Genomic DNA, 72,089 nt, shown 5'->3' with positions numbered 1-72,089 from the left:
TGGTGGTGGTGGTATTGGTGGTGGTGGCATTGGTGGTGGTGGTGGTATTGGTGGTGGTGGTATTGGTGGTGGTGGTGGTATTGGTGATGGTGGTGGCATTGGTGGTGGTGGTGGTATTGGTGATGGTGGTATTGGTGGTGGTGGTGGTATTGATGGTGGTATTGGTGGTGGTGGTATTGGTGGTGGTGGTGGTATTGGTGGTGGTGGTGGCATTGGTAATGGTGGTGGTGGTGGTATTGGTGGTGGTGGTATTGTTGGTAGTATTGGTGGTGGTGGTATTGGTGGTGGTATTGGTGGCATTGGTGGTGGTGGTGGTATTGGTAGTGGCATTGGTGGTGGTGGTATTGGTGGTGGTGGCATGGGTGGTGGTGGTATTGGTACTGGTGGTAGTAGTGGTGGTGGTATTGGATTGATAGTGGTGGTATTGGTGGTAGCGGTGGTATTGGTGGTGGCGGTGGTATTGGTGGTGGTGGTATTGGTGGTGGTGGTGGTATTGGTGATGGTGGTGGCATTGGTGGTGGTGGTGGTGGTATTGGTGGTTTTGGAGGTATTTGTGGTGGTGGTATTGATGGTGTTATTGATGACGTTGGTTTTGGTGGTGGTGGTATTGGTGGTGGTGGTATTAGTGGTGGTGTTATTGGTGGTGGTGGTATTGGTGGTGGTGGTGGTATTGGTAGTGGCATTGGTGGTGGTGGTGGTATTGGTGGTGGTGGCATTGGTGGTGGTGGTGGTATTGGTAGTGGCATTGGTGGTGGTGGTATTGGTGGTGGTGGCATGGGTGGTGGTGGTATTGGTACTGGTGGTAGTAGTGGTGGTGGTATTGGATTGATAGTGGTGGTATTGGTGGTAGCGGTGGTATTGGTGGTGGCGGTGGTATTGGTGGTGGTGGTATTGGTGGTGGTGGTGGTATTGGTGATGGTGGTAGCATTGGTGGTGGTGGTTGTATTGGTGGTGGTGGTGGTGATGGTGATGGTATTGGTGGTGGTGGCATTGGTGGTGGTATTGGTGGTGGTGGTATTGGTGGTGGTGGTGGTAGTATTGGTGGTGGTGGTGGTATTGGTGGTGGTGGTATTGGTGGTGGTGTTATTGGTAGTGGTGGTGGTATTGGTGGTGTTGGTGGTGGTGGTATTGGTGGTGGTGGTGGTGGTGGCATTGGTGGTGGTGGCATTGGTGGTTGTGGTGGTATTGGTGATGGTGGTGGCATTGGTGGTGGTGGTGGTGGTATTGGTGGTTTTGGAGGTATTGGTGGTGGTGGTATTGGTGGTGTTATTGATGACGTTGGTTTTGGTGGTGGTGGTATTGGTGGTGGTGGTATTGGTGATGGTGTTATTGGTGGTGGTGGTATTGGTGGTGGTGGTATTGGTGGTGGTGGTGGTATTGGTAGTGGCATTGGTGGTGGTGGTATTGGTGGTTGTGGTGGTATTGGTAGTGGCATTGGTGGTGGTGGTATTGGTGGTGGTGGCATTGGTGGTGGTGGTGGTATTGGTAGTGGCATTGGTGGTGGTAGTATTGATGGTGGTGATGGCATTGGTGGTGGTGATGGCATTGGTGGTGGTATTGGTGGTGGTGGTGGCATTAGTGGTGGTGGTGGTATTGGTGATGGTGGTGGTATTCTGGTGGTGGTGGTATTGCTGGTGGTATTGGTGATGGTGGTGGTATTGGTGGTGGTGGTGGTATTGGTGGTGGTGGTGGCATTGGTGGTGGAGGTGGTGGTGGTATTGGTGGTGGTGGTGGTATTGGTGGTGACATTGGTGGTGGTATTGGTGGTGGTGGCATTGGTGGTGCTAGTGGTATTGGTGGTGGTGGTAGTATTGGTGATGGTATTGGTGGTGGCGGCATTGGTAGTGGTATTGGTGGTGGTGGCATTTGTGGTGGTGGTGGTATTGGTGATGGTGGTATTGGTGGTGGTGGTGGTATTGATGGTGGTATTGGTGGTGGTGGTATTGGTGGTGGTGGTGGTATTGGTGGTGGTGGTGGTGGTGGCATTGGTAATGGTGGTGGTGGTGGTATTGGTGGTGGTGGTATTGGTGGTAGTATTGGTGGTGGTGGTATTGGTGGTGGGATTGGTAATGGTGGTTGTGGTGGTATTGGTGGTGGTGGTATTGGTGGTGGTATTGGTGGTGGTGGTGGTATTAGTGGTGGTATTGGTGGTGGTATTGGTGGTGGTATTGATGGCGGTGGTGGTGGTATTGGTGGTGGTGGTGGTATTCGCGGTGGCCCTATGTGAGTAATCTTCTTCCTTTTCACCCTAACACAGTGCACACCACATTATCTGACAGTCAATCCCCATGTATGATTAGCGACTGAATATCTACCTTTTTGATGCTTTTCTCTTATTTTTCCCCACCACCCCATTTCTGATAGTATGGTTATAATTTTTTTAGGTGTCCCTTCATTGCTAGGTCTTGATGAGACCCCACATTGTCTAGTGGATCGAAACGTTGTCGACTAAGTGAAGCAAACCATTTGTCAGCCACTATTACTGTATTAGTAGGCTGCGGGTGGCTTGTATACATTTTTGATGAAACCTTGTTTTTATGTCACAAAGAGTCATAACCTTGAAATATAGGGTTCACAATCACTTGGGACACCATGCACTGGATTTAAAATAATGTGACCACATTATATAAAAGAATGTATTTTCGTACAAAATTCGTGTTATATGCCTTTTCTCTTTCAGACATCTCTTTGCCTTCGATTATTGTGATTGAGCTATTATATATTAAGTATCATTTGTTGATTGTCCACAGGAACCGTCGTTGTCTGTTAAACTGCGGTGGAGGCAGCAGACTCTCTCGTCCAGCCCCTGTTGGTTCTGCTGTCTGACTGAGGCCTACTAGGGCTTCTGGGTATTGGTGGTGGTGGTATTGGTGGTGGTTTTATTGGTGGTGGTGGTATTGGTGGTGGTGGTATTGGTGGTGGTGGTGGTATTGGTAGTGGCATTGGTGGTGGTGGTATTGGTGGTGGTGGCATTGGTGGTGGTGGTGGTATTGGTAGTGGCATTGGTGGTGGTGGTATTGGTGGTGGTGGCATGGGTGGTGGTGGTATTGGTACTGGTGGTAGTAGTGGTGGTGGTATTGGATTGATAGTGGTGGTATTGGTGGTAGCGGTGGTATTGGTGGTGGCGGTGGTATTGGTGGTGGTGGTATTGGTGGTGGTGGTGGTATTGGTGATGGTGGTAGCATTGGTGGTGGTGGTTGTATTGGTGGTGGTGGTGGTGATGGTGATGGTATTGGTGGTGGTGGCATTGGTGGTGGTATTGGTGGTGGTGGTATTGGTGGTGGTGGTATTGGTGGTGGTGGTAGTATTGTTGGTGGTGGTGGTATTGGTGGTGGTGGTATTGGTGGTGGTGTTATTGGTAGTGGTGGTGGTATTGGTGGTGTTGGTGGTGGTGGTATTGGTGGTGGTGGTGGCATTGGTGGTTGTGGTGGTATTGGTGATGGTGGTGGCATTGGTGGTGGTGGTATTGGTGGTTTTGGAGGTATTGGTGGTGGTGGTATTGGTGGTGTTATTGATGACGTTGGTTTTGGTGGTGGTGGTATTGGTGGTGGTGGTATTGGTGGTGGTGTTATTGGTGGTGGTGGTATTGGTGGTGGTGGTATTGGTGGTGGTGGTGGTATTGGTAGTGGCATTGGTGGTGGTGGTATTGGTGGTGGTGGCATTGGTGGTGGTGGTGGTATTGGTAGTGGCATTGGTGGTGGTGGTATTGGTGGTGGTGGCATTGGTGGTGGTGGTGGTATTGGTAGTGGCATTGGTGGTGGTAGTATTGATGGTGGTGATGGCATTGGTGTCGGTGATGGCATTGGTGGTGGTATTGGTGGTGGTGGTGGCATTAGTGGTGGTGGTGGTATTGGTGATGGTGGTGGTATTCTGGTGGTGGTGGTATTGGTGGTGGTATTGGTGATGGTGGTGGTATTGGTGGTGGTGGTATTGGTGGTGGTGGTGGCATTGGTGGTGGAGGTGGTGGTGGTATTGGTGGTGGTGGTGGTATTGGTGGTGACATTGGTGGTGGTATTGGTGGTGGTGGCATTGGTGGTGGTAGTGGTATTGGTGGTGGTGGTAGTATTGGTGATGGTATTGGTGGTGGTGGCATTGGTAGTGGTATTGGTGGTGGTGGTGGCATTGGTGGTGGTGGTGGTATTGGTGATGGTGGTATTGGTGGTGGTGGTGGTATTGATGGTGGTATTGGTGGTGGTGGTATTGGTGGTGGTGGTGGTATTGGTGGTGGTGGTAGCATTGGTAATGGTGGTGGTGGTGGTATTGGTGGTGGTGGTATTGTTGGTAGTATTGGTGGTGGTGGTATTGGTGGTGGGATTGGTAATGGTGGTGGTGGTGGTATTGGTGGTGGTATTGGTGGTGGTGGTGGTGGTGGTATTAGTGGTGGTATTGGTGGTGGTATTGGTGGTGGTATTGATGGTGGTGGTGGTATTGGTGGTGGGGGTGGTATTCGCGGTGGCCCTATGTGAGTAATCTTCTTCCTTTTCACCCTAACACTGTGCACACCACATTATCTGACAGTCAATCCCCATGTATGATTAGCGACTGAATATCCACCTTTTTGATGCTTTTCTCTTATTTTTCCCCACCACCCCATTTCTGATAGTATGGTTATAATTTTTTTAGGTGTCCCTTCATTGCTAGGTCTTGATGAGACCCCACATTGTCTAGTGGATCGAAACGTTGTCGACTAAGTGAAGCAAACCATTTGTCAGCCACTATTACTGTATTAGTAGGCTGCGGGTGGCTTGTATACATTTTTGATGAAACCTTGTTTTTATGTCACAAAGAGTCATAACCTTGAAATATAGGGTTCACAATCACTTGGGACACCATGCACTGGATTTAAAATAATGTGACCACATTATATAAAAGAATGTATTTTCGTACAAAATTCGTGTTATATGCCTTTTCTCTTTCAGACATCTCTTTGCCTTCGATTATTGTGATTGAGCTATTATATATAAAGTATCATTTGTTGATTGTCCACAGGAACCGTTGTTGTCTGTTAAACTGCGGTGGAGGCAGCAGACTCTCTCGTCCAGCCCCTGTTGGTTCTGCTGTCTGACTGAGGCCTACTAGGGCTTCTGCGTAAAATTCTTCCCCTGCTGCCCTTTTTTATGCTAGACAGATAATGGTCCAGGGTCTAATTCTATCTCGTCTGGATTTTGGGAACGCCCTTTACTTAGGGCACCCCCGGCCACCCTGAACAAACTTCAGATCATTCAAAATTGTGCAGCTAGAACCCTCCTGCAGATTCCCCGCCGACGCCCAGTCAAACCTAGGCTGAAGGACCTCCATTGGCTCTAATGAGGGAAAGAGTCGAATTTAAGGCAATGTGCATCGCCCATCGAGCTTTTTGGGGAACAGGCGCTATCATCAACCAACCTCTGATAACCGCCTACCACCCAAACAGACAGCTCAGATCTGCTTCTTCTTTCCTCGCTGTGGTACCCAACAGGATCAAGAGAGCCAGATGTGGAGGTCGCTCGTGCTCCCACAACTCGGCTAGGCTCTGAAATTCCCTCCCCTCCAACTGAGATCAGAGCCCAAACTACTTTCCATCCGCAAACACATAAAAACCCTGCTTTTTAACAAACCAGAATTGTTTTCAACTGTAAACCCATAAGCGCTATGTCTGCAGCGCTAGGATGCCTGAGGGTAGCTACTGCGCTTTATAAATGGTCTTTTCATTTCATTCATTCATTTCAGGCTGGGGCAAAGCCGGTCTCTCCTGAGCAGGGGTGTGTGACAGATATTTAACACAATTTTCACCCTTGTTTTCATTTTTAGATATCTTTTTTGGGCCTCTTCTGTGGGTGCAGACTAGTCTGATGGACTCACACCCTGTGCTGTCTCAAGATGGCTCTGAGCTGTGACCTCCAGTGCCCACCGTTTACAATAAGGCCAGCTGCTGTGCAGTGGGGGTAACTGACCCCCTGTGAGTGTGCGTGTGAGCATGCGTGGAGGTTGACCGAGGACCATTGTCTGACTGAGTTATCTGGATCGGAATGCAGGAAACATAACATAACATGGAAGTAAAATTATGAGCAAAAGTATGAAGGGGTCAGCTGTCTAGACCAGCTGTTGCCTCATGTGCGCTCCTCCAATCAGTGAACAGTTTCAAGTATATGTGTCCCCTCGTCTCAGTGCCAGGCGTGGGAGAGGTCGCTGCTCCGGTGACTCTCAACAGAGCTCACACACACCATCCTTTATGCACCCAGAGGTGGCCAAACACCTGGATTCTGAGGAAAACAAGGATATACTCCTTACTATCTGCCAAAAGGATTCTACAACAGCGGCCAATTCCAACGGGGTAGAGGAAGATCCCTGCAGATTCCCTTAGAAAGCTGGCGGCGGACCCGCGCGCTTTCTCAACAACTGAAGACAAATGACTTCAGACCAGTGGGTTTAACAAACAATTCAGGGGTATCAGATAGAATGTTTTTCCACTCCAATCCAACTAGTTCCTCCTCGTCCAATGAAAATCAGCTCCCAGAAACCAATCTAATATCTCACAAGTTTCTAGATTTGTTATCCAAGAGAGCAATTCGAGAAGTCCCGCCCACTTCCAGAGGCTCCTCAGCAGTCTCTTCCTGAATGGTTGTGTTTTTTACAGGCATTTCAAAATGAAGGGGATCCATTACCTAAGAGACCCTCTTCAGCAGAACGGTTGGTTGATCCAAACAGATCTCAAGAATGCTGATCTATCCATTCACATCCATCCTTTACCTTCTCGTTACCTACAATTCATGTGGCAAGGCCGCAAGTTCCATTTCCCTTCTTTACCTTTCGGCCCGCCTTCAGCCCCTACCGTATCTCCAAACTCCTGAAGGCAGTGGTAGCTTTGTTTCGTCTTCATGGAGTAAGAGAATTTATATATCTGGATAATATATGAGGAATGGCCAAGTCCGGGAACTGACTACTTACATGGACTCTGAGGGCAGTACCTCTTCTCCAGAATCTTGGGTTTGTGATACATCAAAAGAAATCTGTTCTACTTTTGCCTCAGACAATTCAGTTCTTAGGTTTCTTAATAGATTCCAAGAACCCAGCCCTCTTTCTTCCTCTAAAGAAGATCAAAGTAGTCAAGAGAAAGATTTGTTCTGTTCTAAAAGTAAACCAGCTTTACTCCGCAGACTGGCGAGAATGGTGGGCCTTCTTTCGGCATCCATTCAAGCAGTGTTTCCTACTCCTCTTCATCATCGAGCGCTCGAATACCTGCTGGCTTTGGGGCATCATCAATACTCAGCATTAGCTTCCCTTTCCGCAGAGGCTCAGGGGGAGCGGGAGTGGCGGCTTGCCCAGAGGGAGGCCTGGAATGCAAGCTCCATTTTTGACCAGGCACCAGATATCAGGTTAGAATCTGACGCCAGCAGATCAGGCTGGAGACACGATGCGAAAATGTTGTAACAGGAGGAAATGCAATATCACATAAATTGCTTACAGCTGCTTTCGGGTTCCTTTGCTGTAAAAAGACTAGAAGGCATATTAACAAGGCGGCGCTATGAAATTATCGCCGCTTTTGCGGCCGTTTTTGGCCGAAAAGCGGCGATAATTTTATTGCCTTATCAGCAAAGACACGCTGTCGCTTGTTTTGCTGACTTAGGCCCCATTTCCAGCATGCCTAACTTTGCATCGCTAATGAGATGCAAAGTAGGCGTGGCTGCGAAACCAACCAGGGAAAATATCGCGAAAGGCAGCTTTGCGATATTAACAAGGAAGGGTAGCAATTATTTAAATCGTGTTAAGTATGCTTTAACGCAGGAAATTAATGTCTGTCAAATTCCTGACTAAGGCATACCTAACATGGGGGGTGGATTCTGTGGCTAAGACCACAGACCCTATCATCAAGGATATCGACGTTTTCCACCATGGTAAATGGCGATATCCACACTATCTCTGGCATTTTTATCGCCTCAGCGATGCACGTTGTTGATAGCGCGCTAACCAGGCAATAAATTCCAGAAATAGCCGGGGATAAATATGCAAGTGCTAAGCGCTAAGCACGCTTTGCGATATTTATCGCCGGTCCTTGTTAGTATGACCCCCAGGTCTGTCAACAGTAAATTGTTATATTTTTCTGCGGATGGATAATGACCCCACGGTACGTTATATAAACAAACTGGGCGGAGTAAAGTCCAAGGGCCTGGCAGATCTTGCCAAAGATTGTTGGCACTATTGCCTAGAAGAGGGAATTTCCCTCAAAGTAGGATACAGTCCAGGGCTTTCCAATTCAGTGGCAGATTGGGAATCCAGATCCCGAGCAGACAGCGATTGGCACCCGCATGCTCAGGTTTTCCACAAGATTCTCTATCTTTGGGACCCTCTACAAGTAGATCTGTTTGCATCCCGCCTCAACCACAATCTTCCTCGATTCTTCAGCTGGAGACCAGAGTCGGCGGCCGAAGCAGTGGGCGCTCTCTCCAAGCATACGCCTTTCTTTCTTTTTCGATGATTCTTTAAACTCTCCTTCATGTCGAAGGGACGGGGCCACAATAATAATAGTATCGCCCTTCTGGCCCTCACTAGCGCGGTTCTCAACTTCGAGAACTCTCAGTGGACTTTGCAAGAATAATTCCCACGTTTCCCAAGTTACTCTTGAATCCTCAGGGTCATCGTCACGATTTGATCATCAAAGGACAATTGCATCTGGTGACCTGGAAGATTTCAGGTCAGCCGGGGATGTCTCAGGACTTATGGTCAGACGCATTGTCAGTTATCAACGATTCCTGGCTCCTTCCACTCAATCCACTTATAGATACGCCTGAGTTTCCTGGGTTAGCTGGTGTGTGGAGAGAGAGATGAATCCCATATCTGCATCTCCTCTGGACCTTGTCAATTTCCTTGTCACCCTTTTCAATCTTACCGCTCAGATATCTCGGCGGAGCTCGTCCTTGTGAAATGAGAACCGGTCAGTGAACCTTGTTTAGTTTGTAGAGCTTTAAATTCAATCAGACTCAAGATTACCCTAAATCCAAAATATTCCTCTTTGTGGGATGTAAAGGTGGTGTTGCATCTCTTTCTTTTGTGGCATCATAAGGAATTCCTTTCTTTGAAACAATTGCCTATGACATGAGCAATGCGCTTGTGTTTTTTTCTGATGTTAAAGCACTTGATGTTGATAATCAATCATTTTCTCCACGGGGGGCAGCATTTCATCTTCCCAGACGCACACACACACATTCATCCTCGATTGTTGACCCTGCTCTCCATGAATGTAAGAAGTTATTTCTGGTCTCTTGCCTCCATTGTTATGAATCCCAAACTGCTGCTTTTCACCCTCCATCAGTGTCCCAACGCTGATATCTTTCAAGAACCCTTGTGCCCCTGAGTCTCCTTCCACTGTGTCCAGGTGGGTTAGAGGGGTCATGGCAGAGGTGGGCACAGACATTACCTTGTTCGACTCCCATTCAGTCAGAGGAGCTGTGGCCTCTAAAGCCTTTATTTCAGCAGCCGCCTGGGAGAGACCGTGAAAGCAGCCGATTGGCCGAGAGAGTCCACTTTAAGAACATTCTGTTTTAGACCAGTTGATGGTGATTCTTCTAATGGTGTTGCATAACTTTAAAATTGTCATAATTGAGCCTCCCGTCTTGTAAATGAATGTAAAACTAACGTTACAGGAGGTTTGGATTCTATTAAAGACACAGAGGCGAAGATGATCCCACCCTAGCCTCGCGAATAGTTAAGGATACTTTTATCTTCCAGCTTGAATGCAGTCGTGGTCGTAGATGGTGCCTTTCAGATGGATACCTTCCTACTCTGGAATGTTTCAGGTTTATCGTTTCTGCCTCCAGTCGAGGCATGTCTGAGGTGGGCCGCGGGGATTGCTCTGCGATTATGACAAGGAAGAGGACGGTTCCCGCTCAGCAGGGATGATTATACCAGAGACTGTTCACTGATTGGTGGAACGCACATGAGGTCACAGCTGATCTAGACAGCTGACCTCCTTCATACTTTTGCCTATAGTTTGCTTCCATGTTATGTTCTCTTTCACTTTGCTGCTAGAGCTGCAAGTAAAGAAGTTAAGTCATGATCTTTGCCTCCGTGTCTTTAATAGAATCCACACCTCCGGTCACGTCAGTGGGGGAGATTTATAATAATATCATTTGATTTTAGACCAAATGGAGCTGCACTAAACCACTGAGTCATTTGTAAGCTTCGAACATCAAACTCTACAAGTATATTGATCTTTACTGCCATCTCCAGATCGGCTCCTGGTACAGAGGCCACAGGTGCTGTTTGTATACAAACTGCTGTGCCTAGAAACCAAGGGGCATATTTACAAGCCCCTATCGCCACCACACCTAACGTCACTTTTTAGGTCGAGCAGACCTTACTCTCAATGCGTGAGCATTGAGAGTGTCTGCTTCAGACCTTTTGTCGCCCGTATGGGGAATGAGTTGGGAATGAGGACGCCAATCTGTTACGAGCGTTTTTCCTCGCGAGAGCGCGCGTCTGATACCTGCGCATGCGCGGTGCAAGCCCTGGCTCTCACACAGACACAGGCAGCCCCCACCCCTCTGCATGCACGCACGCACACACACAGGCGCAAGCCCTCGCTCACACACAGACACAGGCAGCCCCCACCCCTCTGCATGCACGCACACACACACAGGCGCGCGCATGCACACGCAGGCACACTATCCCCTGCCTCGCATTCTCTCAATCACACACAGTCACGCATGCGCACACACATGCACACACACACACGTACGCACACACGCCTTCACATTAGCCCTGGCCCCCCCCTCCCCTCCCCTCCCACTCACCGGGCTCTTTCGGCGTGTTCCGTGTCTCCTCTGCAGCGCTGGTCGGAGTCGGCCGGCTTCACTGCTTCCTCGGCGGCGGCGGGCGGAACTTCCTGCTGGATTGCAGGCCCCGCCCCCGTCTCGGCCAAAAGTGCCTGACTTCCGGTTTACACGGAGCAGGGCTGCGGCGGTGATTTCGAATGCTCATTAAGTTATTGAATTTTTTTTTACTACTTTTAACATAAAAATGCGGGCCAAGCCAATAAAATATAGTCTTGTGACTACCCTGCGCTTGTCTTATTTACTGACCGTAAACAGACACTTTTCATCCAAAAGTAGTTTTATTTCAAAATGTGAGTGGCCAATTCACAAAGACTCTAGTAAGTCTTCATCTGTGAAAGAACGCCTTTACTATGCCCGCAGATGTACTATTTCCTGCTATTTACATATATTTGCAATAGTATGTCTGTAAGGGCTGCCATGCTACAGCTCAGAACGTCATGTGACATCTCTACCAGGCACCTACTGGCACTGTGCGTCATTCGCCACAGTAGAGAATGACGCACTGGGGGAGGGGGAGGGCGGATCCCAATGTGCAAACGCATACTCCCCTGCACACCCAACACTTCCCGTTCACATTCTGGAAGGGCAATTTCTTCGGCCTTTGGCCAAGTAGTTTACAACCACTTCCAGGCTGGGAAAGGGTCCCATCAAACGATGGTATTTTTTTGTAGTTAACATACATATGTGTACAGCTGAAAATAACTTACTGATGTAGCCCCATACTGTTAATTCACTTGAGATTTTACCAAGCCACTTTTGGGAAGCATACCTATTTTTGCTATAAGGTTTAGCACACACGGGGGAACTTTCCCACGGTAAGGAATGAAATGTACGGTTGCCACTTACTTCTCATTGGGGATAAAATATTGTCCTAATTTCTTTTTCATTAAAAAAAAATACGAAATCAAGAATTTTGTCATAGTGGTTACATTAGGATGAACAAGACCACCACTTTTGGGATGGTATAACTATTTCTGGAATCAATTCTCATTTCCACCTGAAAAAAATACTAAGTGCCTCCACCAGCTTTTTTAAAGGGTATTCAAGCTGAAACAGAAAAGAAAAGAAAGTTCGATAGATATGTCTCCATAATCGTATCCGAGGGTCACTTTTGACGGGTGACCTGTCACACCTGTGATAACAGCTTGAAGACATGCATGCGCTCGGCATTCCACACAGAAAGGAAATGTAATGGCTGCTTCTATTGCAGCAACAAATAAATGGTTATTGACAACATACGCCAGTGTGGTGCTGAGTGGCGAGCGGCGACGCACGCGGGGCGGCTCTGAGGTGGAGGCAGCGCGCGCAGGGGAGGGTAGCGCTTCGGTACGGTGTGAAGTGCGACATACGGGCAGTGCTGACTGACTGGGGCTGTAAACCGATGGAGGGGGCTGCTGAAAGAAGGACGGGACAGCAATCCGAAGCAAGGAAGGAAAAAACAACAGGAGACTGGTAGACAGGCGGCGCCCAGCTTACGGCTGTGGTAAGTCAACGCATGTACTGTTTAAAGTCGGAATGTATAGCATTAAAGCGATCGAGGAGTCGGTGTGGCTTTTATCGGTCTGAAGTGTCTAAGGAGATAGAACTGTACCCGGCAGCCGAGCGGTTGTCGTGTTAAAGGAGTCTAGTATTAACACAATTTCACAGGTTAGTTCCTTAAACTTCCTATTAATGCACACATGACATTTTTACATCCAGTTTCACTTTGATATACGAAACGCTCCTCATAAATACAATAAATGCTTCTGCCCGTCAAAACATGCAAATAAAGTATACGGTAGGTAAGAAATCCCCCGGTCCACTGCAGTCTAAAAACGGCCTTCCCTCATTCCTTCTGGCACTTTGTATATTATGTCATTAATAAAGAGAATATTTTCCCCTTTGTATTGTGACATAGTTTTTGAGTTGCACTGCTTATACAATTTGTGCAACTATTCAACAACACCTGATTCAAATATGTTCTCTCAAGGTTTCAAGCTTTATTACAATGGTAACAAGAAGATGTTCATATTTCACTTCTGTTCTTGGATTTTCGTCACAATAGAATACACTGAACATAATCTTCACAAAAGTTATTAACACAACTTTATGCTATTGCCATTATAAATTACAATAACTTTTATTTAAGTATTAATTATTGAAAAAAATGTAAAGCCTTTGTTATTTGTAATATCAATACATGTAAGTCACGTAAATGCAACACATATTACATTACAAATGCTATAGGTGTCACATTTGCAAAAGTTATAACTATTGGCATTGTAAATGACAAAGCTATTAATTTTGCTATTTTAAAAACCAAAACATAAATAAAAAATTTGTCATTTACAATACCAATAGCTCAAACTTTCCTAATGCGAGACCTATTGCATTGCAAATGCTTGTTTGGACATTGTAGTGGGAAAGGGGCTTTGCCAAGTCAGCGTTAAGCCACTTAACGCTGCCTTGTAAATAAGCCCCCCTTTCACTCTACACTTAACATCAAATGGGGGTCGGCAACGGTGTTGCGGGTGCGTTCCACCGCAACTCCCATAGATTCTGACGTTGCCCTCTACTTACAAGGGGGGCGTAAATAGGAGGCAGCGCCAACATTAAGACCAGGGAAAACCTTGTCTTAAACAGGCAAAATGAAATGCTGTATTTCTCCTTGCTTTTGTTGTTTTCTTGTGTGCTGCGTTGTGTAGTACACATAGACACAGAAAAACCAAAGATTGTTTATGTGCAGGAAGAGACACCTTCCTACAGACAAACAATCATTCCCCCAACGCAGGCTACCTTGTACTATGTTGCAATGTGCCTGTGTTGGCGCTAGGCAGCTAAATTTAGCGCCAGCGCAGGAGGAATGCAGAGCTGCAGCACTATTGTTGTAAATATGGTGCAGCCCTGCGTTCCTGGAGTGGCGGAAGGCTGCGTTAAGCTAAGGAGGCTAACGCCGCCCTCCGCCACTTCCATTGTAAATATACCCCCAAATGTGAGCTGCATGTGAGGGCCTTGGGAGCCACCCGGCGCCATGGTGAGACCCCACACGTTCCCTTTGTGCTAAGAGAAAAGTGGCCCCTAACTCTTCCCAGGAAGTGAGAACCGATGGCCCGAGGAGATGGTGGGTTCATCTGGAAGTCACCCCACAGTTGAGCTTGTGTGCTGCCCTGGAAAATGTGGCCCTTGGTGTCTTGTGGATCATGAGGGGTTGTTTGGTTCCCAAGTGTAAAATGATCAAATCAATATTGTTGGAGTGTTGTCAAGGGGTCTGTGTGTTTGATACTGATGGGCTGCCACAATATTGGTTGATTGAAAGGCAATCGTTTGATGGTATAAAATGTTGGATGCACTGTCACTGTGCCCACCCTTGACAAAGCCAGTAGGGTGACTTGTGATCATTGTCTTACTTTGTAGGGTTTTCCAAAAGCTCATATTCGTGGATTAGGGTTTGCTGGGGCAGAAACGCTTAAGGCGCCTTCCAACTCAAGGGCCTGGTCGAGATGTCATGTGTTATGTGTCCACTGAAACCTTTGTAGGGTCTGTGTTTAGCACCGCACGTGGTTTGCAAAGCCCCTTTTGCAAGGGTTTCAACTGGACTTGCCAGCTGCCATCTTGTGAGTACTTGCCTGGTGTGAGCTCTGCCTTTTTACTCTGAGAGCCAAGCGCTAGAAGACATATCCAGGTGCCAGTTTGAGGGTGTAAGTAATGGGCCCCTGGGCACCAGGAGTGAGAGCCCCCTGGTGACCCAGTAACTTGTGAGCCCTCAAAAAATAGAACTCTTAGAGTTAAGTTTTTGTTTGTTCCCTCCTTGAACTTCAGATCAGAGCACACCTGAGGCAATCAATATCTCTCCTGAGAGGGGACTTTCATTCAATGACCTGACAGCTCTCTTGTCCACAGAAGTTTCAATCTTTATTGCAGGTACCATGAGTGAACGGGCACATCAATCGCGACTGGCGAATAAGCAGGAGTAAGCGACACTGTGGCAGTGACTAAGCTGGTTATGGAAACTCCACACCAGTAACCAATGTGGGGATGGATCCCCACACCAGTAACCGAGGAGGTATGGAGACCCCACACAAGTCGCGTTGATGGAGGCGGGATGGGAGACCCCACATTATTGTCCAATCCCGTCTAGGATTCTGCGTATTGATGTTGAAGCGCTCCCCGCTGTCCAGTGGGCACCCGTTGGTGATCCGTTCCTTAGTTCTTGGCCATGGTTTCCTCCACCCATGAGATGTACTTGCAGACCGGAGCATAGACCCCTGGGTAGTTCTTCTGCGCACAGCCCCTTCCCCAGGAGACCACACCCATGAGCTCATCGCCGCAAACCAAAGGCCCCCCAGAGTCACCCTGCAGAGGAGAAAACACATGAGAGAGGAGGTAATTAGGGGGTCACTCACTAGAGGCCTCAAAGGCAGAAGAACAGTGGACAGTGGCAGAGAGCTGTGTAGAAGTCACAAAACACAAGGCCAGAGAAGCAAACAGGTACAGGAACCTGGCATGGTAGGGTGGACACTGTGTGTGTGTGAGTGAGTGAGTGAGTGAGTGTGTGTGTGTGAGTGTGTGTGTGTGTGTGTGTGTGTGTGTGTGCGTGTGTGAGTGTGTGTGTGTAAGAGGGTGTGCGGGTGAGTGTGTGAGTGTGTGTGTGTGTGAGTGTGTGTGTGTGTGAGTGTGTGTGTGTGTGCGTGTGGGTGAGTGTGTGGGTGAGTGTGTGTGTGTGTGCGTGTGGGTGAGTGGGTGTGTGAGTGTGTGTGTGTGTGTGTGTGTGTGTTCTGAAGAGTCAATGTGTGGAGGCATGTGTTGACATTCCAGAGGAGGGAGTAAAGTGATGACAGTCACATACATTGTCACCCAGAGGTATGTGCATAAGGGTGACTGACCTTCAAGCATGTCCTGCTCTCAGCTGTCTTTTAGGGGTATGTGTCACAAATACCACAAATACATGTACATACAAACAAATGCAACATACTTAAATAATTATCACGTGCCTCCAAACATACATGTATACAAGTATCAGACACATGGATACCATCATACTATACATACACACATACAAATAACACATTCATATAACACATATTGTAACATTCTGGACTGCTACATGCTAAGGCATGCCTAGCTGGCCTCGCTTAACCTAATTCTAAGTCTTATTGTTATATAAACCCAATGACCAATGACCAATCGGTCATTGGTCAGTTGAGCTTCTGTAAGTCGCTGTGATAACCCTTGGGGCTGAAAAGTAGCACTATATAGGACACTGCAAATAAATAAAGAATACAAGCACCATATACATTTAACCATTCGTACAAAAACCACATATATATAACCATACAAACATGGATGCAGAAGTGCATAAAAATACCACATATATATATTTGCACATATGAAAATAAAAATGTAATTGTTGGACTAGGCCTTCTCTGCAGGGTCATACCCCCATGCTGCCACACTCCTGTTTTCTGAACCTTTTTGTTGTTATCCTTTAGATCCTGTGCACTTTAACACACCTAACCAATGCTAAAGTGCCTGTGCTCTCTCACTTAAACATGGTGAAATTGGCTTGCACCCAATTGGCACATTTAATTTGCTTGCAAGTCTCTATTGAACTGCTACTACCTGTGCCCAGGGCCTGTAGAAGAAATGCTTCAAGTGGGCCTTCAGCCTTCATTGTGGCACCCTCATAAGTAGCCCTTTTAAACATGTCTCAGGCCTGCCACTGTTATGTTGGGGCTCTTAGGGTCATTGTCGACATTGAAGTTAGCATGAGCTCTGCTGCCATGATGCTGCTTTTGCGCACGTTACGACATGCTTTATTTTTGCAAGACTCTCTTTATGTCTCTCACATGAGAACTGTCTGCTTTTCACTTTCTCTGCTGAGTTCCTGGAGTTTAGTCTGAACACGATGTGCAAGGTCGATAAACAAAGCCCCTTGTTATTCTGTTCAGGTCAGTCCCTAGCGCCTACAGAAAACATGCTAAACAGAGCTGCAATGCCGTAGACTTGTGCTTTGATATTACGGGGATACATGTTGTTTTAACACACACTTGGAATAAATCCGTTCCATGGAGAAGAGCTATGCTGTTCCTATGATTTAAACCTTACATCCAGGCTTTAAGGTATGGGGTCTGCTGTCAAACCCAGAGATCTTCCTTTATATGAATAACTTCTTCCAGTCAAGGTGAGGGTGGTTGGGCCTTTAGGCCTTATTCCACTGTCTTTATAAAATTACTTCCCCCTTTGTACTCTATGGAATTGTAACAATGCTAATTGTTCCAAGTTTATGCATTTAGCTGCTGGTAGTGGCTGGTATACTGCATTGTAGAGAACGATAGTTAAAATAAACATTTCGAACTATTACAGTGACTCTGCCCATTCTTATTTTGGACTAGTACGAGTGAGCGAGCAAAAGGGTATGTCTTGCTACCGCGATTCCTGAGAGAGTCTGGAGTGTTGTGTTCTGGGTTGTCTAATCATTTGTAGCTTTGTGATTTTTGGAGGCGAACGAATGAGACACTATAGCTAGTCGGTTTTGGAATTTTGAGTGCTAAGTTGATAGGTTGGTACCCCCCTATACACAGAGGTCCTGTTTTCCTGCCCCTAGTTCCGGGTAGGTGTAGAATCCCCATAACAAATGCAGAGCTTGTGTGTGCAGTTTCAAACTACCAGTTCGACCTGGAAAATAAATGTTGTGCCAGGCCTAAACCTTCCTTTTTTATTTGGCGGCCTGGTACACCGAAGAACTTAGGCTCCATCGACAGCACTGTAGGAACCTAGAAAGGCGTTGGAGGAAATTCTATTGTCCCATAGCCAAGCAATCCTATAAGGACGCCCTTACAGTATATAAAAGAGCGATCACGGCTCGAAAAAGTGCCTTTTTATCTGCTCAAATAGAGAATGCCAAGAACTCCGCAAGAGAACTGCTTTCAGTTGTCACCACACTGTCCACTCCTCCCACTGGACCCGGGGTTGAACCTTCTCAGACCTTCTGTAATGCTCTGTCCACCTTTTTTACTACCAAGGTGGCAGACATATATTCATCTTTTGAGGAGGACATAAGGAACAAACCCAGAATCTGTATTAGGGATGAATCAACCTTAGATCACGATTACGATCTTTTTTCTTCTTTTGCCTCCATCACTCAAGACCACATCAGTAGTCTCATTTCCACCATTAAGTCTGGTTCCCCCTTGGACCCTTGCCCTCCCTCTGTGATGGCTAACCTAAGCGAAGCACTTATGGCAATCTGCAACACTGCATTTCAAACTGGTCATTATCCAACCTCATGGAAGAAGGCGGTGATTAAACCCCTTTTGAAAAAACCCTCCCTGGATCCCACAGCTGTGGCCAGTTACAGACCAATTGCGTGTCTCCCCTTTCCGGCCAAAATTTGCGAATCTCTGATGAACAAACAACTCTCGGAGTTCGTCGACACTCACCGACTTCTCGACGAAACGCAGTTTGGTTTCAAGAAAGGGCATGGAACCGAGACCGCCTTAATAAAGGCCTCAGATGAGATCAGAGCCATCATGGACCAGGGAGGTGTGGCCGTCCTGATACTCTTAGATTTGTCTGCGGCCTTTGACACGGTCGACCATGCTATTTTGGTCGACCGTGTCGCAGCCCTGGGGATAAACGGCATGGCCAGGGATCTCATTTCATCTTTCCTGGCCAACCGTACCCAGACAGTGAAGTTGGGTGATTTCTACTCTCCTGTCTCTGCACTCCCCTGTGGAGTCCCACAGGGTTCCTCGCTAAGTCCTACGCTATTTAATATCTATGTAGCGGACTTAGCGAGGATAATAAAGGCCCATGGACTACGACTTACGTCGTACGCAGACGATACCCAACTGGTCCTGGCAATCCACAAGGATGGCCCAGTGGTGGCAGCCAATTTCCAAAAGGCCATGCTTGCGGTTAGCACATGGATGGCCTCCAACTGTCTGAGGCTTAACTCGGATAAAACCGAGATTATGACTTTCGGTAAGCTCTCTCGGGAATGGTCCTCCATCTGGTGGCCTGTCCAGCTGGGCTCTCCACCCACCCCGGTAGAGAAGGTTAGAAATTTGGGGGTTATTTTTGATAGCAAGCAGTCTTTCAGCCTTCATGTCAACAAGGTTGTGTCAGCTGCATTCTTTATCTTAAAGAAAATCAAGAAATTACTGCCCTACCTCCCTACCTCAGCTGGGAAGACCTTGGTCTCCACCCTAGTCTTTTCAAAAATTGACTATGGGAACGCTCTTTTTTTAAACACTCAGAAACATGTCCTAGCGAAACTGCAGTCCATACAAAATGCGGCTGCAAGGATTCTTCTTGACATCCCCCGTCGCCAGTCCACTACTCTTGCCATTCGTCACCTACATTGGCTAAAAGTAGAGAACCGAATTAAATTTAAGGCCCTCTGCATTGCCTATAAGGCAATACAGGGTGTCGGGCCTAGATTTCTGACAGAAGCATTTCAGCCGTACATCCCCAAGAGGCAGCTTAGATCTGCCAACACCCGCCTTCTCCCAGTGCCTCGCACAAGAACTGTTACATGGGGAGATAGGCGCTTCTTGGTGGCCTCACCCAAATTGTGGAATCTGCTGCCGTTGGCGATTAAAACTGCCCCCAATCTGATGAGCTTCCGTAGGCTATTAAAAACATGGTTGTTTAACCAGTAAGCTGCTGTTTGATCGCTCTTAGCCCCTTATGCGCCGAGACACCTTCGGGTATTTGTATGCGCAATAAAAATTTCGAAAATAAATAAATAAATACATATAAATCACCACCAAGTTAGTCCCTAAACAGACCATGGGGCAGAGTCCAGTTTTTTTAAAACGTTGGACATGCACTTACATGTCCTGATTTTTCACTACTGCAAGGCCTACCTCTCCCATAGGATAAAATTGGGTTACCTTATTACATTTAATGAGTGATCATTTTCAATTCGGAGCAGGTAGAAATTTCAATTTTAGTGTCTAAAGAATAGTAATTTAAAGCCTGCTTTAATAGAAAAGTCGGATTTTAAGTCACAATTCTAAAAAGGCCACTTTTAGAAAGCTGTGTTATAGTGAACAAGGGTACCCCAATATTCGAACCTGGGGTGAATGAATGTATTAACAAGACAGTGGTTCTTGTGCAGCCCAAAAAATGGTCCTAAAAAGGAAGCCATGGAATTAGCGCCAAGCTTGAGAACAGTAGCAATGATTGTCAGGAGTAGGCAATTAATGCTGGAGGGTGCAATAAAGGGGTATGCACATGGACAAGAGTAGATTCAGAGAATTAATATATATTATACGATTTATTTCCAGCAAAAAATCATATATAGTTCAAGTGCTCACATAAAAAAAGTGAAAACAGGCGTGCTGTGATGAGTGAGGGTGACTTTATTTTTAAATTACATCGCATTGACAACACATATATGAACTTCTCAGAAACAATTTATACAAAATACAAAGAGTTCTTGTTGTAGGGGTCGACGGCGTTTTGATCTCAATGGCTAGAGATCATCTTCAGGACCAGTAATATATGAGCCAGCTGAATTTTTTGGGTGACCGCGTGAATCAGTCTGAACCGGAGGAGCGGGCTACTTCTGCATTTAGGTGATAGGTGCGCACTGACTGAATGCATTGTATAATTTGTTTCTGAAGAGTTCATATATGTGTTGTCAATGCAATGTAATTTTTAAAAAAGTCACCCTCACTCATCACAGCACGCCTGTTTTCACTTTTCCTATGTGAACACTTGAATTATATATGATTTTTTGCTGGGAATAAATCGTATCATATATCATAATTCTCTGAATCTACTATTGTCCCTGTGCATACCCCTTAATTGCTCCCTCCAGCATTAATTGCCTACTCCTGGCAATCAGTAATACTGTTCTTAAGCCTGACGCTAATTCCAGCGCTTCTTTTTTAGGACCATTTTTTGGGCTGGACAAGAACCACTGTCTTCTTAAAACCCTTTTAGAAAGTTGGCATTTTTTTTGTCCCAACCATTTGGTGCCTGAATATGTATCCTGGGTCACATGACTAGGCATAGCTGGCAGTTTGTCTTTGTGTATTACTCCCAGACTGTGAGACAAAGAGGGAATACGTGTTGACAGGAGGGACCATCTCTGACTTGATATGGGGGAGGGGATGTCACCTACCATACTTACACATCACAAAGGCTTCGCCTCAGCACATTCACAAAGTGATTTACAATAGTTTTTTTTGCCCTCAGACGAGCTGGGGCCAGGGCAGGGAGACAGGAAATTCCAAGCACCAGATGAAGAACACTCCCATGAAAACCATCCTTATTAGCAAGTTTGGGATCACCCCGGAGAAGTACTGAATCGGGTTGAGGAAGAGCCAAGAGTTGCAGAACCAGTTGAGTAGATTTCCTTGATTACAACCCCAAGGCACTCAATGCCTGGGTACGAGGAAGTAAAGTGAATGATTTTCCTGGGTTGTGCAATCTTGTTTTTAGAAAGAACTTCCTTAGTACATGTTTTGTTGACAGCAAGCTCACTGATGCCAGAGAGTTTGCAAAAGAGGCGGAACTCTGATATCTGTACCAGATTATCCTAGACGGTACTTGGGAGTTATTCCAAGAGGGCTTTTTCAGGTTCCCACCAGAAGAGTGAGGCCGAGGTTGAAGGAGACCCTGACAAGTCCCAGATCACAGTGGGGGGAAGGGGTCCCAAGCCCCTTCTGATAAAGATGCTGGATGTTCTGTCTGCAGGGGCCCAGGGAACCTCATTTCCAAACCCTCTGCTTTGGCTACTCCTAGTCAGGATACAAGCATCAGCACTCTGTCTGCCCTAAGAAACCACCCACTGGTGGGACCTCTGTAGAAGCATAGATGTGGCCTTAGGGGGAAGAGCCCTCAGGCGCAGGTCATAGACGATGCCATGAGATCCCTCAGGGAGGAGAAAGAATCAGAAGGTGAGCTTGCGATGAGGTACAAGTTGTCACCTCCACCAAGCAAAGGTGAACTTTGATCCCTGCCACTGCTTTGAGGGACACCGGGGTGAGCCAGACTATTGTATGAGAAAGGTTTTTTTTTCCAAACAGTTCACTGCCAGATGTATAGGATAAATTAAGTCCAGGGGCAGAATTTTTTCCGCCTTATGGCCCTGGTATCCCTGGAGGTGGGAGAGGATCCAGAGGAGGGTCGTAATTGGTCCCCAGATACTCATAGACTGCATTCCGGAGAACAGGTTGTTTTCGGTGCCAGGAGAGCTGACAGGGTTGGCCGCCCAGGACTCGCTGACAGTTCAGTTTTCTGGGAATGCCACTCGCAAGCAGTGGGTACGGGAGCCTATATGAAGGGTCGGGGTGAAGGAGGAATAATCACTGTCCCCTGATCAGCCTCAGAGTGACTCCCCTGGTCTGAAAGGCCAGAATAGGATACCACCCTTGAATTGGTGGTTGGTAGTGTGGAAGTAGGGTGGATAACACCCGGGGTTGTTGCTCCCCAGACTGAGAACCCTCAGAGGTCAGAAGACACTCAGGAGCCCATAGGAAACTCCTTGCCAGCCCCAAGGATGGTAGAGAGGCCTGTCCAGCATCCCAGCTTGGAGCCTCCACTTGCCAGTGGATGGCCCGGGGCCTGGCTCTTGACCCTGAACGCTGTCAGTGGCCTTTGTTGGTCACTGTCCTTGTGGACATGTTGTTCCTTGGGTTGGGGACAGAAGTCTGATCTAAGGGACAGAATGGGCCACATTAATTTGTTGGTCATGGTGCTACTAACTCCCTAATGAGATACATCTTTGAGCAAGTCAAGGTTAGGCGCGTCACAGAAGGGGTTCAGACGAAAGGAGAAGCGTTCCCCCAGTGACACCGGAGAGTGTAGACAGAGGGATCAAGCTAAGTTCAGAGCAGCATAGAACTGACGAGTGCTACTCCATAAGAGGGCCTTCCACCACGTTTCTTTGCCAAAGCAGGGAGCCCATCACGGTATTGATTAGTCTACCTTGGCTTTTGCTGGAGGAGGCTCTTGTTGAACTTGGCCCTTTCTTTAGGGTCATCCGCAAACTTTCTGCATTCATCCTCCTGTTTTCTGAACCCATTTGTGTTGACTTTTAGGACTATGCATTTTACCACTGCTTGTCAGTGCCATTGTGCCTTTGCTCTCCCCTTTAAACAAAGTGAAAGTGGCTAAAACCCAAATGGCGCATTTAATTTACTTGTATGTCCTTAGTAAGGTGGAACTACAAGTACCCAGGGCCTGTAAATGAGCTGCTACTAGGAGGAAGAAGCACTGATTGTGGCACCCACTGAAGAAGCCCTTTGAGCATCTCAGGTGTGCCATTGCAGCCTGTAGTAGAGTTTGAAACTGCCATTTCGACCTGGCAAAATAAACCTTTTGCCAGGACTATACCTACCTTTTTAATACTTATACCCCTAGAGTAGGCCTTAAACAGCCAATACACCAGGTTGCAGTGTATTCAAAGAATTGTACATGTGTTCTTATATTTCACATGACCTGGTAGTGAAAAGCTTGTGAATTTGTTTTCCACTTCTGCAATTGAAAGTTTGCAAAAGAAACACTTGATGGATGGAATTCTGTCCATCAAGCATTTTTCACCCCGAGTGGGACAGGTATGCCCAGATATGGGTCCCATGCTCTCCATGCCACTGGAATCAAGCTACTCGGATCATTGTTTCTAGTCCTGGGAGGACCTGGCTTGGCAGTTCGGGCTGGACTGTTCCCATGAGGCACACGGACAATACTGATTTGCATATGGCTGGGTGCAAACTGGAATGGCATGGTGAGCAAAAAAAACATGGATTTAGGCCCAGATCTCTGTACTGGGGTGAATGCATGACATTGATCTGCATTCCGTCCCATCAATTGATCTTTTTGAAACTTTCAATTTAAAGCAGGTAGAAATGTTGAGTTTGGTGTTTAAAAAACTTGTAATTTGAAATCCTCTTTAATGGTAAAGTTAGATTTTAAGTCACAATCCTAAAAATGCCACTTTTAGAAAGCTGACATTTTCTTGTCCCAATCATTTTTTGACTGCAGCCTGTATCAAGGTCACATGACTAGGTGTAGCTGGCAGTTGGTCTTTTTGTATTATTCCCAGATCATGAGACAAAGGGGGAATAGGTGTCGGCAGGATGGGCCATCACTGCTTTGATAGGGCAGAGGAGCTGTCCCCTACCACACTTACACATCATAAAGGCTCTGTCTCTGCACACTCACAAAAGGTTTGACACTAGTCTTTTGTGATCCCAGGCAAGCTGAGGCCGGGGGGGGGGGGGGTTTAAATTCCAAACATCTCTGGGGCGGAAACCTCCAGAACCTTCTCCAACTTCAAAGCTGGCACCAACTATAAATATTGGACCCTCAGTCCCAACTCTTTGGTACACATCTGGACCTGTGGAAGACTCAGAAGGACTGCTGTGCTGCAAGAATGAGAAGAACTGGACCGGCATCTTGAGCCCAGGACAATCACAGACTCTTACCCCCATGTGGTTCCACCCCAATCCTGGACCTTCGTGAGTAAGCCTGAAGGTGCCAACTCGGCTGTGGTCTTGCACAGAACCAATGCTGCTCAACTCATCTCCTCGCAGCTTTGCTTCAGAGCGACTGCTGTGCGACACATCTTCAAAGCAAGGTCCCGCAGCACCTCAGAACAACTGCTGCGTGATGCATCCTCGATGCAGAATTTCGCATTGAACTCCGCAGCTCCTTGGAAACGCTGCTGCACGACACATCCTCGAAGTAGGATCTCGCAACGCTCCACAACCAGGATTTAAGATACTTTGTTCCGCGGGCTAACTAAGTCGCTGTTTCCCACCCGCGCTTCATCGTAGTCGACCTGAACTTGTGACTCTGTCCCAGTCCACCATGACCAGATAACCACAGTTGGCGCTTTGTGCTTGTAGGCACTATTTTTACTTAAATCTTTAAAATTGCACTTCTCCAGTTTTACTGTTTTGATCTCAAATATTTTATTACATTTGACTCTATTCTTCTAACTTGGTGTGGGATTTTTCTTGTGCTGTCTTTTCACTTTATTAATGTTTGAAGTGCTGCATAAATACTTTACACATTACATATAAGTTAAGCCTGACCGCTCTGTGCCAAGTTACCAGGGAGTTGAGTACATGTTAATTTGGGGTTCACTTGTGACTTCACCCTGAAAGGAGTTGTAGTTGATGCTTGATTAGTGTTTCACCCATCACCAAGACCAACAATAACCCAATTTCCCACAGTAATGATACCAAATCCATAAAGCATGCATACACTAACCACACTCATATAAACATACAAACATAATTACATGCAAATACCACATATGAACATACATACAAAAACCACATGCATACAAACATAGATAAGGCAAGTGCCACGTACATAAAAAGATGCATATCAAAATGCATGCAAATACCACATACATACAAATACTTCATGCATACATGCCAGAAAATATCACATGCATACAATACAAAGCTACAGACATAAATAAATTAAAATACCACATACATACAAGCAGATATTCACATATATATATATATATATATATATATACATATATATATATATATATATATATATATATATATATATATATATATATATATAATTGAAAAAACCATAAGTTTCAGGGACGTTATAGTTGGACATTTCACTTGTAAAAAACCATAGAAATTCGGCTGTTATAATCCGTTCAGCTAACTATAACTTGTGCTCCCGCAATGCACTGCTGATGAAGTCACATATTACATCATTCATGACATGGTCAGTGACATCACTGATGACATCAATGATGACATCATCCAGTGACTGTGTGTTTCTGTAAAGTTGAAATATGTTTTATATAAATATGTGTCAAGGTGTATTGAATTATGAGTGGGTGTATGAGTGTCTGAATAGATGATTTAGTAGGTGCATGACTGACTGTATAAGTGAGTGATTAAACGTGTCTTCCTGAATGCATGGGTTAGAGAGTAAACTCTGTAAATGTCTGTATAAGTCTGTCAGTTGGCGTGTAAGCGGCTGCATGGCATGGTGAGTAGCTACATGAGGGTCTATATGAGTTATTGATTGGTTGTTTGAGTATCTGTATGGGTGCCTGAGTGTCTGTGTGAGTGGGTGGGGGTGTGACTCTGTGCATGAGTGGGTAATTCACTGAGTGTATGGGTTCAAGAGTGCATCTGTGAAGGGCTGTATGGGTGGGTGGGTATGTGAATGGGTGTGTTGGTGAGTGAATGGATGTATCAGTGGTACATTATTGAATAACTACATATGTGAAAGGCAGTATATGTGAGTGTTGGAGTATATAAATGACTATATGTGAGAATGAGTGATTGTGAGAGTGGCTGTATTGATGAGTGTGTGCTTGGATCAGTGATTGTATAAGAGAGTAAGTATGTGTTAGTATCTCTATGAATAAGTGAGGTGGTGTGTATATAACTGTATAGGTGAGTAAATGGGAGTGTGAATTATTCTTTGCATGATTGATCTGGTGTGTGAGTAACTCTATGGATGAGTGGTGATATGTGAGTGTCTGTATAGGTGTATAAGTGCAAATGATAGTGCTGTATTGATGAGTGACTGCATGTATGAGTGACTGTATGGGTGAATGAGTGGACGTGTGTGTAGACCTACGAATCAGTGAGTGGGCATGTAGTAACTGGTATTGGTGTGTGTATGATTTCGAAAATGGTAGTCTGTATTTCAGAATGGGTGTATCAAAAGTTATATTAGGGTGTGAGGAGGTGCATCTGATTATCACATGGATGATGTCATCAGTGATGTCATTTGAGATGTTATCAGTGATGTCATCAGTGATGTCACTGACCATGTCATGAATGATATAATATGTGACATCATCAGCAGTGCATTGAGGGGGTGCGAGTTATAGTTAGCTCAACTAACTATAACAGCCAAATTTCTCTGATTTTGTACAAGTGAAATGTCCAACTAACCATAACGTCCATGAAACCTATGGTTTTTCAGTGAATTTCTATGGTTTTTTAAATGCCAGTTTCTAACTATAACGTCCCTGAAACCTATGGTTTTTTCAGTGAATTTCAAAGGTTTTTTAAATGATAATTTCTAACTATAACGTCCCTGAAACCTATGTTTTTTCAGTGAATTTCAAAGGTTTTTTAAATGATAATTTCTAACTATAACGTCCCTGAAACCTATGTTTTTTCAGTGATTTTTAAAGGTTTTTTAAATGATAATTTCTAACTATAACGTCCCTGAAACTTATGCTTTTTTCAGTAAATTTCTACGTTTTTTTAAATGCAAATTTCTAACTATGCTATCAGAGGTAGGACATGTGAAGAAAGAGTAAGAAAGGCACAGAAAGAAGCAAGAGAAATGCAGAAAGAGGCAACAGAAGTCCAGAAAGATGAAGAAAAGTGCAGAAAGAAGCAAGAGACATGCAGAAAGAACCAACAGAGGTGCAGAAAGAGGCCTTGTTTCAAATTCATCATGTGCCCTCAACTTTTTATTGACTGGTACTGGTGGTAACTGACTCTGACTAACCAGGCCCAGAGCCAGTGCTATGCTGAAAGACACTTACAATACAGTGAAAACACCTACAAACATTAGGGTACACTATGGGTTGGGGTATCCCTGTGATTGGCATGACCTCCCCTGTAAGGCCCCAGTACATAATAGGGCAGGGGGGTCAAAACTACCTCTAGCTCAGGTGCATAAAGAGGCAAGAGAGGTACATAAACAGGCAGAAAAGGTACAGAAATAGGGAACAGGGGTTCACGAAGAGGCAAGTGAGGTGCAGACAGAAGTAATAACAGTGCAGAAAGAACCAAGAGAGGTGCAAAATGAGGCAAGAGGAGTGCAGAAAAAAGTAGGAGGGGTGAAGAAAGAAGGAAAAGAAGTATAGAAAGAAACAAGAGAATTGCTGAAAGAAGCAACAGAGGTGTAGAACGATGCAAGAGAAGTGCAGAAAGAGGCAAGAGAAGTGCAGAAAGAGGCAAGTGAGGTGCAGAAAAAAGCAAGAGCAGTGCAGAAAGAACCAACAGAGGTGCTGAAACAGGCGTGAAGGGTGCAGAAAGAGCAAGAGAAGTGCAGAAAGAGGCAACAGAGGTAGAGAAAGAAGCAACAGGGGTACAGAAACAGGCCGGAAAGGTGCAGAAACAGGGACCAGGGGTGCAGAAAGGGGCAAGAGATCTGCAGAAAAGAACAACAGAGGTGCTGAAAGAGGCAAGAGGGGTGCAGAAAAAGGTAGAAGGGATGCACAAAGAGGCAAGAGAGGTACAGAAAGAGGCTAGAGGGGTACAGAAAGAAGGGAGAGAAGTGCAGAAAGAGGCAATAGAATTGCTGAAAGAAGCAACAGAGGTCTAGAAAGAAGCAAGAGAAGTGCAGAAAGAACCAACAGAGGTGCTGAATGAGGCACAAAGTGTGCAGAAAGAGCAACAGAACTGTAGAAAGAGGTAACAGGTACAGAAAGATGCAAGAGATGTGCAGAAACAGGCAGAAAAGGTGCAGAAACAGGGAACAGGGGTGCAGAAAGAGGCAAGAGAGGTGTAGAAAGAGAAAAGAGGGGCAAGAGTTCTGCAGAAAAAGGCAACAAAGGGGCTGAAAGACGCAAGTGAGGTGCAGAAAGAGGCAAGCGATCTGCAGAAAAAAAGCAAAAGAGGTGCTTAAAGAGGCAAGAGAGGTGCAGAAAGAAGCAAGAGAGGTACAGTAAGAGGCAACAGACGTGCAAAAAGAAGCATCGATATGCTCAAAGAGGCAAGAGAGATGCAGAAAGAGGCTTGAGCAGTGCAGAAAGACTAAAAAGAAGTGCAGAAAGAAGCAACAGAGGTGCAAAAGGAGGCACGAGGTGTGCAGAAAGAAGGAAGAGAGGTGCAGAAAGAGGCAACAGAGGTTCAGAAAGAAGCAAGAGAGGTACAGTAAGAGGCAACAGACGTGCAAAAAGAAGCAAACAATATGCTCAAAGAGGCAAGAGAGATGCAGAAAGAGGCTTGAGCAGTGCAGAAAGAAGCAACAGAGGTGCAAAAGGAGGCACAAGGTGTGCAGAAAGAAGGAAGAGAAGTGCAGAAAGAGGCAACAGAGGTGCAGAAAGACGGAAGAAAGGTACAGAAGCAAGCAACAAGAAGTGCAGAAAGAGGTAAGAGAATTGCTTAAAGAAGCAACAGATGTTTAGAAAGAAGCAAGAGAAGTGCAGAAAGAGGCAAGTGAGGTGCAGAAAGAAGCAAGAGCAGTGCAGAAAGAACCAACAGAGGTATAAAAATAGGCTAGAGGGATGCAGAAATAGGTAGAGGAGGTACACAAAAAAGCCAGAGAGGTACAGAAAGAGGCAGGAGGGTTGCAAAAAGAAAGAAGAGAAGTGCAGAAAGAGGCAAGAGAATTGCTGAAAGAAGCAACAGAGGTGTAGAAATAAGCAAGAGAAGTACAGAAAGAGGCAAGTGGGGTGCAGAAAGAAGCAAGAGCAGAGCAGAAAGAACCAACAGAGGTGCTGAAAGAGGCAACAGAGGTGCAGAAGGAGGCACAAGGGGTGCAGAAAGAAGCAGCAGAGGTGCTGAAAGAGGCACAAGGGGTGCAGAAAGAAGAAAGATAAGTGCAGAAAGAAGCAACAGAGGTACTGAAAAAGGCATGAAGTGTGCAGAAAGAGCAAGATAACTGCAGAAAGAGGTAACACAGGTACAGAAAGAGGCAAGAGATGTGCAGAAACAGGCCGGAAAGGTACTGCTCCTGGACACACTGCTGTGTGCTTGCGAGCCGGACATCTCACCACACTGCTGCTGTGATTGCCATGTGCTTTCATGCTGGCAACATGATTTATTTCTGTGTGTCTGTGTGTTCGTAGGTGACTTCACCTCAAGCGGCCCATGTGCCCGGGTACCTGTGTTTCTTTCAGTCTCTGCATGGGTGCCATCAGTGTCCGTTTAGGTGTCGCTCTCTGAGCCTGCTTGCTTGTGCCCGTTGGTACCTCTATGGCGCCGGGTACAAGTTGCATGGCGCTGGTGCAAACTCCACGCCTATAATTGCAGGTGCTGTGCAGCACCATGATGCCAGTGCTCCACAACTACAAGTTAAACCCCATTTACTTCTTGATGTGAGTAGGGGATAAATGGGAGCAGGAGGGAGGCTGTGTTGGACAGGGGGAGTTGGGTGTGGAGCATGTCCTGTTGTGGGCTGCAGAGAGGGGAATTAGTTCATGCTCCCCCATGCCACAGAATGGGTTCTTCTGGGTAGGACTGTGCTTTTGCCTCACAGAGGAAGCAGCTCAACCTGTATCTAGCATGTGTATGGGAAAGGAGGTGTACAGGTTCTTGTAGGTGGTTGGTGGGACAGTGGTTGTGTGTCTGTGTATGTGCATGTGTGCACATGTGTGTGCATGTGTGTGTGCATGAGAGGGCGATGTGGCAGGTGCTCATTGGGTGGGTGATGTGGGAGATGCTCCTGGGGTGATGTAGGAGATGTTGATAGGGAGATGATGTGGGAGATGCTCACAGTGAGAGGATGCAGGAGATGCTCACAGCGAGAGGATGTGGGCGATGTTCACAGGCAGATGATGTGGGAGATGCTCACAGGGAGAGGATGCAGGAGATGCTCACAGGGAGAGGATGTGGGCGATGCTCACAGGCAGATGATGTGGGAGATGCTCACAGGGAGATGATGTGGGAGATGCTCACAGGCAGATGATGTGGAAGATGCTCACAGGGAGATGATGTGGGAGATGCTCACAGGGAGATGATGTGGGAGATGCTCACAGGCAGATGATGTGGGAGATGCTCACAGGGAGATGATGTGGGAGATGCTCACAGGCAGATGACGTGGAAGATGCTCACAGGCAGATGATGTGGGAGATGCTCACAGGGAGATGATGTGGGAGATGCTCACAGGCAGATGATGTGGGAGATGCTCACAGGGAGGTGATGTGGGAGATGCTCGTAGTGTGGGTGACGTGGGAGATGCTCACAGGGAGCGGATATGGAAGATGCTCACGGGGAGAGGATGTGGGAGATACTCACAGGGAGAGGATGTGGGAGATGTTTAGAATGTTGACAGTCAGGTTAGCATGCAGGGCTTCATCTCACCTGGCAGGCGTCCTTCCCCCCTTCCAGGTACCCGGCACAGAACATGTTGTCTGTGATTTGTCCAGGGTAGGCTTGACGGCAGGAGGCGCTAGACAGGACTGGCAGATCGAGGCACTGCAGGTCCTCCGGGTACTGAACTGTAAAGGAGACACAGGTTACAGTCAGAGTACAGAGGGGGATAATCTCAAGAACGTGTGATAACCATCGCAAAAGTAACTTAACGCAACTTGCAACATCGCAATCTATTGTGGGAAAATGACGCTGTGCTAACTAAGTATTCACAACATGGAGGCACAATGCAATAGGCTCCCAACAACGGCTCAAATGTCCGCGATAAAGTCAACGGGATGCCGTAAAAATGTGAAACACAAACACAAAAAAAGTTGCGATTAGGTTAGTTGCGATACAAAAAGCAGTAAAAACCAACTACAGGCCTGCAAATCACAAGCGTCTGATGGGAAAATGCAATATAAAAACAACAAAAAGAACACACCAAAAACAATCCAAAGTGCATAGCAACATGGATGCACCCGGACCGCATGCAGAGGCCAACATGAACCCCACTAGGCCCACAGACCACCAGCAAGGAACAACGGGGTCGGGTAAGGCCAAAGAGAAGAGTGAGCGGAAGACGGCATGCAGTCCGTAGAAAAGCCAGATCAGCGTCACTGAGGTGAAAGAACACTACCAACAACTGATCCACTATTTGACAACCATGAATGCAGTCAGAGTGTCAAGGAGGTCAATGGAGGAGGCCAAGAGGCGCTAGCATGATGTGAAAATCTAAACCATGCACAAAGCCACTGCCAACAGGAAGGCAGCAACGGCGACAGGAGGTGGGAGTCCAACACCACAGGAGGAGCTGGAGGAAACGTAGGCCACAGTCATCAGTGTGGAGATGGTGCAAGGAGTAGGGGGTCCTGACACAACATTAGCAGGGTGAGTAACTAACAAGGACTGGGGGGACAGGGGGAGAAGGGCACAATGGCATACATGCACAATGATGTGTAGCACACTGCACACCCACAATCACCCAGGGTCATGTTCCCCATCCCCGTAGCACACTGCAGCACACACACATAGCAAGAATAGCACATCCTATGACAATATGGCACAAAGTGCAACACCGACACTGCAGAACAGAGGACACAACTGGCACCGCACATGCGCAGAAACAGGCCAACTACATCTGACAGAGCTAGAAACTGTGAGATGGAAATGTACACGTACAACTGCACATCCATCATGTAGTCCAAATGTCCACTGTCCCGCATCTAAATCCAGCACCTCCAAAACAGTCACATTGTACAATGTCACACAGTCTGCATGTAAACAAGAACAATGCGCCAACATACATGTCAACACAATGACGGTGATGTTGTTGCCCTTGTCCAGCCTATAGGGACGGTGATGTCATTATCCTTGGCAACCTATAGGGACAGTGATGTTATCCTTGGCAGCCTATAAGGACGGTGATGTTGTAGGCAGTGGGAGCCTATAGGGACGGTGATGTCATTGCCCTTGGCCAGCCAATAGGGATGATGATGTCATCACCCTTGGCCAGCCTATCGGGATGGTGATGTCATTACCCTTGGCAGCCTACACGGACGGTGATGTTGTTGCCCTTGGCAGCCTATATGGACAGTGATGTCTTTGCCCTTGTCCAGCCTATAGGGATGGTGATGTTGCTGCCTTTGTCCGGCCTATAAGATGGTAATGTCATTGCCCTTGGCCTGCCTATAGGGATGGTGATGTAATTATTCTTGGCAGCCTTTACAAACGATGATGTTGTTACCCTTGGCAGCCTAAAGGGATGGTGATGTCATCACCCTTGGCAGCCTATAAGGACGGTGATGTTGTTACCCGTGGCAGCCTATAGGGATGGGGATTTCATCGCCCTTATCCAGCCTATAGGAACGGTGATGTTTTTGCCCTTGGCCAGCTTATAGGGAAGGTGATGTCATCGCCTTGGCCGGCCGATAGGGATGGTGATGTCATTACCCTTGGCAGCCTATAGGGACAGTGATGTTATCCTTGGCAGCCTATAAGGACGGTGATGTTGTAGCCAGTGGGAGCCTATAGGGACGGTGATGTCATTGCCCTTGGCCAGCCTATAGGGATGATGATGTCATCACCCTTGGCCAGCCTATAGGGATGGTGATGTCATTACCCTTGTCAGCCTATACGGACGGTGATGTTGTTGCCCTTGGCAGCCTATACGGACAGTGATGTCTTTGCCCTTGTCCAGCCTATAGGGATGGTGATGTTGTTGCCTTTGTCCAGCCTATAAGATGGTAATGTCATCGCCCTTGGCCTGCCTATAGGGATGGTGATGTAATTATTCTTGGCAGCCTTTACGAACGATGATGTTGTTACCCTTGGCAGCCTAAAGGGATGGTGATGTCATCGCCCTTGGCAGCCTGTAAGGATGGTGATGTTGTTACCCGTGGCAGCCTATAGGGATGGGGATTTCATCGCCCTTGTCCAGCCTATAGGAACGGTGATGTTTTTGCCCTTGGCCAGCTTATAGGGAAGGTGATGTCATCGCCTTGGCCGGCCTATAGGGATGGTGATGTCATTACCCTTGGCAGCCTATAGGGACGGTGATGTCGTTGCCCTTGGCAGCCTATAGGGACGGTGATGTTGTTGCCCTTGTCCAGCCTACAGGGACGGTGATGTTGTTGCCCTTGGCAGCCTATAGGGACAGTGATGTCGCTGTCCTTGTCTAGCCTATAGGGATAGTGATGTCGTTGCCCTAGTCCAGCCTATATGGATGGTGATGTTGTTGCCCTTGGCCGGCCTATAGGGATGGTGATGTCATTACCCTTGGCAGCCTATAGGGACGGTGATGTTGTTACCCTTGGCAGCCTATAGGGATGGTGATGTCATCACCCTTGGCAGCTTATATGGATGGTGATGTCATCATCCTTGGCAGGCCTATAGGAATGGTGATGACATTTCCCTTGGCAGCCTATAGGGACGGTGATGTCAATGCCCTTGGCAGCCTATAAGGATGATGATGTTGTTGCCCTTGGCAGCCTATAGGGACGGTGATGTTGTTGCCCTTGTCCAGCCTATGGGACGGTGATGTCGTCACTCTTGCCAGCCTAACAGGATGTGGTGATGTCAACCCATAATGCTCCACAGGGAATGTCAGCACCATAAGGCTGGTGCTATAATGTCCTGTGGAGGAGGAATGAATATCTTTATTGTTTGTTAATTAAAACTGCAACAATTTGTACATAACAACATTAAAATAAATATCCATAAAAAAGGGTGTTTCCCTTTTTTGTTCTCTAAAAGAGGAAAATATTTTTTATCATAACATTTCCAAGAGGATGAGTGCTCAGCTCAGCCCCGCCCCTGCCCTGCTGCTTGGGGTGCTTCTCACCTCCAAACGTCCGCAGGTTGCCCCAGCCGGACACCAGGCACTGGCTGCCCGCGGCAGGGCAGTTCACGCCCATCCTGATGGGCTGCACCTGAGCGTTGAACTTTGCCGGGTTGGCCAGTTTGACCAGCATGAAGTCGTTGTCGCCGTTGTAGCTGCTGTACTTTGGGTGCATGATGGCCTTGGCCACCTGGAGGCGCTGCTCGGTCCCTTCTGCGCGGGTGGTGTCATGTTCACCCAGGTGGGCCACCAGTGTCGATGCTCTAAAGAAGAAAGATGCAGGAACATATATGAGACCTCTGGGAGACAACAGAACACAGAGGGAACCTTCATGTAAAGGTGTACTTGGAACAGAAGGAACATGGGGAACATCGGGGATAGGGAGCCTGGGAACACCAGGGGACACCTGGGAGCACCTGGGGGCGTCTGGAAGCCTGTGAGCACCTGGGGGCACCTGGGAGAACCTGGGAGCACCAGGGGGCACCTGGGAGCCCCTGGGGGCGTCTGGGAGGATGTATGACGTTACAACGCATACTTTTACTCTGCATACCATTACAACGCGGTATTCACAACGCATACCACTACAACGCATAGCGCTTTGGGGTGCTGGATAGTGGTAAGTATAATTTACTATTCTAACTCCAGTCCCCGTGGACCCTAGGGAAGGTGTTGGATAGTAAATTAAACTTACCTCTTATCCTAGAGCGCCCCCCAGCGCTATGCGTTGTAATGGTATGCGTTGTAATGCCTGCGTTGTAGTGGTAGTGCGTTGTAAAAAATGCGTTGTAACAGGTGAATACCGTCTGGGAGCCTGGGAGCACATGGGGCACCTGGGAGAACCTGGGAGCACCAGGGGGTACATGGGAGCACCTGGGGGCACTTGGGAGCACCTGGGAGCACCTGGGGGCACCTGGGAGCACCTGGAGCGCCTGTGAGCTCCTAGGAGCACCTGGGGCACCTGAAGACCCCTGGGGCACCTGGGAGCACCTGGGGGCACCTGGGAGCATCCGGGGGAACCTGGCAGCACCTGGGAACTTCTAGGAGCACCTGGGGGCACCTGGGGCCACCTGGGAGCACCTGGGGGCAGCTGGGACCACCTGGGATCACCTAAGGGAACCTGGGATCACCTGGAAGCACCTGGGGGCACATGGGAGCACCTCAGGAGCACCTGGGGTATCTGGGAGCACCTGGAAGCACCTAGGAGCACCAGGGGGCACCTGGAAGCACCTGGGAGCACCTGTGGGCACCTGAGAGCACCTGGGGGCACCTCGGAGCACCTTGGATCACAGGGGAGCACCTGGGAGCTCCTGGGAACACCTGGGGCCACCTGGGAGCGCCTGGGGGCCTGCTCTTTGTACATTCTTTTAACCCCTGTTCCATGCACCGTGTTACAGTGCCACGTCACAGCTTTAGGTAGTTATGTTTTTTTCAATCAAATTGCAATATATTGTCTCTAGTCATTCCTTTGAGGTCATTTTCACAGTTCCACAAACTGTCATCTTTGTATTCTCCTTTCTCCCATTGCCCTGTCAATACCTTCATTTGTACTAGGTATTCCATTTAATGTGAACTCTACTCCTGGAAGGAGCGCTGGTTATTTTGTACTCCCACACCCCCCTGGCTGTGTCTCCACTCAGGTTGCAGTGCTGTGTCCTTCACTGTTTTGAATGAGACTTTTAATTTCCTTGTAAACACATATTGCTGGGAGGTGCCTGGCTCCTTTTCCTTAGTTTGTTCTGTTTTGCCTCCTTGTTTGGTTTCTTGTAGCACCTGGGTGTAGCACCTCGGTGCCAGAGTTGCCTGCCCCCCTCTACTTACCATTGCATCACGCTCTCTCCCTGGACCTGAACTCGCTGAATACCAAGTGCAGCTCTGGCCACGCCCTGACGGTGGTCTTCTTCTCCATGCCCTAGAAGAGCATTGTCCTCGAAAGTTTTTTTGTAACTTCGTGGAGTTCCGCATAGCAAAATTCTGTAAACTACGCCCAGGCTATCTGTTGGACTTGGCCCTCTCTGCAGGGTCATCCCTGAACTTTTTGCCTTCCTCCAATATTCTCTCTGACCTGTTTTTGTTGGTTTAATGACTCTGGGCACTTTACCACTGCTGACCAGTGCTAAAGTGCATATGCTCTCCCTACAGTAAATTGTAATTGTAAAGGAGAGAGGAAGAAAAGACTGAAAGACTTTTTAATCACTTGTGCATCTTAAACAATCTCCAAGGGCTTGCTTGTGAACTTGCCCCCTGAACTGCGCTCCAGGAACAGTGTGCGCTACCCCTCCCTTGAAGAAGGAAGCTGCTACTGGTTTATTTCCCCCTTCAGCGCTGAATCCAGAGAACTAAGTGCGACTGCGAATATGTGCCGCACTCTGAGAGCATGTGCGCCCCATCCCGCCAAGCAAAGTGACCTCTGACCGACTGCGCCGCAACTAGCATTGTGAAGCCCTGCCTCGCCTGGCCTAAACACCGCGACCTGCTGCAACCTCGAGCCGGAGCTCGCACCGCAAGAATGGACCGTCCGGTCCAAACAACGTGAGGCTGTGGCCCCCGAGCTGTAAAGCACATCGTGAGGACTGCCTGCACCTGAACTCGCCCCTCCAGAACGACGTCCTGCTGACAGCGCCGCCCGCTGGATTCACCTCAAGCCGCTGCCCCCTCGGTCTTCAAACGCGGAACGGACCGTGAGATCAAGACACCCAACGCACTGCTGCCCTCCGAGTGTGGGATCTATTGTGCTCTCGAGCCGTAGCTCGCAATGAAGGAGAAGCGCACCTCGACGTGGGATGCCCGATCTCCGCCTGTGTTCGTCCGCCCCAACCCCCGAGACCAAAGGTACTGTACCCTGTAACCGGTGCGAGTCTGACTGCCAACCAAAGACTCGCCCGCCTCGCTCTGCGCAAATCAGCCCCAAGTACGCCTGGCCCAACCCAGCGCTCCGGACTGCAGTGTCCGTGCGGCGCGTGTGCTCAAAAATGCCCTGGTACGAGGCGCACGAGTCTGGTACAACTCGTACACCCAGTTTGGTTCGCTTGTAGCGTACGCGTCTCACGCGGGATGCATGAGATTCGGTAGGGCCTTTTGCTGGTAATCGTACAGAGCGCACAGGAGCGTTCCAGAGGGCCCAGACCTTGAACTTGCAGTATATTACCCCTAAAGACAGTGCCTGGAGAACAGGGAAGTGGTTTGTAGAGGTATTCAACCCCTTTTTGAAAGACTGAACATTGGAATACTAAGAACTGTGGTATTTTAAGAGTAACTGGAGTCATCCTGAAATCATTAAGACTGTATTTACAAGCCTGCTTGAGAGTTTATATATAAAGGAATATATTTTTTACAAAACTACAGTCTTGTTTCCCTGTGTGGTGGGTTTGTGATTTATTGTGTGTGTTGCACTAAATGCTTAACCCTGTGTACCCTGGAGTTTAGCCTTGTCTGCTCGCGCCACGCTGCCTAGAGGGTGAGCAGGGGTTATTTCTGAGAGTAAGTCCCTTGCCCTGACATAGAGGAGAGGGTCCCTGCTTGTCACAAGTGCATACCTGTGCCAACCAGAGACCCCCAATTCTAACACTATCCATACAATATAAAGTTCTCTATGTGCCTCAAGTACATTTTCAAACTAACCTTTCATTTTCTTTTCAACAATCTATTCTCCTTGTCACATGCTTCCATTTATAAGTTCATCAGTGAGGAGGCTACTCTGGAGCCCATCGCTGTTCCCATTATTTGCAATAAGAAATCTACCACTGAAAAAAATATTCAGCAGAAATAATATATTTTCTAACATAAGTTTCTTTTTATAGAGTACAGATTTAAATGGTTTGGTATTGACTACCAATTAACACATGGTGTAAACGCAATACATCATTTGAATAACATTACATTTCAGATCATAAAATGATTGATCCAATACTGAAAATAGGACATAGGAGGAAATATTTGTCCCAGCGTGAGCCAAAGTAGATTGACCCATTAGAATAATTGAATCTGAGGGTGCTGAACTAGACTCAAGTGCTGTCTATAAGTGACTAAACTAGAGTGGAAATAAAAGAAATACTCAGGTCTTGTATTAGAACATAGGCTTTCAAAATCAATTGAATAAAGAAAAATGGCAAGTAGATGTGGTTTGTATAAAGCCAAATTAAATCAAGACTAGACTCATAAGGGTTTCAGTGGCCCAAAAGCAAGGTTAAAAAGGCCAGAGGAGAAAAGAACCTTGCAAGAGTATTCCAAGGCGAGAGGACAATGATAAAGTGGAACTGAACAGAACAAAATCTGTTTAAGGTTTGGAAAAAGGTTTCATTGAAGGAGGGCATGTAAATTCAATAATGTAGGAGAAAGAGGTTCCTGGTGAGAATAGCGCTAGATTCCTCAGCCCCCTCTTCACTTTATGTCACCAGCCTTCTCTTGTCTTTAAGTCATCAGCCGTCCATCCCTCTCTTGTCTTTAAGTCATCAGCCGTCCAGCCCTCTCTTGTCTTTAAGTCATCAGCCGTCCAGCCCTCTCTTGTCTTTAAGTCATCAACTTTCCAGCCTTCTCTTGGCATTAGGTCCTCCCCTCCTCTTGGCTTAATTTCCAAAGTCCCTTCTTTGCTTTATGTCCTCCGCCCCCTCCCCTCTTGGTGTTATGTCCTGATGTCGTGTTGTTCCTAAAAATGCACAGGATCTGTGCATTTGTGTGACAACATGAACTATGGAATTGGTCACCAGACTGATTCAAGATACCCCCAAAGGACATGTTAGTCTCTAGACCAGCTATCTCACAGTTCCACCATTAAGCCCCCTCACCTTACAAGGGAGCTCACAGTTTCTGGCAACTATCAAACATGACAACCCTGACCCCTCAGGGGTCATGGAAACTGTACAGTGCTTTTCGCTCAGGGACTCATGCTCACTTTGTCTCAGAGAGATACACAGAATAAAATGCTGGGGACGTTTTTCAATAAGCATTTATTGAACCAGCACCATTCTAATATAAAACACGTTTGCTGCAACAATCAGTAGCTTAAAAGATTACAGCACCGAAAGAGAGAACAGTAGATACATTTCTACCTTGGTGCTAAAGCAATGAATATATGCAGACATACATGAAAACAGTAATCTTTACGTACTCCTACAATGCAGAGTGTACCTAGCATGTTCGTGGGTGCAAAGCCAAGATTTCATTACAAGACCGGAGGCTACCATTATGTATAACAGCTTTTAATGCCACTCCTGCAGCACCTTTAAAGAATCTACATCAGCCAAAACACTAGAAGATTCCCCAAGGAAAGAGCTATCCCATTACCTGATGGGAGAGGAAGAAGGACCCCGTCTTGGTCACGAGTAGGACACCCCGTAAGGGATGTCAGACCGATTCGAGCTGAAGTCTCGGCGTGCAGGGACCTCTGTGTCAGGTTCAGCATAGAAGCGTCTCCTCTGGTTACCTAATTAAGGTGCAGTGCTCTTATATCAAAAAGGCAGCCTCGGGCGTTCTACCACAATCGATATGTCGTGAGTACGAATATGAACATAAATCAATAATTGTAACTATGCAAAGTAGCTCTGTTGCCCGAGGATGGCGATAGTATGTTAATCCTGTTATGTACGTCGTGTGCAGGGGGTTCAGATATGATGCGAAGAATCCTCATGCATAAGAAATGAGCCTGGTTTCAAGGAAACGTATCGACATTTATTCAGCACATAACTGGGTAAAAGGTCAGTGCAAGAACTGTGATGTAGAGCAAGTAGGACAAATGTATGGTAAAGGCCGCTCTGCTACTTATGCCTAGGTTAGGAAACATAACACTGAGCCCACTAATGGCGTTATGCTCTCAGTCTCTCTTGTCTTTAAGTCTTCACCCCTCTTGGGTTGAACTAGACAGGGTTTACTCACGGCATGTAGCAATGGGCTGCTGATATGATCCAGTACTCGCTGATCAGAGACCCCCCACACCAGCCTCTCCCACTGGTGGTGAAGTACACCTGCCAGGGCTGGGAGTGGGGTTTGCAGGTGTAGCCCCCAATAATCTTATCATCGTCTTCCAATGGTGCGGCCGCTGCAAGGAGAAAGCACTGGTTAGTGTCTGAGATAACGGAATGAGTGTCACAGAGGTGGAGAGACACAGAAGGCCCGATTCACAGAGGTAAACTTAGACCAAAAATCTAAGGGGCATATTTACAAGGAAGTGCCGCAGCGCAGAAAGCCAAGCCCTTGGGCTGCGTCTCGCTACAGCACTTTCAGGGCACAGGAATGCGACATATTTACAAGATGTCTCATTCCTGTGCTCTCCCCTGTGCTGGCACGCAAAACAGCTGCCAAGCGCCGGCGCGAGCACCCTTGCACCATTGTGTATGGATGCCTGCATCATGGGGAGATTGCTTTTGTGCAGGAAAGGGCATTTTCCTGCACAAAAATAATCTCTGCAGGCATTTTCCTCTCACAATGCATGCTGTAGAATGCACCACACATTGAAAGAGGAAAAAACTAGGAGAAATGAAAACATTTCTCCTCGTTGCGCCACCCTATGCCAAACCCTAGGGTGGCGTAGCATTCTGACCCGTTTCCAGGTTTACAATTCCTCGTAAATCTGGAGCTGTGCCTGATTCCATGTGTGTTGCGTGGGAACACCCACAGCAACACCCATGGAATGTCCCTCTCATGGAAAGTGCGGCGTGTACAGGGGTCATTTTTACAAGGACAGGAAAAGTCACGCAGGGTGGCTTTACGAGTGCTTGTAAATACGGGGCAGTGAAATACGCTGCCGGTGCGCCACAAAAAGTGGCACACTGGTGGCGCAAGGAGCTTGTAAACCTGCCCCTAACTTTACTACTACTAAGACCTTTAGTCAAAGTTTACTTTTGTGAATTGGGCCCAGAGTGCCCTGGGACATGACCTACAGCTGTGGGTCTCTGAGAACCCGCCTACAACTCAGGGTGTCTGAGAACCCGCCTACAACTCAGGGTGTCTGAGAACCCGCCTACAACTCGGGGTGTCTGAGAACCCGCCAACAACACAGGGTGTCTGTGAGCCCACCTACAACTCAGGGTGTCTGAGAACCCACCTACAACACAGGGTGTCTGAGAGCCCACCTACAGCTCAGGGTGACTGACAACCCACCTACAACTCAGGGTGTCTGAGAACCCACCTACAACACAGGGTCTCTGAGAACCCGCCTACAGCTCGGGGTGACTGACAACCCACCTACAACTCAGGGTGTCTGAGAACCCACCTACAACACAGGGTGTCTGAGAGCCCACCTACAGATGAGAAATGACGCATCGCTGCGTGAAAGCAGCAATGTGTCACTTCTCACTGCGCACTGCTTGCAACATTCCTGATGAGTCATATTTAATCTATGACGCATCATGTCGCAAGGAGTTACAGATACATCAGTATTTCTGACGTATCTGTAAGCGCAAAAGTGACGCATTGCTGGAGTGTGTCACAAAAGTGACGCAACTCCAGCAATGCGTCCTTTCACATGGGGCAAGCCCATGTGAAAGGGCCTGCGTCAGTCTTACGCCTGCTGTGAGGCAGGCGTAAGATTTCAACGCATTTGAGTCCTAGAAGTGACGCAGTGAAATTTCATTGATTTCACTGCGTCACTTCTACGACCCTTCCTTGCGTCAATACGCCCCCCTTGCATACATTTTACCTGGAGCAGGTATAATGTGGCGCAGGGGTTTACAAAGTGACACATCTACCTAGATGCGTCACTTTGTAAATATGGCGCAACAAGGTGCATGTTTTAAGCCACTGGTGCGTCACAAAAAGTGACGCACTGGCGGCGTAAAAGTGACGCACAGCCTCATAAATGAGGCCCCATGTCTACAAAATGCAAACAGGTCTCAGTTTGTCTGCACTATCGTCCATGGCTCACCGCTGCTGGTAGTAACTTAGCTTTATCCTCCGCCGTCACAAAGTTGCACCAGTCTCTGCCCAGCCATCAGAATAGTTGGACCCCTGGGACCGAAGCCGTATGTCGGATGCTCCTGGCAGAGATACCGTGGGCCTCATTTATGAAAAGTGACGCATCGCTGCGTGAAAACAGCGATGCGTCACTTTTCACTGCGCACTCCTTACGACATTCCTGATGCGTCACATTTAATGTATGACGCATCATGTCGCAAGGAGTTACAGATACGTCAGTATTTCTGACGTATCTGCAAGCGCAAAAGTGACGCATTGCTGGAGTGTGTCGCAAAAGTGACGCAACTCCAGCAATGCGTCCTTTCACATGGGGCAAGCCCCATGTGAAAGGGCTTGCGTCAGTCTTACGCCTGCTGTGAGGCAGGCGCAAGATTTTGACGCAACAGCGTCCTAAAAGTGACGCAGTGAAATCTCATAGATTTCACTGCGTCACTATTACGAGGCTTTTTGTGGGGGAACGCCCCCTCTGCATACATTATACCTGACGCAGGTATATTGTTGCACAGGGCTTTAAAAAGTGACGCATCTACCTAGATGCGTCACTTTTGAAATATGGCGCAACGAGGCACATTTTTTACACCGCTGGTGCGTCACAAAAAGTGACGCACCGGCAGCGCATAACTGACGCAAGGCCTTCATAAATAAGGCCCCAGAGTGTCTGAGAGCCCACCTACAACTCGGGGTGTCTGAGAGCCCACCTACAACACAGGGTGTCTGAGAACCCACCTACAGCTCGGGGTGTCTGAGAGCCCACCTAAAACACAGGGTGTCTGAGAGCCCACCTACAACTCAGGGTGTCTGAGAACCCGCCTACAACTCAGGGTGTCTGAGAACCCACCTACAACTCAGGGTGTCTGAGAACCCACCTACAACACAGGGTGTCTGAGAACCCACCTACAGCTCAGGGTGTCTGAGAGCCCACCTTCAACACAGGGTGTCTGAGAGCCCACCTACAACTCATGGTGTCTGAGAACCCGCCTACAACTCAGGGTGTCTGAGAACCCACCTACAACTCAGGGTGTCTGAGAACCCACCTACAACACAGGGTGTCTGAGAACCCACATACAGCTCGGGGTGTCTGAGAGCCCACCTACAACACAGGGTGTCTGAGAACCCACCTACAGCTCGGGGTGTCTGAGAGCCCACCTACAACATGGTGTCTGAGAGCCCACCTACAACTGAGGGTGTCTGAGAACCCGCCTACAACTCAGAGTGTTTGAGAACCCGCCTACAACTCAGGGTGTCTGAGAACCCACCTACAACACAGGGTATCTGAGAACCCACCTACAGCTCGGGGTGTCTGAGAGCCCACCTACAACACAGGGTGTCTGAGAGCCCACCTACAACTCAGAGTGTTTGAGAACCCGCCTACAACTCAGGGTGTCTGAGAACCCACCTACAACACAGGGTATCTGAGAACCCACCTACAGCTCGGGGTGTCTGAGAGCCCACCTACAACACAGGGTGTCTGAGAGCCCGCCTACAACTCAGGGTGTCTGAGAACCCGCCAACAACTCAGGGTGTCTGAGTACCCGCCTACAGCTTGAGGTGTCTGAGAGCCCACCTACAGCCCGGGGTGTCGGAGAACCCACCTACAGCTCGGGGTGTCTGGGAATGTATCTACAGGTCGGGGTGTCTGAGAACCCACCTACAACACAGGGTGTCTGAGAGCACACCTACAGCTCGGGGTGTCTGAGAGCCCACCTATAACTCAGGGTGTCTGAGAACCCGCCTACAGCTCGGGGTGTCTGAGAACCCACCTACAGCTCGGGGTGTCTGGGAATGTATCTCCAGCTCGGGGTGTCTGTGAATCCTACTACAACTCGGGGTGTCTGGGAATGTTTCTACAGTTCGGGGTGTCTGGGAATGTTTCTACAGCTCAGGGTGTCTGGGTATGTATCTACAGCTCGGAGTGTCTGGAAACCCACGTACAGCTTGGGGTGTCTGGGAACCCGCCTACAGCTAGGGGTGTCTGAGAACCCACCTACAGCTCAGGGTGGCTGGGTATGTATCTACAGCTCGGGGTGTCTGGAAACCCACGTACAGCTTGGGGTGTCTGGGAATGTGTCTACAGCTCAGGGTGTCTGGGAATTTATCTACAGCTCGGGGTGTCTGGGAATGAACCTACAGCTCAGGGTGTCTGGGAATGTATCTACAGCTCGGGTATCTGGGAATGTATCCACAGCTCAGGGTGTCTGTGAACCCACCTACAGCTCTGGGAGTCTGTGAACCCACCTACAACTCCGGGTGTCTGAGAAACCACCTTCAGCTGTGGGTCTCTAAGAGCCTGCCTACAACTCGGGGTGTCTGGGAATGTTTCTACAGCTCGGGGTGTCTGGGAATGTTTCTACAGCTCAGGGTGTCTGGGTATGTATCTACAGCTCGGGGTGTCTGGAAACCCACGTACCGCTTGGGGTGTCTGGGAATTTATCTATAGCTCGGGTGTCTGGGAATGTTTCTACAGCTCAGGGTGTCTGGGTATGTATCTACAGCTCGGGGTGTCTGGAAACCCACGTACCGCTTGGGGTGTCTGATAATGTATCTACAGCTCGGCGTGACTGGGAACCCACCTACAGCTCGGGGTGTCTGGGAATGTATTTACAGCTCGGGGGGGCCTGGGAATGTATCTACAGCTCAGGTGTTTGGAAATGTATCTACAGCTCAGGGTGTCTGTATCTACAGCTCGGATGTCTGGGGATGTATCTACAGCTCAGGGTGTCTGTAACTACAGCTCTGGGGTTCTGTATCTACAGCTCAGGGGTTCTGTATCTACGGCTCGGGGTGTCTGTATCTACAGCTCGGGGGTTCTGTATCTACGGCTCGGGGGCTCTGTATCTACAGCTCAGGTGTCTGTATCTACAGCTCGGGGGTTCTGTATCTACAGCTCGGGTTTCTGTATCTACAGCTCGGGGTGTCTGTATCTGCAGCTCGGGGTGTCTGATAATGGATCTACAGCTCGGGTGTCTGGGAATGTTTCTGCAACTCGGGGATCTGGGGATGTTTCTACAGCTGGGGTGTTTGGGAATGTATCTACAGCTTGGGGTGTCTGGGAATGTATCTACAGCTCGGTTGTCTGGGAATGTATCTGCAGCTCGGGGTGTCTGATAATGTATCTACAGCTCGGGATACCTGGGAATGTATCTACAGCTCGGGGTGTCTGTGAATGTTCATATCAAAAAGGGAGGGAAGAGGATACGGAGTCCATTCGGTTCCCCTATGTAAGTTACCAATAATCAAAAAGAGAATGGACACTAGTTTCTGCAAAAAAACATTCGTTTTTTATCGAGAACCCTCATAGACTTCTTGGAATTATCGTAGCGGTATATCTTTTTTCCGCCCCATCAGGAGTCCTGGCATAGTCATTGGGTCAACGATTAACGTGCAGGATGCCTGCCTCACCCGAGGCTACTTCTGGTGTAAGCAGAAGTGTCCACAAATAAAAAATAATGACTTAGTCAAAAAGGAACATTTTTAATAACAAAAGAGTAAACTAGTCACTATCATTCAGAACCGTTGTAATATGTAGGTAGTCGAGTTATTGGGCTACCATATCATTTTGAAAAAGTGTCGACATGTTTCAGCTCTCAGGGCCCACAGGGGTCGGGGGAGCTTTTGTCAGGACAGTAACAAAAAAACAGACATACATAAAGATAACACGCACACCTTATGTGTGTGTTGCAAAAATAGCAAAATGGAATTTCCAAGCTGTGAAAGAAACCAACAAAATTCTTGTGTCAGTTGGTATGTTCGTGAGGTTTGGCAAACATATGCACATATAAAGCATTATTTTATGCTAACAACGATTAACCTAATTTGTGAAGTTAATCGAGGGAGAGGAGGGAACAGGAGAGACAACGGTCTGGGGAGGGAGTAGGATGCGGCCAAACGGCTGCTCATTATTAGGGTCTTAAGGACGAAAGACAGACGTCAACTTTCATACGGTGTCTGATTATAACATTTCATAGGAATCGGATCGCAAGACCGTTACTATTTTTCAGGCAGATTAAAAAGGTCGTGGTTGTGTAGCTTTGACCTTATAGACAATGGGAATGTATCTACAGCTCGGGGTGTCTGGGAATGTATCTACATCTCGGGGTGTCTGGGAATGTATCGACAGCTCGGGTGCCTGTGAACCCACCTACAGCTCGGGGTGTCTGGGAATGTTTCTACAGTTCGTGGTGTCTGGGGATGTATCTACAGCTGGGGTGTCTGGGAATGTATCTACAGCTCGGGGTGTCTGGGAATGTATCTACAGCTCGGGAGTTCTGTATCTACAGTTCGGGGTGTCTGTGAACCCACCTACAACTCGGGGTGTCTGGGAATGTATCTACAGCTGGGGGTGTCTGTGAACCCACCTACAGCGCGGGGTGTCTGGGAATGTTTCTACAGTTCGTGGTGTCTGGGGATGTATCTACAGCTGGGGTGTCTGGGAATGTATCTACAGCTCGGGGTGTCTGGGAATGTATCTACAGCTGGGGTGTCTGGGAATGTATCTACAGTTCTGGGTGTCTGGGAATGTATCTACAGCTCGGGGTGTCTGGGAATGTATCTACATCTCGAGATGTCTGGGAATGTATCGACAGCTCGGGTGCCTGTGAACCCACCTACAGCTCGGGGTGTCTGGGAATGTTTCTACAGCTGGGGTGTCTGGGAATGTATCTACAGCTCGGTTGTCTGGGAATGTATCTGCAGCTCGGGGTGTCTGATAATGTATCTACAGCTCGGGGGTTCTGTATCTACGGCTCGGGGGCTCTGTATCTACAGCTCAGGTGTCTGTATCTACAGCTCGGGGGTTCTGTATCTACAGCTCGGGTTTCTGTATCTACAGCTCGGGGTGTCTGTATCTGCAGCTCGGGGTGTCTGATAATGGATCTACAGCTCGGGTGTCTGGGAATGTTTCTGCAACTCGGGGATCTGGGGATGTTTCTACAGCTGGGGTGTTTGGGAATGTATCTACAGCTTGGGGTGTCTGGGAATGTATCTACAGCTCGGTTGTCTGGGAATGTATCTGCAGCTCGGGGTGTCTGATAATGTATCTACAGCTCGGGATACCTGGGAATGTATCTACAGCTCGGGGTGTCTGTGAATGTTCATATCAAAAAGGGAGGGAAGAGGATACGGAGTCCATTCGGTTCCCCTATGTAAGTTACCAATAATCAAAAAGAGAATGGACACTAGTTTCTGCAAAAAAACATTCGTTTTTTATCGAGAACCCTCATAGACTTCTTGGAATTATCGTAGCGGTATATCTTTTTTCCGCCCCATCAGGAGTCCTGGCATAGTCATTGGGTCAACGATTAACGTGCAGGATGCCTGCCTCACCCGAGGCTACTTCTGGTGTAAGCAGAAGTGTCCACAAATAAAAAATAATGACTTAGTCAAAAAGGAAAATTTTTAATAACAAAAGAGTAAACTAGTCACTATCATTAAGAACCGTTGTGATATGTAGGTAGTCGAGTTACCATATCATTTTGAAAAAGTGTCGACATGTTTCAGCTCTCAGGGCCCACAGGGGTCGGGGGAGCTTTTGTCAGGACAGTAACAAAAAAACAGACATACATAAAGATAACACGCACACCTTATGTGTGTGTTGCAAAAATAGCAAAATGGAATTTCCAAGCTGTGAAAGAAACCAACAAAATTCTTGTGTCAGTTGGTATGTTCGTGAGGTTTGGCAAACATATGCACATATAAAGCATTATTTTATGCTAACAACGATTAACCTAATTTGTGAAGTTAATCGAGGGAGAGGAGGGAACAGGAGAGACAACGGTCTGGGGAGGGAGTAGGATGCGGCCAAACGGCTGCTCATTATTAGGGTCTTAAGGACGAAAGACAGACGTCAACTTTCATACGGTGTCTGATTATAACATTTCATAGGAATCGGATCGCAAGACCGTTACTATTTTTCAGGCAGATTAAAAAGGTCGTGGTTGTGTAGCTTTGACCTTATAGACAATGGGAATGTATCTACAGCTCGGGGTGTCTGGGAATGTATCTACATCTCGGGGTGTCTGGGAATGTATCGACAGCTCGGGTGCCTGTGAACCCACCTACAGCTCGGGGTGTCTGGGAATGTTTCTACAGTTCGTGGTGTCTGGGGATGTATCTACAGCTGGGGTGTCTGGGAATGTATCTACAGCTCGGGGTGTCTGGGAATGTATCTACAGCTCGGGAGTTCTGTATCTACAGTTCGGGGTGTCTGTGAACCCACCTACAACTCGGGGTGTCTGGGAATGTATCTACAGCTGGGGGTGTCTGTGAACCCACCTACAGCGCGGGGTGTCTGGGAATGTTTCTACAGTTCGTGGTGTCTGGGGATGTATCTACAGCTGGGGTGTCTGGGAATGTATCTACAGCTCGGGGTGTCTGGGAATGTATCTACAGCTGGGGTGTCTGGGAATGTATCTACAGTTCTGGGTGTCTGGGAATGTATCTACAGCTCGGGGTGTCTGGGAATGTATCTACATCTCGAGATGTCTGGGAATGTATCGACAGCTCGGGTGCCTGTGAACCCACCTACAGCTCGGGGTGTCTGGGAATGTTTCTACAGCTGGGGTGTCTGGGAATGTATCTACAGCTCGGTTGTCTGGGAATGTATCTGCAGCTCGGGGTGTCTGATAATGTATCTACAGCTCGGGGGTTCTGTATCTACGGCTCGGGGGCTCTGTATCTACAGCTCAGGTGTCTGTATCTACAGCTCGGGGGTTCTGTATCTACAGCTCGGGTTTCTGTATCTACAGCTCGGGGTGTCTGTATCTGCAGCTCGGGGTGTCTGATAATGGATCTACAGCTCGGGTGTCTGGGAATGTTTCTGCAACTCGGGGATCTGGGGATGTTTCTACAGCTGGGGTGTTTGGGAATGTATCTACAGCTTGGGGTGTCTGGGAATGTATCTACAGCTCGGTTGTCTGGGAATGTATCTGCAGCTCGGGGTGTCTGATAATGTATCTACAGCTCGGGATACCTGGGAATGTATCTACAGCTCGGGGTGTCTGTGAATGTTCATATCAAAAAGGGAGGGAAGAGGATACGGAGTCCATTCGGTTCCCCTATGTAAGTTACCAATAATCAAAAAGAGAATGGACACTAGTTTCTGCAAAAAAACATTCGTTTTTTATCGAGAACCCTCATAGACTTCTTGGAATTATCGTAGCGGTATATCTTTTTTCCGCCCCATCAGGAGTCCTGGCATAGTCATTGGGTCAACGATTAACGTGCAGGATGCCTGCCTCACCCGAGGCTACTTCTGGTGTAAGCAGAAGTGTCCACAAATAAAAAATAATGACTTAGTCAAAAAGGAAAATTTTTAATAACAAAAGAGTAAACTAGTCACTATCATTAAGAACCGTTGTGATATGTAGGTAGTCGAGTTACCATATCATTTTGAAAAAGTGTCGACATGTTTCAGCTCTCAGGGCCCACAGGGGTCGGGGGAGCTTTTGTCAGGACAGTAACAAAAAAACAGACATACATAAAGATAACACGCACACCTTATGTGTGTGTTGCAAAAATAGCAAAATGGAATTTCCAAGCTGTGAAAGAAACCAACAAAATTCTTGTGTCAGTTGGTATGTTCGTGAGGTTTGGCAAACATATGCACATATAAAGCATTATTTTATGCTAACAACGATTAACCTAATTTGTGAAGTTAATCGAGGGAGAGGAGGGAACAGGAGAGACAACGGTCTGGGGAGGGAGTAGGATGCGGCCAAACGGCTGCTCATTATTAGGGTCTTAAGGACGAAAGACAGACGTCAACTTTCATACGGTGTCTGATTATAACATTTCATAGGAATCGGATCGCAAGACCGTTACTATTTTTCAGGCAGATTAAAAAGGTCGTGGTTGTGTAGCTTTGACCTTATAGACAATGGGAATGTATCTACAGCTCGGGGTGTCTGGGAATGTATCTACATCTCGGGGTGTCTGGGAATGTATCGACAGCTCGGGTGCCTGTGAACCCACCTACAGCTCGGGGTGTCTGGGAATGTTTCTACAGTTCGTGGTGTCTGGGGATGTATCTACAGCTGGGGTGTCTGGGAATGTATCTACAGCTCGGGGTGTCTGGGAATGTATCTACAGCTCGGGAGTTCTGTATCTACAGTTCGGGGTGTCTGTGAACCCACCTACAACTCGGGGTGTCTGGGAATGTATCTACAGCTGGGGGTGTCTGTGAACCCACCTACAGCGCGGGGTGTCTGGGAATGTTTCTACAGTTCGTGGTGTCTGGGGATGTATCTACAGCTGGGGTGTCTGGGAATGTATCTACAGCTCGGGGTGTCTGGGAATGTATCTACAGCTGGGGTGTCTGGGAATGTATCTACAGTTCTGGGTGTCTGGGAATGTATCTACAGCTCGGGGTGTCTGGGAATGTATCTACATCTCGAGATGTCTGGGAATGTATCGACAGCTCGGGTGCCTGTGAACCCACCTACAGCTCGGGGTGTCTGGGAATGTTTCTACAGCTGGGGTGTCTGGGAATGTATCTACAGCTCGGTTGTCTGGGAATGTATCTGCAGCTCGGGGTGTCTGATAATGTATCTACAGCTCGGGGGTTCTGTATCTACGGCTCGGGGGCTCTGTATCTACAGCTCAGGTGTCTGTATCTACAGCTCGGGGGTTCTGTATCTACAGCTCGGGTTTCTGTATCTACAGCTCGGGGTGTCTGTATCTGCAGCTCGGGGTGTCTGATAATGGATCTACAGCTCGGGTGTCTGGGAATGTTTCTGCAACTCGGGGATCTGGGGATGTTTCTACAGCTGGGGTGTTTGGGAATGTATCTACAGCTTGGGGTGTCTGGGAATGTATCTACAGCTCGGTTGTCTGGGAATGTATCTGCAGCTCGGGGTGTCTGATAATGTATCTACAGCTCGGGATACCTGGGAATGTATCTACAGCTCGGGGTGTCTGTGAATGTTCATATCAAAAAGGGAGGGAAGAGGATACGGAGTCCATTCGGTTCCCCTATGTAAGTTACCAATAATCAAAAAGAGAATGGACACTAGTTTCTGCAAAAAAACATTCGTTTTTTATCGAGAACCCTCATAGACTTCTTGGAATTATCGTAGCGGTATATCTTTTTTCCGCCCCATCAGGAGTCCTGGCATAGTCATTGGGTCAACGATTAACGTGCAGGATGCCTGCCTCACCCGAGGCTACTTCTGGTGTAAGCAGAAGTGTCCACAAATAAAAAATAATGACTTAGTCAAAAAGGAAAATTTTTAATAACAAAAGAGTAAACTAGTCACTATCATTAAGAACCGTTGTGATATGTAGGTAGTCGAGTTACCATATCATTTTGAAAAAGTGTCGACATGTTTCAGCTCTCAGGGCCCACAGGGGTCGGGGGAGCTTTTGTCAGGACAGTAACAAAAAAACAGACATACATAAAGATAACACGCACACCTTATGTGTGTGTTGCAAAAATAGCAAAATGGAATTTCCAAGCTGTGAAAGAAACCAACAAAATTCTTGTGTCAGTTGGTATGTTCGTGAGGTTTGGCAAACATATGCACATATAAAGCATTATTTTATGCTAACAACGATTAACCTAATTTGTGAAGTTAATCGAGGGAGAGGAGGGAACAGGAGAGACAACGGTCTGGGGAGGGAGTAGGATGCGGCCAAACGGCTGCTCATTATTAGGGTCTTAAGGACGAAAGACAGACGTCAACTTTCATACGGTGTCTGATTATAACATTTCATAGGAATCGGATCGCAAGACCGTTACTATTTTTCAGGCAGATTAAAAAGGTCGTGGTTGTGTAGCTTTGACCTTATAGACAATGGGAATGTATCTACAGCTCGGGGTGTCTGGGAATGTATCTACATCTCGGGGTGTCTGGGAATGTATCGACAGCTCGGGTGCCTGTGAACCCACCTACAGCTCGGGGTGTCTGGGAATGTTTCTACAGTTCGTGGTGTCTGGGGATGTATCTACAGCTGGGGTGTCTGGGAATGTATCTACAGCTCGGGGTGTCTGGGAATGTATCTACAGCTCGGGAGTTCTGTATCTACAGTTCGGGGTGTCTGTGAACCCACCTACAACTCGGGGTGTCTGGGAATGTATCTACAGCTGGGGGTGTCTGTGAACCCACCTACAGCGCGGGGTGTCTGGGAATGTTTCTACAGTTCGTGGTGTCTGGGGATGTATCTACAGCTGGGGTGTCTGGGAATGTATCTACAGCTCGGGGTGTCTGGGAATGTATCTACAGCTGGGGTGTCTGGGAATGTATCTACAGTTCTGGGTGTCTGGGAATGTATCTACAGCTCGGGGTGTCTGGGAATGTATCTACATCTCGAGATGTCTGGGAATGTATCGACAGCTCGGGTGCCTGTGAACCCACCTACAGCTCGGGGTGTCTGGGAATGTTTCTACAGCTGGGGTGTCTGGGAATGTATCTACAGCTCGGGGTGTCTGGGAATGTATCTACAGCTCGGGGTGTCTGGGAATGTATCTACATCTCGGGGTGTCTGGGAATGTATCGACAGCTCGGGTGCCTGTGAACCCACCTACAGCTCGGGGTGTCTGGGAATGTTTCTACAGTTCGTGGTGTCTGGGAATGTATCTACAGCTCGGGGTTTCTGGGAATGTATCTACAGCTCGGGAGTTCTGTATCTACAGTTCGGGGTGTCTGTGAACCCACCTACAACTCGGGGTGTCTGGGAATGTATCTACAGCTCGGGGTGTCTGTGAACCCACCTACAGCGCAGGGTGTCTGGGAATGTTTCTACAGTTCGTGGTGTCTGGGGATGTATCTACAGCTGGGGTGGCTGGGAATGTATCTACAGCTCGTGGTGTCTGGGAATGTATCTACAGCTCGGGTGTCTGGGAATGTATCGACAGCTCGGGTGCCTGTGAACCCACCTACAGCTCGGGGTGTCTGGGAATGTTTCTACAGTTCGTGGTGTCTGGGAATGTATCTACAGCTCGGGGTTTCTGGGAATGTATCTACAGCTCGGGAGTTCTGTATCTACAGTTCGGGGTGTCTGTGAACCCACCTACAACTCGGGGTGTCTGGGAATGTATCTACAGCTCGGGGTGTCTGTGAACCCACCTACAGCGCAGGGTGTCTGGGAATGTTTCTACAGTTCGTGGTGTCTGGGGATGTATCTACAGCTGGGGTGTCTGGGAATGTATCTACAGCTCGTGGTGTCTGGGAATGTATCTACAGCTCGGGTGTCTGGGAATGTATCTACAGCTCGGGAGTTCTGTATCTACAGCTCGGGGTGTCTGTGAACCCATCTACAACTCGGGGTGTCTGGGAATGTATCTACAGCTCGGGGTGTCTGGAAATGTATCTACAGCTCGGGGTGTCTGGGAATGTATCTACAGCTTGGGGGTTCTGTATCGACAGCTCGGGGGTTCTGTATCTACAGCTCAGGGTTCTGTATCTACAGCTCGGGGTGCCTGTATCTACAGCTCGGAGGTTCTGTACCTACAGCTTGGGGGTTCTGTATCTACAGCTCGGGGTGTCTGTATCTACAGCTCGGGGGTTCTGTACCTACAGCTAAGGGTGTCTGGGAATGTATCTACAGCTCGGGGTGTTTGGGAATGTATCTACAGCTCGGGGTGTCTGGAAATGTATCTACAGCTCGGGGTGTCTGGGAATGTATCTACAGCTCGGGTGTCTGGGAATGTATCTACAGCTCGGGTGTCTGGGAATGTATCTACAGCTTGGGTGTCTGGGAATGTATCTACAGCTCGGGGTGTCTGTATCTACAGCTCGGGGGTTCTGTATCTACAGCTCAGGGTGTCTGTATCTACAGCTCGGAATGTCTGTATCTACAGCTTGGGGGTTCTGTATCTACAGCTCGGGGGTTCTGTATCTACAGCTCGGGGTGTGTGTATCTACAGCTCGGGGTTCTGTATCTACAGCTCGGGGTTCTGTATCTACAGCTCGGGGTTCTGTATCTACAGGTCGGGGTGTCTGTATCTACAGCTTGGGGTGTCTGTGAACCCACTTACAGCTCAGGGTGTCTGTATCTACAGCTCAGGGTGTCTGTATCTACAGCTCGGGTGTCTGTATCTACAGCTCGGGGGTTCTGTATCTACAGCTCGGGGGTTCGGTATCTACAGCTCGGGGGTTCTGTATCTACAGCTCGGTGTGTCTGTGAATGTATCAACAGCTTGGGGTGTCTGGGAATGTATCTACAGCTCGGGTGTCTGTATATACAGATCTGGCTGTCTGGGAATGTATATACAGCTCGGCGTGTCTGTATCTACATCTTGGGGGTTCTGTTTTTACAGCTCGGGGGTTCTGTATCTACAGCTCGTGGGTCTGTATCTACAGCTCGGGGTTCTGTATCCACAGCTCGGGGGTTCTGTATCTACAGCTCGAGGTGTCTCTATCTAAAGCTCGGGGTGTCTCTATCTACAGCTCGGGGATTCTGTATCTACAGTTTGGGGGTTCGGTATCTACAGCTCGGGGTTCTGTATCTACAGCTCGGCGTGTCTGTGACTGTATCAACAGCTCGGGGTGTCTGGGAATGTATCTACAGCTCGGGGTGTATGTATCTACAGATCTGGGTGTCTGGGAATGTATATACAGCTTGGGGTGTCTGTATCTACATCTTGGGGGTTCTGTATCTACAGCTCGGGGGTTCTGTATCTACAGCTCGTGGGTCTGTATCTACAGCTCGGGGTTCTGTATCTACAGCTCGGGGGTTCTGTATCTACAGCTCGAGATGTCTCTATCTACAGCTCGGGGTGTCTCTATCTACAGCTCGGGGTGTCTCTATCTACAGGGGTCTATCCTGCCATCTGGAAAGATACCCTCCTCAAACCCCTTCTGAAAAAATCTCACCTGGACGCCGAAGACCCCAACAACTATAGGCCTATTGCCAGCTTGCTTTATCCAGCAAAACTAGCAGAAAAACTGATGAATACACAACTATCACAGTACATTGAAGATCACCTCCTATTAGATGACACCCAGTTTGGCTTTCGTAAACACCACAGCACCGAGACAGCACTTATCAAAGCCACAGACGAGATAAGAACAATCCTAGATCAACGCGGGACGGCAATACTTATCTTGCTCGATTTGTCTACGGCTTTTGACACGGTCGATCATAACATCTTGACCGACCGTGTCAATGCTATAGGTGTTCGGAACAAGGCCAAGGATCTCCTCACCTCCTTTCTCTCCAACCGCACACAAATGGTGCAATTGGGAAACTTCAGCTCCGCCCGGATGACACTTCCCTGTGGCGTCCCCCAAGGCTCATCCCTAAGTCCTACGCTATTTAATGTCTACGTGACAGATCTAGCCAGGGTCATCAAGGACTTTGGGATGAGCCTAACATCTTACGCAGATGATACCCAATTGATATTATTCATAAAAAACAACGGAGATGAAATTGCGGCTAATTGTCAACAAGGTATGGTGACCATCAGTAACTGGATGCCGACCAACTGTCTCAAATTAAACCCCTATAAGACGGAGGTAATGATCTTTGGAAATCTGTCCCCAAACTGGCCAGGAGCATGGTGGCCTGACGAACTAGGCTCACCGCCCATACCAACCACTAAAGTAAAAAACCTGGGGGTACTGCTAGATGATAAATTAACATTTGCTGCTCATGCAAACTCCATTGTCTCAACTGCCTTTTACAAACTTAAATCCATCAAAAAGATTCTTCCTTTTCTACCTCCTGACTCAGGTAAAACATTGGTTACGGCTTTTGTTATGTCACCTCTAGACTATTGTAATGGACTCTTCATCAATGCTCAACAGAAAGTCATTCGCAAACTTCAGTCTGTACAAAACGTAGCTGCAAGAATGCTCTCTGGGACCCCAAAATTTAAATCCATCACCCAAGTGATCAAAAATTACCACTGGTTGGCGGTAAATAATCAAATCGAATTCAAGGCACTTTGTATAGCCTACAAAGCCTGCCTAAGTTAGGGCCCCGCTTTCTTATCAACTCTTTGGCATTCTATGCCCCTAACAGAACTTTGCGCTCTATGAATGCCCTGTTGATGACTGTGCCCCGAACTAAAACAGCTTCTTGGAGTGACCGCCGTTTCACTGTTGCCACATCCAAACTGTGGAACTCACTTGATACGGACATCAGATCCTGCCCCACCCTTACTCTCTTTAGAAGGAAAATAAAGACCTGGCTTTTTAACCAATAAATCCTCGTCATCACTCTCTCTGATCTGTCTTTATCCAGCGCCGAGACGCCTTTGGGTATTTGCCTGCGCTTAACAAATCTCATAAATAAATAAATAAATACAGCTCGGGTGTTTGTATCTGCAGCTCGGGGTGTCTGGGAATGCATCTACAGCTCGGGGGTTCTGTATCTGCAGCTCGGAGTGTCTGTTTCTGCAGCTCGGGGTGTCTGGGACTCACCGGCAGCTCCGAGGAGCGCGAGGAGAACCAGGACTGTCTTCATCCTGTAGAGCAGAGTCGAGAGCTGTGGCCCCGGTGCCAGGCACATATATACCACTATCGAGATAGCTTATCGCCGTCGATGGCCCTGGGGCCGGGGCAGCTGCCCTGTTCTCAGCCAGGATCCCTCTCCAGCTGTGGCCCTGAGCCCTGAGAGTGCAACATCTGCTGGGAATGTGCAGATAAGCGAAGGGCCCACGTGCTGGTGACCCAAGGACCCGTATGGAGGGGGCAGTGCCCACGTGCTGGTGACCCAAGGACCCGTATGGAGGGGGCAGTGCACAGGTGGGGAGGTCAAATATTTAACAAAATACTATTTCAATGTCATATTTTCCATGAAGGGTGGAGGCGGGGTGAGGGAGGGGACTCTCTGCCCAGCTGGAGCTTGGCACACAGACCAGCACAGCCGGGGCCCTGAGAGTAGTAAAGTTAGGATTTTGTCTTAAGTTTGACTTAAGACAAACTTAAGACAGACTTGAGACAGATTTAAGACAAACTTAAGACAAAATCCTAATTTTACTACTAATAAATGCCTTCTGTGAATACCTAAAGTAGTACGTTTAGGATTTTGTCTCAGATTACTTCTGTGAATCGGGCCCAGACTGTCCGGGATCACCTGGCACTGCCCAGGGCCCTGCACCCTCTCAGCAAAAATGGACATCATGTAGTAAAGGCCTAATCCCTTCGACTCAGCACTCACGCAGAGGATGGCGTATCATGGAAACGAGGACAGCAAGCTCACCCGCAGAAAGACAGCGTGCGTGCTGCAGATGGCGTATCATAGAAACAGGGACCTCAAGCTCTCCTGCAGAGACAGCGTGCATGCTGCAGATGGCCTGGCATGGAAACAAGTACCGCCAGCTCATCCGCAGAGAGACAGCACACACGCTGCAGATGGCGTAGCATGCAAACAAGGACCGGAAGCTTCCACGCAGAGAGAGAGCGCATGACGCTGCACATGGCATAGCATGCAAACAAGGACTGTAAGCTCACCCGCAGAGAGATAGTGCATGAGCTGCACATGGCGTAGCATGAAAACAAGAACCACAAGCTCACCCCCAGAGAGAGAACAAACGCCCTGCAGATTGAGTAGCTTAGAAACAAGGACGGCAAACTCACCCGCAGAGAGACAGCGCACTCGCTGCATATGGCGTAGCAAGTAAACAAGCACCACGAGCTCGCCCGCAGAGAGACAGCGCAGTCGCTGCATATGGCGTAGCAAGTAAATAAGCACCACGAGCTCACCCGCAGAGAGACAGAGCACATGTCCTGAAGATTGCGTAGCAAGGAAACTAGGACTGCGAGCTCACCCGCATGGAGACAGTGAATGCACTACTGAGGGTGTAGCATGGAAACCAGGATGGCAAGCGTACCCGGAGAGAGACAGCTCAATGGAGGTCCAGCGAAGTTCAGCGTGTCCAGACAGTCAAAGTGTAGTGGTATCCTCTTGCAGAATCTTGTCCACGTAAAATCTAATGTCCTGTAGCCAGGTGACCCATTTTATACCCACGGGAAAGGGTTGGACTGATTCTAGGGACCCTCCTAGGGGAAGGGTAGGACAGAGGGGTGGCTACACCCATGTCCTTTGCCCAGTTTAGCGCCAGAGCAGGAGCAAATAGCACCCAGAACTGGTTTGAGCTGGACTATGCATGGGGACACCAAATGTGTCCCTCATGCAGACTTTCTGGCACGGACACCGTGCAACCACCCAGCCCCAATACACTAAACCCTGTCTGGGAGGTGGTCACTGTGAGAAGTTAGACTGGTATATGATGTCCACTATTCTAGTGGGCACCTTGCACCAGTCCAAACAACCCTTATTGATGGTAGGTTGTAAAGTCAACCTTATGGAAAGCTATCCTAGTGGTAGCTGTGGAGAGCAGCCTTCGGGCTAAGAATTAAAGGTGAGTTAAGCTAGTTGTTTGACCTATAATAATCCCTTGAATGATCAAATAAATGCACACCATACAAGGTATATATCATATATATATGTATTTATTCTAAACACAGCCCCTCTGGACTCTTTATGAAGTCAGAGGTAAAAGTACAATACAAGGAACTTAATTAGCATATAATAAGTTGCACAGTATACGTTATGCCATAGGGGCCTCACAAACCATATACTAAAATAGTGGTATAAGAACCACGTGTGAGTTAGAAAGCAGGCCTAGGGCCTGTAGAACCGCTGGGGCTATCTAGAACCACTAAAGGTTAGGATTAGGAGGCCCACGGGAGATGCGTGCAGTGTCTGAACACAGCCGCGGGTTATTATTGACTTTCTATGAAGAACAAACAAGTTACAATTTTAAAGATTAAGGGCACTTCTAGGTGAACTACGATGGAACCCTTTGAGAGTCAAGACCCACGGGAGCACCGGAGTACTCGTGTTACCTTCCCCAGGAAGCCAGGTGCAAAGGCGTCTTTTGGTGTCGGGTTTCGTCGTCGATTCCAATGGAGAGCTGCGAAGAAATGCTGCAGGCGACCAGAGGAAAAGTGTCCGGGTGGATCCAAGGGTGGATCGGAGATGTGAAGAACCTGAAAGCAGAGGAGACAGAGTCTGGGTCACTTGCCAGTGACCAGGATGGCGACAGGAAGATGCCACCAGATGTTGGGTGATTTCAGGTGAAAAGGTGAAGTTTGTCTCTTCAGCCACGAGGACCAGGAGGTGTCGACGATGACCAGGAGCTGGATTTGAGCTGTCCCACAAAGGATTTAGCTGACTGCGGTGTTGGAATCCAGATTGAACCCAACAAGCCTTGGCAACGGCAACTCATGCAAGATGTCAAGATTGGCTTCGGTGCAGACCGGGAGTGTTTGAGGGACTCCTCCTTTGGAGAGGAGTGGGAGCAAGTCTGGAGCAACCAGGAAAGCTCAAGAAATCAAAGATGGCCCTTTGTGGGGGCTCACTAGCCAACGGACTAGGAACCGCGAAGGGGCCTCAAGCGGAAATGCACAAAGCGGGCCCATAGGACACTTGTGGAGTGTAGGCCTCTGGGCTTTGGTGCAAAAGGTGCTCGGGCAGGGGCTTCAAATACCCCAATGCACAACTTCGAGATACCTCGGGAAGTTGGTGCAGTTGCAAAAATGCAAGATGTCCAGGAGTTCTGGTCCCACGTCTTTTGTGTCCGCTACAGGTCTCCGCTTTGCTTGGAGTGCAGGTCGGCATCAGAGATGTCTGGAAGTCCATGTCCTGTGTCTCAGATTCTTTTGGATCCTGCGGGATCCTCGAAAATGCAGACCAGCAAAGATGCTGTTGGTGCCTGTTTGGACAGGGTTGTCACTCCTTGACCACATGGGAGATTTCTTCCGTCTTCCAGCCGATATGAAATGTCAAAGGTCCAGGAATTATGTATCAGAGTTTTGTCCAGGGTAATCTAAAGTCCTAGGGACTGGGATTCAATACTTATAGTGAGTTTAAGGGTTGGACTAACTCTAAGGTCCCTCCTATGGGTGGACCTGGGGAGGGGGTGGTTACACCCCTTCCCCTTTGTCCATTTTCATGCCAGAGCTTGGGTTGAGTGCCTCAGCAACCGGTTTGAACTGGGAAATGCATGGAGCACCTTGTGTGCCCCAGGCAGTGTCTGAAAAGCATTCACTGAATGCAACCCACCCTGCCCCAATACACTAAAGCCTGTCTGGGGAGGTGCTGGCACCTCCCTGGACAGGAAACCTATTGTCCAGGCCTCCCCTGCTGGAGATTCATCCAGCAGCTGGAGGGCAGACTTGTGTCTGTGGCAGCAGCATCCATTTTGTGATTCTGGGGCTCTGTATAACTTTAACCGGGTTTACCAGTAACTACATGTCTTCTCCCTCTAGAAGGGTGGAATGCTACCCCCGTCACAAGAACTGGCGGGGGAAGGGGGTAGTATTCCAAAGTCTTTGACACCTTACACGACATTTTTTGATAAAGCCAAACCAAAGTCAGCATTAACTCTGAGGATTATAATGCACTTCAGAGTATATGGTATGGCTATATCATAGAACAGCTATAAGGAGATAGTTCCGAAAGCTGCAGAGGGGCTCAGCCCATGCTAGGGCACCCTCTCACACAAAACCAAGCACTCTGCCTCCAGGATTGTCAAGGCCTGCCATCGGAGTGACTTATAGGTTACTATGTGTCTGTATGTATAGATATATAGAGATAGGTATACTATATCTACGTACGGGGTGATTACACCATCTTACCCAGGCTGCAATTACAAACCTGTGGTGTCAGTTTGGAAGACTAACCAGGGGTGGCACAATACATGCTGCAGCCCCTGGTAGGCCTAGGGTGCACATATGCTCTGGGTACCTAGGGCACCATATACAGGGGGTCACAAGGGTGACCCAGTAACCAATCTGGTATGTACTTAAAGTACATGGTATGAATTTAGAGAGAGAACAGCCAGGCTGTTGGCCTGATTAGCAGGGCCACAGCCATACTAAAGTTGAAAAACCAGTGAAACACAGCAACAAGTGGAGGTAACCATAGGAAGCAAACCCTACTCTCCTACAGTCACACCTCCTTGTGACAGGATATCTATTGTCCAACCTTCCTCTGTGTGAGCACCGCTCAGCAGCAGGAGGGCAGACTTCTGTTTGTGGCTGGCAGCGTCCATTTTGTGCTATAAGGATGGAGAAAGTGGTACCGGTAGACTTAGGTACCCCAGAATCTTGGTTCTGAGGGGAGGAATCAAACCTCCCACACCAGGTACTGGTGTGTAGGTATGAGTCCAAGGTGTTTGACACCAAACACAACATACTTAGTTGCAGTAGTTTTCAAGATAACGTTTACTGCAAGGTTATAACGCACCTCTACCTATATGTCTGGCTGCGTCACTGACATCCCAGGAGAATGGTCTCCAAAAACTGCAGAGGGGCCCTGCTCATGCAGGGGCACCCTTTCACAGAAACCCCAGCACCCTGCCTTCAGGATTGTCAACTTCCCCACACATATGATCAACTTGGTGAGCCTCGCAATGACAATTGTTACATTTTGTGTTAACATTGTACAGACATGACCATTTTTACAATTTGTGTTAACCCTGTAAAGACATCACAGAGCCTGCAAGGGGTTCTTATGTAAGCTATGGGTCCACTATGTGTTCACTCAACCCCGTAGTACATGCGCGCTATAACCAAATGTATCCCTACAGAAGAGTTGCTAACTCTGTGTAACTAGAATTGCTAACCCCATGGAACAGGGGCTGCTGTCAAACCCGCGATTGAATTGATGCACACTGTAAATATTAGCAATACTATGAGGTACCGGATAAGGGGCAACTCCGCTTAATAAGGGCTACTCTCAAGCCTGCATTTGAAATGATGTACTCTGTAATTATCAGCACTAATGGTAGAAATTGACAACCAGCACCGAGGGTGTTAGAAGTCATGCGCCATAGAGCTAGTATCCCTCGAGCTCCCCAAGCCCACTCCAGTGACGTGCGCAGACCCAAAGCACATGCGCGTAGCATTACACACCCCAGGAAGCTCCCCAAGCCGACTCCAGTGACGTGCGCGGACCCAAAGCGCATGCGCGTACGATTACACACTCCCGGAAGCTCCCCAAGCCGACTCCAGTGACGTGCGCGGACCCAAAGCGCATGCGCGTACGATTACACACTCCCGAAAGCAGATATCCCTGTGGCCCGTCTCCCCTGCCTCCAAACGCATTGACATCACTCTAAAAGACTGCAGCGAGGACCAGGAAGGCCATTGCTGCCCCGGAGCACGGCGATTCAGTAAGTGCACCCGCACTACCGCTAGAATCTGCACCTTGAACTTAATGTAGGCTGAGGTCCCCCGCTTTACTTCATAGTTCCCTCCGGTTTTCATTGCAGATCCCGACCCAAGGCGCGAGTCCAGGAATCTAATTGGTAGCTATTTCTGTGCCTTTCTTTAGTCCACGCTTCAATTAACTGTCATGGTAGGGTAAAAGTACCTTCAAGGGATTTTGTTCCTATATAATTGAAACAAGATTTCAAACAATATTTGCCGGCCTTGTATAAATAGGGCCGATGGTGGAAAGCAACAACCACAAATATTCAATCAGCATGCAAAGGTCACTTTAAGTGATCCAAATTGAGGAGAGGGTCACTTTAAGTGACCTTTGCATGCTGATTGAATATTTGTGGTTGTTGCTTTGCACCATCGGCCCGAGGGTCACTCTAAGTGACCTTTGCATGCTGATTGAATATTTGTGGTTGTTGCTTTGCACCATCGGCCCTATTTATACAAGGCCGCCAAATATTGTTTAAAATCTTGTTTCAATTATATAGGAACAAAATCCCTTGAAGGTACTTTTACCCTACCATATCTCATGCCCAAACCCTCAAGGGTATATTGGGTTGCTCATTCTTTGGTCATTCAATTAACAGTCAAGCGTCCACGTGGCACATTGATTTGTATCCTAAACCGATAGCAGCTCCCATTGAGGTTGTACCTTGTTGAAACAGTCGATAATTCCTGTACCCTTGTTCTTAGGACCCGACTCAAACAACTGATCCCGCTTTCAAAACCACGTATACTCCCTTCATTATGTACCCAAGTAAGCATGGTGCACAATTTAAAATTTCTCTCTAACTAGCACCAAGTTTGGACACTGATTAATTACTCTCTCCTAGACTTAGTTTTAACGAGCACCTGGAACGTATGACTAGATGTGGAGGATCCCTAACTCCAATTAACCAGCAAGTAAAAAGCTAATTCACACCGTTAATACCCAGATTAGGCCGGCCAAGTGGGTTTGACTTCTTGCCTTTTGCTCACCCCAGATCCTCTCCCACTTCGAGTGATGCTATAACCAGGCCACTGAGATACTGAACCCCTTGAAACCAACAGAGAGTGCACCAGACACTCCTCCTCTCCATTTACCTGCTTCCTTGAAATAGTACGTGCAGGTACGCAACGCGGCGCCTAGTGCGATGTTTACCCTATAAGTTATTAGTACCCCAAGCGCTCATGCATGCCTCAGCTGCAGTCCCCTGGTTCCCTACCACCAGGGACTATTTAGTAATTAAGATTCCATAATAAGCAGTATGCATGCCAAAGGTATTATCCTGCCACTGGGAGCACACAGGCACTGTATTAATCAAATATCCAGTAGGGCGCAGTGCTAATATAAGCTTACTTTTACTCTAGTTTCAGACTGCTCACCCTGTCCTGATGATGATCTTGACTCAATAAAGATCGAAAAGTCGTCGACCCCCCCACTGAAAATCCCCCCATTGTATATATTTTTGTGGATTTCTTTTTGTTGTCCACGTGATATTTCGTGTATTTTCACTTTCACGTTACGCACCTTATCACTCATGTGAGCACCTGAACGTACTTGTGTAATACCAACTTTCAAAATGCAATGATTAAAACGACACATGTTGCCGTACATGCTCTGCTCCCTAATTGATTTAGTCTCTCCACAAAATAACTTTTTTCTTGTCCTTGGACCTAATTAGGCCACCCTTGAACCATTGTTCTTTTTGCATTGAGGATTGTTGAGGCATGCTGTAGGGGTGACTTATCAAGTTTTGAGTGTAGTGAATTACATAGATATAGTGAACCTATATCTCGTAAGTGGTGAAAGCACCACCTTACACAGGCTGCTGTAGCAGAACTGAAGTTCCATTTTGCATGGTCTCTCAGGGGGTTGTAAGATTAAACAACTACCTCTGCAATCACGGGTGTCTAAACCACGAAGGCTAAACAACGACCAAATGCTAACCACTAAGTTATTGAACCACGACTTAACTGAACCACGAATTTAATTATTTTTACGTTTAAACCGAATCTACCCATATTTTTAAACTGTTGTAATTGAAAACCTGCTATCTTTTAAAATGCCATTCTTACATTGTTTTTCTTTTTTTAAAAATACTAATATTTACACTTAGACGCTTATCTCTTTTAATGTCATTATTCTACATTGCTACTATCTGTTAATCTCCAGTCTTGTATTTAAATAAAATATTGCTGGTTTTGACGTTTTATTCAGCTAAATCTCTTTTTACTTTGCGAACTGGGCCACTTTGTTTTAGGATGTTGTCATCAAACTGGAAAATACTCGTAGCGGAACTGTAGGAATCCAGGAAACAGGTAAAATTTAAGAAGCTTTATTCAGCAGCACTGCATCATATAAGCAGCTTCAGAGTCCAGGTACAACTGACTCAAGGATGCAGAATGCATCACCAGGAAAGTTCTGAGAACTAAAACACAATGAACCAGGTCTCATGCCATTAAAGGGGAAGGAATAAAAGGCAAGAAATACAATGCAGGATGTAACACATCTCCCCCACAAAATGGAAAAACAAGGAAATTAACATATGTACAAAAACATAATAAACAACAAAAGCAACATATTATACATAGTCCCGTAAAGACATGGGTCTCTTACGAATTCGGGAATCTTCCTTGATTCTAGAGGCAATAGTATCAGGAGAAGGCCTAGAACACTGATCTGGTACAGAATTGGAACAATTCTGAGAACAAGAATGAGTATTCGCACCAAACTGGATAGGACACTTCGCAACCTTGCTTACATTCCAGACCTTTCCATCTTGCGTGATAACAGAGTTTTTGAAAACATTCTTAACCTGAATGGGTCTACCATATTTGCTCACACCCTTGCTAACAAAAGAAGGTTTCAGAATCTTGACCCAATCTCCCACAGCCAAACCATGCTCTCTTGCCTTCCACCTCTTGTTATACCACACAGCAGATTTATTCTGTTTAGAAGCAACTCTGTCCGCATAAGCTTGACATCCACAACATCCTCACAAAAAGCCTTACACTTCTCCTTGAACCACCAAGGACAAATAACAGAAGCTGGATCTCTTCCCTTAAGTAACTTGAATGGACTAACCTCCGTGGTGGTGTGTGGAGTTATGCGGATATTCAACCAATTACCCTTTTCCTTAGTGGCATCCACAATAAAGTTCTTTAACACGCGGTTGAATCCCTCGACCTGACCGTTCACATGCGGTTCGTAGAGAGAAGTCCTAACATGTTTAATATTACAATACTGTAAAAATGACTGCATTTCTGATGAGACCAATTGTACTCCATTGTCTGACACCAAAACAGAAGGACAACCTTCTCTAGAAAATACTTCCTGAAAGAACAAAATAAATGCCCCAGCTCCTAGTACTAAGGAACAGCTTCTCTCCTTTTCGGGCATGTGTGAGTATTACAGCAAGTTTGTTGCTAATTTTGCTACTAAAATGGAGCCTTTGAGGAAACTTTTGAGACAAAAGAATGAATTTGTTTGAGACACAGAGCAAGAAAAGGCTTTTTCTGAGATCAAAAAGGACATTGTCAATTCACCAACTTTAAGACCCTTTAGGATGGGAAAAAATGTATAATTACTATAGATGCGAGTTTGTACAGTTTGGGATGTGTGCTTTCCCAAACAGATGGTGTGTCAGAGTGGAATGTGGCTTTTTCATCCAGGACGCTGAGTGAGACAGAGCGCAGGTATGCACTTATTGAGCGGGAGTTACTGTCATGTGTGTGGGCTATAGAACATTATAGAATCTACATTTGGGGTTGTAAATTCATTTTGAGAACTGATCATAAGCCTCTTGTCCATATTCTATCAGTGGGAGGAGGATGGAATTCTACAGCGAGGATTGCATGTTTGACATCTAAGTTGCAGGAATATAGCTTTACGGTGGAATATATACCTGGAAAGAAAAATGTTACGGCTGATTGCCTATCACGTCTTCCTTGTCTTAGTTTGGTTGACAGTGTAAGTGGGTGTAAAGATGTAGACTTTGTGTCTAGTTTGCAGGATTTTGTTGATACTCAGAATCAAGAGATTACTGAACAGTTTTGGTTCAAGTGTCAGGAAGAAGATGATAAGTTAATTACATTGAGGAAATACTTGTTGGAAGGTTGGCCCAGCAAATCCAATATCAGAGAAGATATTGTGCCGTTTTTTAATGTTGCTGATGAATGTTCTGTGAAGGTAATTTGGTTTTTAAAGGTGACAAGTGTGTTCCACCGGTTGGTGTTCAGGAGTTGATACTCAAGTTGGCGCACAAAACCCATCCTGGAATCTCTGCCATGAAGCGTCTTATTAGGTTGAATTTTTGGTGGCCAGGTTTGGACAGGTTTGTAGATCGTGTGGTTAGGGAATGCAATGAGTGTTGTGACAAAGACAAGATGTTGAAAGTTGTTGTTCCACCCCTTAAGTCAGTAGTGTGGCCTGAAGTTCCTTGGAACAAAATTGCCTTTGCCATTTCTGGTCCGTTTAATATTTTACCTGAGTCTTCTTGTTTTGCTCTTGTAATTGATGATTACCATTCAAAATGGCCAGAAGTAAAATTTGTGTCAAAGATCACTTCTGAGCCATTCTTATAGCTACAGAAATAATGGCAGAAAATATAGAAGAATGGTGGAAAATAAATTAACGAAACCTCGCTTTAAGGGCGATCGTAGTGATGAAAAAACCCCTGCTAGAATCGGATAAAGAAAGCGGAAGTGCCGGGTGGTCTGTTCTTGAAATGATTATATATATTCCAGTAATCCTACAGCGCCATCTATTGGCCTCACAAGATAAATGAAAACGTATTACATTTTTGTTTCTGTTTGTAGTCGTTGTTAAGGCTACTCGTTGTTTAATGTAGTAGTTGTTGAGGTGGTCGTGGTTCAGTTGCAGGTCGTTGTTTACGAGTCGTTGTTAAGGCCACTCGTTGTTAAAAATTCGTTGTTCAGGCTGTTTCCCCTCTCAGGGGTGGCATAATACAGGCTGCAGCTCCTGGGAGGTTTCTGGGGCACCTATGCCCTGGTACATGGGTACCAAATACAAGGGACTGATAAGGGTACCCCATTGTCCAATATTGAGTTGTACCAAAGTACACACATGTTAATTTAGAGGAGAAAGCAACTAGGCTGGGGTTCTGAATAGCAGGATCCCCACCAGACTATTCAAAGCAGTGGGTGCAAAACGTGGGGGTAACCATAAGAAGCAGATCATACTTTCGTTCAAAGAGGTAGAGATAAGGGGCAGAAAGAAGGGGGTTGAGAGAAGGAGGTTGAGATTGGGGGTAGAAAGGAGAAAAAGAAGGAGCAGAAAGAAGGAGAGAGAGGAGTAGATAGAGATAAAAAGCAGAAAGAAAGGGTTGAGCGAAGGAGGTAGAGAGGAGGTAGAGAGGACGGAGGGCAGAGGTTCTGCACCATTAGGGGGGGTGACACATGAAATGCAGAATCTCCCACTCCTTTCTGCAATGAACCGGGTGTGCCAGGACCGGGGGGGGGGGGGAGGGAGGTAATTAAGCTGGAAGACTCTTGCCCACACAGGCTTCCAGTTCTCAAGAAAGGAGCAGATGCCGGGGGTGCTGGCTGCAGAGGGGGCGGAGGGTGGGGCCTGGTGCCATCCCTGAGACGTGCCCGGGGGCCCAGAACTCTCTAACACCGCTGGGTGTGTCCTGGGTGTGACACTCTTCCTAGAAATGTGTCCGTATGCATCCAGACGGCACAGGGAGTGAGGTCTGTGGACGAGAACTCTGGGGGGTGAGGTCTGTGAACTGGACTCCTGAGGTGTGAGGTCTGTGACCTGGACTCCTGAGGGGTGAGGTCTGTGACCTGGACTCCTGAGGGGTGAGGTCTGTGAACCGAACTCCTGAGGTGTGAGGTCTGTGGACCAGACTCCTGAGGTGTGAGGTCTGTGACCCAGACTCCTGAGGGGTGAGGTCTGTGGACGAGACTCCTGAGGGGTGAGGTCTGTGGACGAGACTCCTGAGGGGTGAGGTCTGTTTTATTTATTTACTTATTTATTTACTTTATTTATAAAGCGCACTGTCACCGAGCAGGCATCCTGGCACTAGCAAACTCAGAGTACACTAAAGAAGTGTGCACGAAACAGACAGCAGCTAAATCTTGGGAAACAACCAGGTTTTTAATCTCCTCCGAAAAGGAAAGAGGTCACTGACTCGTCTAAGCTCCAGTGGGAGTTTGTTCCATAGTTTGGCTGTTGCCACACCAAGGGATCTACCCCGATGTAACTTTCCTGAACCTCGGTATCCTAACCAGTCTCGCTGATGAAGAACAAAGACTACTCGCAGAAACATACCACTCAAACTTTCTCTGCATAGAGACAAGCCCCAGCCCATGCAGGGCTTTCAATACTAAACAAAGGGACTTAAACTCAACTCTCTGTCTCAACGGGAGCCAGTGCAGCTCTGCCAAGGCCGAGGAGGAGGAGGATCTTCTGGGCCAGCCCAGGGCTAGCTTGGCTGCCGTTGACTGAATCCTCTGCAATGTATCTAGAAGAAATTTTGGGGACTCAAGTAGAAGGGCATTACAATAGTCTAGTCTGCTAAGAATGGTGCTACGTGCCACTAACGCAGGCGCCTGAGGGGGCAGCAGAGGAAAGATTTTCCGCAGTGATCTAATAATGGCGAAGCAGCAGGCCACCGGTTTCATAGCCTGAGCCTCCATAGTGAGTTTATTGTCAAACATAACGCCCAGGTTATGGACCATTTCAACTGGCTGAACAGCGGTCGAGGTGTCCGTGGGCCAAAAATTACAGGGCAGCACCGAAGGAACCCTATCCGCTGAGCATTAGAGCACCTCGGTATTACCCACATTAAAGTGCAGCGAGTTTTCCTTGAACCAACGCGCCGTGTCACACAGGCAGCTATGAAACACTTCCAATGAAGTCGACTGATCTCCCTCAAGGTAGAGAATCAGCTGCGTGTCATCAACATAATTTACGATGTTGATATTCTATGCATTGATGACCACAATCAGGGGTTTCATATAAATGTTGAATAAGATAGGACTGATTGCCGAGCCCTGTGGCACTCCATGCGAGATATTGGTGAAGGCAGATTGATAAGGGGAGAGGGACACTGCTTGCTGTCTATCCAGGAGAAAGGACTGGAACCACCTCAAACCACAACCCGTCATTCCCACCTCACTCAGCCTTCTCAGCAGGGTCCCATGGTTGACCGTATCGAAGGCGGCAGACAGGTCAAGCAGAATAAGCACAACTGCCTGACCCCTGTCTGCCCGCATCCGAACCTCGTCCATAACGGTCACCAAGGCCGTCTCGGTACCATGGGCCGGCCGAAAACCAGTAAGGAAGCCCCAGCGACGAAGGAAGCCCCAGAGGCCAGGACAGGGTTTGAGGTCTGTGAACGAGACTCCTGAGGTGTGAGGTCTGTGAACCGGACTCCTGAGGGGTGAGGTCTGTGGACCAGACTCCTAAGGTGTGAGGTCTATTACCCGGACTCCTGAGGTGTGAGGTCTGTGGACCAGACTCCTGAGGTGTGAGGTCTGTGGACCAGACTCCTGAGGTGTGAGGTCTGTGACCCGGACTCCTGAGGTGTGAGGTCTGTGACACGGACTCCTGAGGTGTGAGGTCTGTGGACTGGACTCCTGAGGTGTGATGTCTGTGAACCAGACTCCTGAGGTGTGAGGTCTGTGAACCAGACCCCTGAGGTGTCAGGTCTGTGAACCGGACTCCTGAGGTGTGAGGTCTGTGACCTGGACTCATGAGAGGTGAGGTCTGTGACCCAGACTCCTGAGGAATGATGTCTGTGACCCAGACTCCTGAGGTGTGAGGTCTGTGACCCAGAATACTGAGGTGTGAGGTCTGTGAACCAGACTTCTGAGGTGTGAAGTCTGTGAACCGGACTCCTGAGGTGTGAGGTCTGTAAACTGGACGCCTGAGGTGTGAGGTCTGTGAACCGGACTCCTGAGGTGTGAGGTCTGTGGACGAGACTCCTGAGGTGTGAGGTCTGTTGACCGGACTCCTGAGGTGTGAGGTCTGTGGACCGGACTCCTGAGGTGTGAGGTCTGTGAACTGGACTCCTGAGGTGTGAGGTATGTGGACCGGACTCCTGAGGTGTGAGGTCTGTGAACCGAACTCCAGAGGTGTGAGGTCTGTGAACCGCACTCCTGAGGTGTGAGGTCTGTGGATGAGACTTCTGAGGTGTGAGGTCTGTGGACCAGACTCCTGAGGTGTGAGGTCTGTGGACCAGACTCCTGAGGTGTGAGGTCTGTGAACCGGACTCCTGAGGTGTGAGGTCTGTGAACCGGACTCCTGAGGTGTGAGGTCTGTGGACGAGACTCCTGAGATGTGAGGTCTGTGGACCAGACTCTTGGGGGTTGAGGTTTAGTCAGCAAGGAAGCACCTGACTAGTCGGTACAGGGTGTGAGGTCTATGCACCATACTCCTGAGGTGCAAGGTATAGTCAGCAAGGAAGCTCCTGAGGTCAGGACAGGGTGTGCGGTCTGTGAACTGGACTCCTGAGGTGTGAGGTATGGTCAGCAAGGAAGCCCCTGAGGTCAGGTCAGGGTGTGAGGTTTGTGAACCGGACTCCTGAGGTGTGAGGTCTGTGGACCGGACTCCTGACGTATGAGGTCTGTGGACCTGACTCCTGAGGTGTGAGGTCTGTGGACCAGACTCCTGAGGTGTGAGGTCTGGTCAGAAAGGAAGCCCCTGAGGTCAAGATAGCCTAGGCATGCCCAATTGAGGCCTTCCCAGGTAAATAAGGTGGGGGAAATGGTGGAGGTGATAATACCTCACACTGCCAGTATTGACTCACTCCCCCAGTAATGCCTCAGACCACCAGTAATGCCTCAGACCTCAGTAGTACCTCAGACCCTCAGTAATGCCTCAGTCCCTCAGTAATGCCTCAGACCTCAGTAATGCCTCAGACCTCAGTAATGCCTCAGATCCTCAGTAATGCCTCAGACCCTCAGTAATGCCTCACTCCCTCAGTAATGCTGCAGACCCTCAGTAATGCCTCAGACCTTCAGTAATGCCTCATATCCTCAGTTATGCCTCAGACCCTCAGTAATCCCTCAGTAATGCCTTAAACCCTCAGTAATGCCTCAGACCTCAGTAATGCCTCAGACCCTCAGTAATGCCTCAGTAATGCATCAGACCCTCAGAAATGCCTCAGATCCTCAGTAATGCCTCAGTGCCTCAGTAATGCCTCAGTCCCTCAGTAATGCCTCAGACCCTCAGTAATGCCTCAATCCTTCAGTAATGCCTCAGACCTTCAGTAATGCCTCAGACCCTCTGTAATTCCTCAGTAATGCCTCAGACACTCAGTAATGCTTCAGACCCTCAGTAATGCCTCAGAGCCGCAGTAATGCCTCAGACCCTCAGTAATGCCTCAGACCCTCAGTAATGCCTCAGACACTCAGTAATGCCTCAGACCCTCAGTAATGCCTCAGTCCCTCAGTAATGCCTCATTCCCTCAGTAATGCCTCAGACCCCCAGTAATGCCCCAGACCCTCAGTAATGCCTCAGACCCCAGTAATGCCTCACTCCCTCAGTAATGCCTCAGACCCTCAGTAATGCCTCAGACCCCAGTGATGCCTCACTCCCTCAGTAATGCCTCAGACCCTCAGTAATGCATCAAACCCTCAATAATCCCTGAGTAATGCCTCAGACCCTGAGTAATGCCTCAGACCCTCAATAATGCCTCAGACCCTCAGTAATACCTCAGTAATGCCTCAGACCCTCAGTAATGCCTCAGTCCCTCAGTAATGCCTCAGTCCCCCAGTAGCCTTAGAGTGACCCTCAGTAATGCCTCAGAGCCTCAGTATTTCCTAAGACCCTCAGTATTGCCTCAGACCCTCAGTAATGCCTTAGACCCTCAGAAGTACT

At 47.8% G+C, this 72,089-nt stretch overlaps 1 protein-coding gene across 2 annotated transcripts; it reads right to left on the bottom strand.

The window, feature by feature from the left end:
- Positions 1 to 14,685: 14,685 nt before the first annotated feature.
- LOC147666178 (trypsin-3-like) lies at positions 14,686 to 56,525 on the bottom strand. 2 transcript variants are annotated; one of them, XM_086949243.1, is made up of 5 exons: positions 56,447 to 56,525; positions 40,050 to 40,212; positions 34,185 to 34,444; positions 30,794 to 30,930; positions 14,686 to 15,143 (listed from the first exon to the last, which is right to left on the bottom strand). In XM_086949243.1, the coding sequence occupies exons 1-5, from the start codon at positions 56,487 to 56,489 to the stop codon at positions 14,994 to 14,996; spliced, it is 753 nt and encodes a 250-aa protein (XP_086805369.1). In that variant the 5' UTR covers positions 56,490 to 56,525; the 3' UTR covers positions 14,686 to 14,993. The 2 variants fall into 2 exon arrangements, with proteins under 2 accessions (XP_086805369.1, XP_086805370.1); XM_086949244.1 differs by having other exon boundaries at positions 34,185 to 34,645; positions 35,249 to 40,212; positions 56,447 to 56,505.
- Between the last annotated feature and the right edge of the window lie 15,564 nt (positions 56,526 to 72,089).

Source organism: Lissotriton vulgaris, unplaced genomic scaffold (genome assembly GCF_964263255.1).
Source record: "Lissotriton vulgaris unplaced genomic scaffold, aLisVul1.2 SCAFFOLD_848, whole genome shotgun sequence".
Lineage (NCBI taxonomy): Eukaryota > Metazoa > Chordata > Amphibia > Caudata > Salamandridae > Lissotriton > Lissotriton vulgaris.
Note: the sequence above shows the minus strand (reverse complement) of the source record. Positions and strands in the feature narration are given on the sequence as shown.

Coding starts and splice junctions, on each gene's coding strand:
- LOC147666178 (XM_086949243.1), bottom strand. CDS start 56,489: ATGAAGACAGTCCTGGTTCTCCTCGCGCTCCTCGGAGCTGCCG. Junction 40,213..56,446: donor CGCGCTCCTCGGAGCTGCCG/GTGAGTCCCAGA, acceptor TTCTCCTTGCAG/CGGCCGCACCATTGGAAGAC. Junction 34,445..40,049: donor GCAGCCCATTGCTACATGCC/GTGAGTAAACCC, acceptor TTTCTTCTTTAG/AGCATCGACACTGGTGGCCC.